The sequence below is a fragment of the Vitis vinifera genome, chromosome 19 (assembly GCF_030704535.1).
Source record: "Vitis vinifera cultivar Pinot Noir 40024 chromosome 19, ASM3070453v1".
Lineage (NCBI taxonomy): Eukaryota > Viridiplantae > Streptophyta > Magnoliopsida > Vitales > Vitaceae > Vitis > Vitis vinifera.
The window spans coordinates 9,275,908-9,347,996 of record NC_081823.1 but is presented as its reverse complement, the minus strand read 5'-3'; the positions used below and the strand labels follow the sequence as shown (position 1 = coordinate 9,347,996).

Sequence of the window (72,089 nt, the reverse complement as noted above, 5' to 3'; positions counted from 1 at the left end):
TGGTTCATATCATTTTGCATTCCATCCATCCTTTTATTCAACATACTCTCCACTCTATCAATTCTTTGATAGATTTGAGCATTGGTGGCTTCTTGCTTTGCAACAAAATCTCCCACTACCTTGCTGAGATTAGCCATTGCTTGTTCAAGACTTGAAGATTGTTGAGATGGTGGATCCGGCTGTTGGTATTGAGTTGCTCTGGCCTTCCATGAGAAATTTGGATGATTCCTCCAACTTGAGTTGTAGGTATTTCCATAAGGCGCATTGTTATTGGGCCTGAATTGTCCAACAACATTTGCTTGATCTCTAAACATCTCCCTTTCAGCTGAAATTGCAGGGCATTCCTCCACCAAATGTTCATATGATTGACAATTGGGACACAGCTTCACTTGCACTGGTGCTTCAGCAACAGCTTGCACTTCATGTATTCTTTTCAGCTCCAGCTCCTCCAATCTTCTTGTCATAGCTGCCAACTTTGCTTTCATATCATCATCTTCTTTTAAAGTATACATCCCAGCCTTTGCATTGTAAGCATTCAACTGAGACTTCATCTTTCCCACTTCTCCTTTAGTTGGTTCATCCCATCCCCTTGAAACATCAGCTACATAGCTCAAGAAATCCATAGCTTCCTCTGGATTTTTGCTCATGAAATCTCCTCCACACATTGTCTCGAGGAGTTGCTTCATTGAGGAGGACATACCATCATAAAAATAGCTCACCAATAGCCAAGTATCAAAGCCATGGTGAGGACAAGCATTTATAGCTTCCATGTATCTTTCCCAACACTCATAGAATTTCTCATTCTCTTTAGCTGAGAAGTTTGAAATTTGCCTTTTCAAGCCATTTGTTCTATGAGTGGGAAAAAATTTCTTAAGGAATTCAGCTTGTAAATCAGTCCAAGAACGGATACTCCTTGGCCTTAAAGAATTAAGCCAAATTTTGGCCTTATCCTTTAAAGTAAAAGGAAATAACTTAAGCCTCATCAAATCAATTGAAGCTCCTTCCTCTTGGAATGTATTACAAACATCTTCAAATTCCTTGATGTGTGCATACGAATTCTCACTTTCCATTCCATGGAAAGTTGGTAGAAGTGGAACAAGATACGGTCTGATCACTAGCTGCTCTATAGGGGGCACTATGCATGATGGTGCACTCATACGAGGTGGATGCATGCGGTCCCTCATTGATCTGAATTCATTGAGATTGTCTTGACGACCTTGGTGACTATGCTGTTCTTCAGGTGTAGCTTCCATGATATTCAAGATTACTTCGAATTCTTTTCTCTGAGGTGTATCACACTTAACAAGCCTTCCTCCACTGTCTCGTATCCACTTTGGCATACACAACTAGTATCTATCTGCAACTTAAATAAAAACAGAGGACAACAACAGAAACAGGGCTACAACAACAAAATTAAACTAGGCTAAATTTTAAAAGATAAGCTTAGATTATGAATAAATAAAGAAAGAATGAGAATTAGAAAAGTGAAAGAAACTTTACCAACTTGTGATGAAAATCACAAGTGCTCAAAAATGGTATCAATATAAACTTGACATCTTCCCCGGCAACGACGCCATTTGATTCCATGCCCAATTGGTGTCTCAGCTGATTCGTGTCCAGCTGGTGCTCCTTGATTGAGGGAGTAATCAACAAAATTTATAACCTATAACACCATATACTAGGGTAGCAAAGACAAAGCTACTATAGTATAGCGGCTCTAGGATCGTTCACTGGGAAGGATTAACAAGCTATCAATGATACCAATTCTAAGTGAATTGGTTTTGTTTCATTTCATGGTTAGCTTAAGAAGCAAAACACAAACTTTGATTGGTAAAGGTTTAGACTTAAACTAATTAACATAACAGAAGTTTGGAATAATTTAGGAAGAAAAGCATTCCCTGGAGAGTTAGGTTCACTGGGGTGGTTCCTCATGCAAAAGACACGGCTCTGGTCAGATGGTTCATTTCCTCGCGTTAGAGATTCAATATATAGTCAATTCTCTAACCGGTGTTGTACAGAGACTCCTTCAATTAGATTTCACTTTAATTCTCTCACTGATGCAACTTGCAATGATTTAAGCCTCTCACTAAGCCTTAACCATTCAAGGTGATCTTTAACCTTGGATTACCCGTCAAAAGCTCACAAGAGATAACTAATGGATGTCTCCTTGGAGTCCAAAAGCTTACCAAGTGTTGGCTATTCTAGAAAATCCTACCTTGAAGTCACCTCCCAGAGGCTCGCAAGGGGTAAACTAGTGCATTTCCATGGTTGGAAATCACTTGCCTTACCAAGTGTTGGCCTAGGTGACTCTAAGGTGTTTTAAGTTAACTAAAAACATAGAAATCATTAAAGGATTTCACTTCCTCTTCATTAATAGCTAAAACCACAAAGCTTTGCATTCTTGCACTTGGAACCTTCCCCGGCAACCTTAGCTCCAAGGAATTAGAGGTTTAGTTACTCATTCTCTGGGGAAAACTCCTCAGAGAATTCATAACTTAGAAATAAAATAAAAATACAAAGTGAGAAGGTAAGACAGTAGAAAGAACTGAACTTTACTTGCTTACCCAAACTTTTACAGAAAGAACTCCTCCCTGAGAACAGGCTCCCGAGAGGTATATATATGAACATAATATAAAACTAATTATTACATAGATATTTACTCTTTTTACTAACTTAAAAGCTAAGGAATCATGTAATTGGTGGCTTACAAGGAGTATTTTGGGATTTAGACAACAAAAATCTGATGTAAAATATCTCCCAATGTCCGTAGCAAATATCGGGGTGCTTCAGGAACCATTTCGCAAGAGAAAATGGTGTCTGCGAGATTTCGCAGACACTCAAGAAGGGCTGCGAAATCACTTCGCAACAACCTTCCACCTTGAGGTTCCAAGCTTCCCTCTCGCGGTATATGTCGGGCATCTTCAGGAGGAAATACACCCTACTGTACAAAAAGGCTGCAGAATCACTTCGCAACAAAAGGGTGATTTCGCAGCACTTTGCAAAATGCTTCCTTCAGCTCGGAGTGATTGGCTTGCAATGGCTGCAACTTCTTCGTTTCAACTCTGAATTGCACACCGTTTGAAGCAGTGGATTGTTGACTTCCTGAGATTTGAAATGGTATATAGCGTGAATCATTTGGACTTTAGAAAGTGCTCCAAAAGTGGCTGCTACGACTGTCATCAAGAATATGCTTCATGGCAGATTCTCTTTACATTTTTTCCTTGCATTCCGGATTTACTCTTGGCAAATGACTTCTAAGCTTTGCCCAAGATTCCTCATAGCTCTCCTCAGTCTTGACTTGCTTTGGTGATCAAATTACTAACAAAAACACCAAAACTTACACAAAGTGATTAAAATTGCTTTCAAGGGTCCTTAACATGCCAATTGAGTTAAAAGGCCAAAACTACTACTCAAAAGTGTTTAAAAGGATTAATTATAAGCTATCAAATAGCACTTTTTGAGTAGTAATCATGCATAACTAGAGATCACTGAAACAAAAACAAAGAAAACAAAAGAAATAAAATTCGAGGAAAAAGTTAAGGTTAGCTAAAAACTAAATAAAAGATAAGCTAAAATATAGACAAAGAAAAGGAATTAGTAAAATAAAAATCACCAAACTTGTGATGAAGATCACAAGTGTTCACCAAAAGTCATGTCAATGTATTTTGGCACCATCCCTAGCAACGACGCCATTTGATTTGTTCCCATTGCAGTCATGCCATTTGATTCTGGCTTAGACAGGTGTTATCAACAAAATTTATAAAACCTAAATCATCTCACACTAGGGTAGCATAGCTAACATAGTATAGTGGTTGTAGGATTGTCTATGGAGGGGGAGGGGGGGGGGGGGGTTTCATCATACAGTTGACTTAGTGAAGGAAATAAAATGGTGTTTTTCCTTATGAAAATTAGCTTTTAACGAAAATGGAATTGTGATTGCAAAGATTGATTTTAAGTTAAGCAAAAATAATAAGTGAAGTTAACTACAAAGAAAAGGTCTCTTGGAGCTTTAGGTCACTAGGATCGGGTTCCTTAGGCAAATAGGAAGATTATGGATCTTCACCTCCTATTGGGGACAATAACATAAAGGATAGTTATCTCCCGAACCAATTTTATATTTAGCAACTAAGATTTGATCCAAATGATTCATGGAAAATGATAGTTGCTTCCCATTAATGGCTTCAAACACTAAAGACCCTCACCTTTAACAACCTTCCAATGGCTCGTAAATGATAACTAATAAACATCCATGGATCTAGCAATAAGCATCCATGGAATTCGAAAAGCTTACCAAGTATTGGCCATTCAAGGTGCTTTTAAGGGATTTAAAGCTAAACCTTAAAATAAAAACCATTAATGGTGAACAACTACTTTCATTTAAGGCAAGGATAACTCCCATATTTGCATTCGGGTCCTTCATCTAGCTTCTCTCACTCCAAGAAACGTAAAACCTAGTCACTCATCCCCTGAGAAATCATCCTCAGAGGTTGTTTGGCTAGAAAGAAAAGTGAAAACAAAAATGAGAAGGAAAGACAGAGCAAAAGCTCTGTATATTTCTTACTACGGGAATTTACAAGTGTTTAATGAAAAACATACATATCTCTCCCTCTCTCTTTCTCCTTATATATAAGCTACCTAAAAAAAATATATAAAAAGATATAAAAGAAAATATCTAGGTTGGTTACAAGGAGAAACTAGGAAATTACACAAAATATTTGAAAATAAAAATCTAACGGAGTCGGTGCACAGGAAGATTTCGCATACCATGCAAAATTTGGCATGGTATGCGAAATCCTTTGGCTACCTCAAATGGCTTCGCATTGTGTGAGAAATTTCGCACAGCCGTACGAAAATGCTGGTTGTTGAATTTCTTCCTCTAGTTTCCCTCCTTGCATCTTTAATTGGCTTGGCAAAGGGCTATGAATTGCTCAAAAGCTTGGATTCTTCATGTATTTGAGCTTTAACTTGCATTGCCATGGATTTCACCAAATTCTCCCTCATTCTTGGCTTGTTTCAATGATCAAATAGCTACCAAAAATACCAAAACTTGCCAAAAACTTATTAATAACCTTGCTAGGTTCCTTAATGTGTCAATTGAGTTAAAAGGTATTAACTACTACTCAAAAGTATTTAAAACAGTTAGTTTCAAGCTATAAAAGAGTATTTTTTGAGTAGTAATCAGTATACACCTTACGAGATCTAGGGCTAGGGAATGGAGTAATTCAGAGTTCTTAGTAACTAGTATCAGAGCCTTTGGTTAGGTTTTTGCATGTTACATTTATTCTAATGTGCCTACTTTGTTTTGTTGGGTTTTTCTTTTACATTTGATGGCCCAAAGAGGTATTTGTATGGATGTTTATTTTTTCTTATGAACGAATATGAATGTGATATCTGTGTTTTTTTCTTTAGATTGGGCAGTAAGCTCATAGTTAAAAGCATTGCATTTTTATGTTTGTACGTAAAAATCAATTTTTGTTCATAAATGGATTGCAAGCTCCATTTTGGTGGAGCATAGGAATTTTCTTCATTGTAAAAATTAGTTTTTTATCCATCTTTGTAACCCAAGAGAAGGAAAATAATAGTTCAAGTGTTCAAAAACATTCTTGATGGAAAAGCCAGTTTGGAAATGTGAGTGTTATAATGGAAAAGTGGTAAAAAAAAGGTTGGAGAAATAGTGTGGGTGCACGACTGCAAGCGGTAGCACTAAAGCACTCTAAGATATATCTTATTATGGACTTGTATTTTTCAGGTGAGTCCCTACTCAATGGTGAGACTCACATTTTTAGTGAAAATTTTATTTTTATAAAATTGGAGTCGCCACTTATTTTTATTTATTTTTAAAAGGAAAAATAAAATAAGAAATAAAACCCTAAAAAAATGACTCCTTGTTTTTGGAAAAACGTATCTTTGAAAACCTAAGCCTAAGTCCAGAGGTCAAGTTATCTATTGGCAAAGGGTCATAAAGTAGCATCCCTTTAAGCCTTGAAAATAGGTATCCACTAACTAGATTGAGGCAAGGACGACAATTGATAAATAAATCACGGGTACCAAAGATAGCAAATGTGATTAAGCCTAAGGCCAAACATAATGTTATTCACACCAAGACAAATATAACAAATAAATCAATCACACAAGAAGAGAGGATAGTGTACTTAAGCTACAACCCAAAGCGTTTTCATGAAAACATTAAAGTTGGATCAGGTTAATATAACATACAACATGCATTTCATCTCATTCAAGTAATGAAGTAACAAACAAGGCATAACAAAGTAATATCATACATCAGAATACTCACAAACTAAGTTTGCATATTTACAGAATTAAAGAATTAAAAGGTGTAAGGAATGTACCTAGATAGCATTCATAGCTTACAATGCACTTGCATATAGCTAGAAAGGGTTAGCTTAATAAGCAATAATAATGTCGAATAACTATCATAGTGAATCCAAATACATATGATATATGTATAACTATAAATTAAATGATAAGAATCCAAAGAAACATCAACTACCACATTCAATTCATTGTTAAGGTTAACTAATATACAAGATAGCTAGGAATGCCAAAATTAGGGAATAAGACAAGACATGCAGCAAAGGATTAGAACAATAACATCCACATGAAAAATATTAAATAAATATCTAAAAACACTATTTCATCATAGGAAAAATCATGCAACCTCCTCATTATGTCTATATAATATAACAAAAGTTAAAACCAAGTCATGATATGCTAATTAACACAACATTAAATAACAAAGTGAACATTGTACAGGATTTTCACCATATAATTAGAACAAGAAGCTTCACAAAGCAAATCTTAAAAAAATATTTAGAAGGGGAACTTAATTAGACAAAAAACCAGGGAACTTCTCCAACATGTCTAGATTATCACGAAAGTATTCAAATAATTTATTGAGGACCCATTTAATCCTAGTTTATAAAAAGCATCCAAGAGGTTCTAGAACAAGATTAAATTTCAAAGCATGCCTAAACTAATTTTGTTAATCTAAAAGTAGGATAAAACCATGCAAAAACTCATACAACATGTCCAAAGTGACTAGTTTATAAGAAAAATAATGGCAAGGTCATTAGGCACATGGATCAATTTTAAAAACAAGTAAATAAACCCTATGTTTAAAATCAAGACAGTGTAATAGGTATAGTAAGGGAAAAATATATCTCTTGATTTAGGAAACATGTTTTAATATTTTATACGTCCAAAATCAACTTTAAGAAGTCTAAAATTAAGAAAAAATTAAAACAATTTTACAAAGTTATTTAATAATTTAAAAACACAAAAATAATCTGGGTGTCCAAAATTGGGTGAAAATTGAACCTACCAAAAGATTGATTCATAACTCCTATTTTAAAAAAGCTTTTTGACTTAAACAAAATTCAAAAATCAAGTTTAAGAAGTCTACAATACTATAAAACCACTGAAAAAAATTTAGGAACATCCTAAATGAATGAAATCAAAATTTTATTTCAGAGACGTAGTGAATCAAGCAAACTAGTTGCAAGAAGTTTTTAAAAAATGATTTTATGTAAGGGTTCCACCACATCCCGATTGAACATACACAAATCTAGCCCATGCATTTCCAACCTCGCATAAGTATTGATAAACTCATCAAAGCCAAGAATTATGCCATTTATTAGGGACCATAAACTTGGATCATGTGCCATTCAAAACCAGAATTTTATTGAAAACCAAAGGATGCAAACTAAATGAAATCTATTTGCATACTTTTTAAAAAGAAGATCTTGACCCTAAGGACTCTAAATGAATTTTTTAAATAGATTTTCATAGGGTTCTTTTGAGAAAAGGTTTTCCTTTAAAAGGAAAGAAAAAAGTTGTATTTGAAAATAACAAAACATAAGAAATCAAAACATAGAATAAACTAAAGGAAAACAAGACTATAAAGTGAGAATTTTGACAACCAACCAAACTAAAATGGTGCGAGTGGTCAAGCTTCATGATTTTCCACTAGCCTCTAAAAAAAGATTTAACAAACAATCACCGAAGTAATAAACTAAACGATTTTTAGATCAAACAAACTAACAACATATTAATCTGGAATTAACATAGATCAATCAAGCACATAAATTGAGATGAGCAATCAAGAACTATCATAAAATCAACTAAACACATAAACATATAATTATAACAATGTGGAACATAGTAACACAAGCATATAGAATTCTAAAACACATGAACTTAATAAAGATCAATTAAAAACTAGAATTAGCAATTTTAGAATGTTATTTTCCTAACATATTTCATTGGACTGTATCAATCATGATCATTGGGTTACATGTTAAAATAGCGACATCTTACTCTTATTTCATGACATAGTCCTAGGTTCAAGGGTATAGATTAGACTTTAAGGTGGCCTGTAAGGGCTCATACAATGTTGAAGCATGGATCCATCCAACCACTCCCTTCAAGAGTCGCAAATAACACATATAGTATGATATTTATGTTATCACAGAGCTCTCATAAAAAGTGGGTGTGTCACTCTCTAGTGTTGTAAAAATCTTAGTTTAATCAACTTCTTAAGCATCTAAGCTAAAGTTTCTTAGCACAATCACTCATTAAGCTTTTGGCTAAGATCTCACATTTGACTTTGTTCAATCTATATGAATTTGTGAAATAATTTCATATTTGACTTTTATATGTCTCATCTTAGCCTACCTAAGTTAACATTCCAAACATATAGTTTATTTTACTCACTTTCTTAGCGCCAAAATAAATATCGTCTAACCCTACTTGTCATCTAAGCGTCAAGGTGATTGTCTGTGTGAATAGACCAATCTAAGCCCGATGACAATCAAATAATGTATGCTAGTGGTATCAATCAAACTAAAATGGAATCCACATCTATGAGGAATAATTGCATAAGATATGCATAAATAAAATGGCAACACAAGAGATGTCCAAAAATAAAATACATATCAAAGTCCACAAAGTCTCAAACTCCTCCCATAAGTCTAAAAAACTTCTATAACATTGGATTTAATAAGCGAATCAACCATCATTCTACTGGTTGAGATATGTTCTAGGACTATCTTTTCTTACGCAACAATGTCTTGAATGTAGTGAAAACAAATATCTATGTATTTGGTTTTGCCATGTATTTAAGATCCTTACTATATGTTAGAGCAGTCATGCTATCACTAAAAATAGCGATGGACTCTTCGGCTAAAGTCGTGACTTTTATTTATTGGAAGAATCTCCTCAACCAAACAGCCTCTTGTACGGAAATGACATACCCCAACTCCATAGTGGATAGAGCAATGCAAGATTACTTCTTACTACACCAAGTAATAGTGGCACCATTGAGTAAGAAAGCATATCCTATAATGGATTTGCACTTATCTCTATCACTAGCCCAATCTTCATCATAGTATCCTCTTAACCTCAAGTCCTCACTTTTATAGCAAATGACAAAATCTCTAGTCCTTTGGAGGTAGTGAAAAATCCTCTAAACTACTCACCAATGAACATGGCCTAGGTTACTTTGATAACGACTAACTAATGTTAGGACATAGAGTCTTGTTTATATGTTGAAAATTTTGTTCATTTTTATGTTTGGTCATAGAAATCTTTGTAGATAGTAACTTGCTCTCCATTGAAGATCATGTTTGTCAAATTGGGAAGTCATAAGTATGTCTAAAAAAGTTTGGATTGTGGCAAATTAGGCTTTGTTGAGGTATTAAGAGAATCGGGTTTTTAAAAAAAAAAAATTAAAATGATTTTAAATTGACTTTTGAAATAGAGCAGGACCACTCAAGTGGCCTAGAGCACTCAAGCGCTCAGGACCGCTCAATCGAGCCATCCTACCTAGGCACCTGAGGCACTCAAACAGTGAGTGAGTTGGCTTGAGCGGTCATGCATATTCTACTGAGACTTTTTCAAGAAAATTTATTTGGAACTCTTTTAAAATGAAAACTCTTTAGGCTTTTGTCTATAAATACCTCCCTATTAACCCCTTGAGGGTTAGGGATAATTAAGTGATTAGAAAGAAATCACCTATTCTTTAAAGAGGATTTCCTAGAGAGAAAGCTTAAAATGTCACACCATTCTCAATTTCTCATTCAAGGATTAGATATCTGAATATTGGTTTGAAAACTTTTATCTCTTCAGCGAGACTGAAGTGATCCACTAGAACAATCGAGAGTTGTTACGTCCTGGACATAAATCAAGTTGTAGGTATTAGAAAGTAAGTTTTTAGGGTAAAGTGATTGAACTTCTCTGTTGTACCAAAACACTTAGCCTTTTTATATAGCAATTTTGGTCGAGAAAAACTAGAGAAAGAGTCACTACAACTTTTGTAGTACTCCGGGTATCTTCTTCAAGGAATGACTTATGGAAATTATCAATACTAGAATAAATGAATTGCTTTTGTTTAAATCCTAAAGTGAAAAACAATATGTGAATAATGTGAAACTAAGTAAAAGAAATTAAATTAATAACAAAATGAATATTGATTTTAAATTCGATTGATTCAAGTTTGGGGCTTTCCACAATCCAACCTAGGGTATAGAAATTAGAGACAACAAAGGTCTTTTAAGTAATATGATCTTAGGGTTTTGGGATCCTTGTGTGGACCCGCATTTTTCACGTGCGTCCCCACTCGATCGGCGAGACTCGCTTTTTATTTGTGAAAAATTAATTTTAAAAAAAGTTGGAGTCGCCACTTATTTTATTTTTATTTTAAAGGGAAAATAAAACAAGAAAGAAAAACCCTAAAATGTGACTCCATAGTTTTGGAAAAAGCATGTCTTTGAGAAACTCGAGTCTAGGTCCGGGGATCAGGTTACTTATTGGGAAGGTACCTCTAGGAGGTAGCACCCCTCTAAGCCCTACAAAGGTCTCTACTGACAAAGTTAAGGGAAGTGTGACCATTAATCAGTTAATTATGGATACCTAAGTAGGCTAGGTGATTTTAAAGAGTGGCATGCCAAACACAATCAAATTGCAATAAAAGAGAGTTAGGGTGCGTACCTGAACCGCTCTTCAAGCGCTATCATAAAACATAAAAGTTAGTGTAGAAATGTAGCACACAACATTTGTTTTATTCAAGCAAATCAAGCATATATCAAAACATCCAAGAATCGCATCATGTATGGGTATAGTCATCAGTAACATATGTGTCAATAGAATTCTCAAAAATAGGTGTGAAGGAGCGTACCTGGATAGCAAGCTAAAATGCCTCTATGGGAAACAAGATTGCTTAATGATAGGTGCATAATAATCTCACGTATCTCAAAGAGAAAGCACAATTAATCAAATATCAAACAAAAATATTTGAGGAAATATCATGAATGTCGGGCCCCCCTCCAAAGCCCTAATTAATTTTGCATGAGTTGATTCTATAAATTCCATTATTTGGAATCATGAATTTTGTTCATGCTTGAGAAAATCGAGAAAAATCGAGAAAAATCAAGAAAATCGGTTAAAAATCGAATAAAATAGTGAAAACGCGTGCCGGAAGGAAAATGACAGCAAAAGGTTATTGAAATCTGGATTTTATTGCCTAGAGAAGGTCTAAGGAACTTTAAAGAAAACCAAAGTTATTTTGATGGAAAAAAGGTTTTGAAATCCATATTTAAGATGTATAAGATCACAAAAAGAAAAGAAACATTAGGAGGGGTAGGATGTGTGGCAAAGTGGCCATGCTAGAGTGAGGTTGGGAGGTGCACTTGAGACTGCATTGCTGAAGCAGATTCGTGAGAAGTCCTCTGCAAATCACTGGTGTTATTCTCTCTGGATTTTCTCCTTCTTCCCTCTTGTGTTTTCTTTCTTTGTCCCATATTGGTCTATGAGCTGTGCTTGATATTCTAGGGCCCCCTCCATACCCTGGGCTCTTCCATATGATGAGTCCGAGTCATCTTCAGATTGGATAACCTAGATCTTCATCATATATCCTAAGCCCATTGGTTTGCTAGTTGGTTGAGTTTCCTTGAATCCCAAATACTTCAATATTCCTCCCTGAGTGCAATTTCTTTGTCATTTGCAATTGCACCAGCATTTTCTAAAGCAAAGCCCATAGGCGACTGATCTTTTCCCAGAACACAGTAAGCATTATCCCATGACTAGACTGAACTAGTTCCTTTCATTGTTTTGGAGTAGCCGAATCCATTGAGAACAATCAAGTCCCCACCTTGAAATGATGGTCAGCACTTAGCAGCATAGGAATAAACGTTGAGAGGTTTTTCAATATTCCACAAAATTCTCTTCTTGCATTTTATTAGTTTCCTGTGATTCAAGCTGGACATCAACAACATACTCAAAGTGAATATCCGGATTTTCTAGGTATGACAGTCCTTGTTCTTCTATTTGGATCTCATTATGAAGATCACCTCCAACAAAAAAAGAAAAAGTCCCTTGCGTGTTCTCTCTGACCCTTATTTATATGGCAGCACCTTCCTCTTATTGGATATTCTATTTCCCTTTTTAATGCACACGGATATGGAAAGCGCATGCACGGTGGCTCACATTGAAGATTCTCAAGGATGCAGCCGCATGTTGTTTTGGTAAGTGATTAGATCAGTCGACTTTTCTTTCTAAAAAAAAAAACCCAAAGGAATCTCCCTTACAGCCCACTATATGCGTGCTGTGTGGCCACTTCCTACCTATTTTGGTTTTCCTTGATAAATTGTGGCCTTCTTTCTTTCTCTTGCTTATTACCTGCAACCATTGATCCATTATTGGGCTGCGTTGCCTGAATTCTGTCACCTTCTTTAACTCCATTCTCATCAATAGTTTCACCAACAACCGGTTCTTGCTACTTCTCCATCGCCACTACTAGATGACCGGGCTGTACATCTTTCTCAGAAACTGATATTTGATTAGTGTCTCTAATCTGATCACCCTCAACCTGTAATCCATCAATAGTAGTCCCCCCATTTATCTATTCATTAACATCTATAGGCTTGGCAGTGACAGGCAATATACTGATGCTCTCACAGAGATGATTTCGATACTTGCCAATGGTTTATCTTGAGCATGGCATTCTCTTGAAGGTCATTGGTTTCTTGGAAAATCTCATACCAAAGAAATCTTCAGTACAAGAGATGGTGAAAAAAGGGGAGGACAATCTCATGCTAGACACAAAAAAAAGAAGGAAGAATCAAAAGTTTGTGTGCAGAGTAAGACAAGGAATTGGATGCTATCTTATCTTTCTTGCATGGCAACGCAAATGCCCTCCGTGATCTATAGACACTAGTAAATGACAGGTGGTCGATCATATATAATTGCCTTTATATCACATCAAGCAAATCACCAGGGCGCTTTGACCATGGTCTCCCACTACAGTCGGTATTTATTTTCTTGCAATTGGCCTTATTAGTGTCTCTGTCACTGTTCTGTCTCAGCATCAGGCCTGCAGTCAAACCATTCTAAGTACCGTTTTGGATTCCAAACATGGGCATAGATCCGAATTGGGTTCATTAACCCTAATCTTGCCGCCAGGGCAAGCATCCCCATCAGATGGTGGTGTACTATACAAGACAGGAAACCCGGTCTCAATTCCATATAGTTGCATCTTTACCGCTTCTTCAGCCATGATCGACTTGAGAAGATGCTTCAATCGTGGGTCTGGGTCTGGGTCTTTCTCTTGATATTTTAAATTCAATGCTTGGCAAAATGTTAATTTGACTGTCCAGCCAGCCGCTAGCAATTTTCAAAGGGTAAAACATCAGTCATAGTAGAGTTTGAGCAGGGAATCTGGGTCCATTTTTCTTTTGCATGCTTCTGAAGGTCAAGTACCGCATAACACAGACTTTCACATGTTCACAATTTAGACCAGAATCCCATATTTTAGTCACCTGAGAGCGGCGACCAGAGCTCAAAATTACAAGATGAATTCAGATGGTTGGTTGATTATTTCAGAGAGGAGCAAGTACAGTCGGCGACCACCAAATGAGAAGACATCCACCACCCTCACAACCAGAAATCAGACCAAGATATAGACTTTTCTCTTGTGACAGCTCTCATCGACTCCATCTTTTTCTTTCACAGGAGCCACCCATTCCTAAATATGCAATTCGTCACCTCATGCGAAATGAAATAAAATAAGATTAAAAAGTAGAAGAAGAATAGAGAAGGAACTAACGAAAATTATGAGATTGATAAAGGAGAGATCAAATCATATAATTCCATAATTTAATAAGGGATCGTATGCGTATTTAAAGTCCGAACGATTCAAGCAATTTTCTATTAAATAAGTAAGCAAATAAGTAAATAAAATAAAATAAAATAAAATATAAGAAAAATAGAAAGATAAAAATAAATAAGTAAATAAACAAAATAAAATAAATATAATTATCAAATGCATGTGATAATAATAAGAAGATTGTATAAAAGGTTGAGCCTCAATGAAGTGTTTAAGCGGACCTAAGGTGAACCTAAGTGTCTTAAAGTGATCGGGATATTGTCTAAGTAACCTAAACATGCCTAAAAACTATCCTAAAAAGGAAGAAAAGCCTAAGTCTAAATTAAGACTGCCAAGGATCACAATAAAGGGTCAGATAATCCCCTAACCAAAGTCTCCGAGGTGACTCAGAAAAAGGTAAGTGGTACGAGTAGTAATGGGCCACCAAGGAACTACCGTGGAGCACTGGAAGTGGATTTAAAGACATGTGCTAAAGGGACAAAATTGAGGGTCTACACCTTGGTCCTTCGCGATCAAGTTGAGTTCTATAACTCAAAATTGCATCCAAAACCTAATTTTTCTTTTTTAGAATAGATTCCTAAAACCATCAAATGAACGAGATTGATTACTAGTTTAAGATTTGGCTTTTTAACCCTTCCTACTCTTTATAACTTTGTTTTGGGGCAAATAACGATAGGGAAGATGAGGATAACTAATGAGCAAGAATTACCATGAATCAATAGTATCAAGTAATAACCTACCGTATCATTCCCTAAACTAACTCACAAGGATAAGATAAAAAAAATGATAAATTTTCATCCAACCAATAATTAATCTCATTGTTATAATAATTTACCCATCGTCCCTATAGGTTTCCTAGCCCTTAGGTCTTCATGCTTCAAACCCCAAGTTGGTTCTTAGCCTTTCATGGGGGTGATGTCACATTCACAATCCATAATAGGGTAAAAATCCATAATTTGAATCAAAAGAACCTAAAACAATATATTTAATAAAGAAGAAAAAGAAAACAAACCAAAGTTCTTGCCTTCTTCCACCTTCAATGTCAAACTCTCCAAAAAATGATCCAAGATCCCTCAAACCTAGAACTAAGAGAGTTTATATAATATCATCAATTACCTAACATATAGCACACTCTCATTGGCCACTTATTACAAAAATAATTATCTAAAAATGATTAAAAAAAAATAATAAAATGGTGATTTATAGTCATGTGGGGCCCATTTAGGCCTAATGGAGTCCCATGGATGTAATTCTCGAGGTAGATGAGGCAAAACGCCAAAGTGGTAGTGGGTGAATTCGAAATTGGGGTCATTTTGAATTGGATTTTGAATTCATAAGTTGAATTTCGAAATCATTTCGAAATGACCCTTGAGCTTTGTATGGTTATCTTCAAATGGTCATAACTTCTTTATTTCAGCTCCGATTTATACACCATTTAAAGCACTGGACTTTTGATTTCCTAAACTTCGAAACAATATATATTATGTCTAAAATAGAATTCGGTAAGTACTCCAAATTTTTCCTCAAATTTAGAGTACATGTTGCCACCAAATTTTGAGTTCCAAATTTCCATGCAGCTGAATCTTGCTTCATGCCTCATTTCCCGTGTTTTCTTGCCTTCTTTCTTACTCCATAATGGTCATTTATCATCTTTCAAACTCATGATATCCTATCTTGCCTTTTTTCATGGTCCATGAGTCTTGACTTACTTATTTCCTCATTTAGCCATTTCTTGATCTTTCAAAATCTAAAGTGATTCAACTTGCACCGGCCCTTTTCTTCCCTTGAACCTAAGATAAGTCTCCAAAGTACAAAATAAACTCATGGCTAGGACCTTAGCATCAATTTAGGTCAAGTTTGGTGATTTGAATGTCCTTTGGTGCATAAATCATATCGAATATGTGCCATTAGAGCACATATTTTAGCTCCAATCATAAAGTGGTCCAGATAAATCTAAGTAACTTGATTTTGCATAGTGACTTTAGATTAGTAGGTCTTAGACCTCGTGGTTTTTATATCTACAATTAGTGTTGGGGTTTTTCATGTAAAAAAATCTTGTGTCTCATTGTTTATATCTTTTATATTTGATATTCTATTTGAATTTCCCATAATTGATAAAATTGATTATCCCTAACATCTCACAGGGTAAAAGAAGTAGGTATAACATATAAATCTTTATCGAAAATTTTTAAATCACTCATTCACAATCCCCTTCCCATCCGTGTATTCCTTATTGGACTTTTGGTTTTTCATCTTCATATACAAAATATTAATCTTTTGATCATATGTAAATATTATTTACATGTTTGTTATCATAGTTTCAAACTATAATATATTTTATTATAACTTTTGCATGATTTTCATAAAAGTTGTGCAAAATTATTGGTTAACAATTTTATTCTCTATAACTTCTAACTATAAGAGAATACATATTACAACTTTGACATAACCTTTGATTAATACAAAGAATATTAATTTTCTCATTTTCATAACTTCAAGTTATGAATAATAATAATTATATAGCTTCTAGCAATATAATATAAGTTTATAATAAAATATTTTAATATAGCTTCTGACTAAATGTGTTTTAACAATTATTAATTTACTAACTTTTCCTTCATAACTTCAGGTTATGAATAATTAAAATTTAAGTAATATTATAATAACATTAAACAATTGACAATTGTATTATTATATAACTTTTAGTTGTACAAGAGAATTGGAAATTATGTGCATAGTTTTAGCTATGAAATAATTATTAATAAAAATTGTTTTCATAACTTTTAGTTATTAAATTATTAAAATATCTATAAAATATGATTCACATAGCTTCTTATTATGAGATAAAGTAAATAAAATTTATAATAATAAAATACAATGCCTACTACTTTTCATGTTTTGTTTGAAGAAAATAAGGTTACATACCTATAAAAAAATTTATAAATGAATTCTTTTTTCTTTTTTCTACCAGAGTGTCGTACTAATAACGTATTATAGAATAAAAGAATGAGAAGAAAAATGAAAGAATAATTCAACTATTAAATCTGTCTCTATTAATTCACAAACCCTTATTTATAGGCTAAGAGATAATACCAACATAGTAAAAATGCAAACAAGGTAATAGAGTTATCATCCACAAACTATTATAAATATTTATAACATTTTTTTTTCCTTTTAAGAATGACAAATAATAGTAGTTGTGTTGGTACGAAAAGTAGCTAGCCATAGTAGTATTATTACTTATTATAACTTTTGAGTTCGATTAATCAAGTTATTGAATTCTTTTCAAATTCAATGCCACGAGTTAGATGGTTAACCAATGTCAAACCCTCATATTAATATGTCCAACCCATGCCAAACTCAACCCAAGGTCAGGTTAAGAAATCCTAACCCACGTCAAGCCTATGGTCAATTCAGGTTCCCCAAGGTTCTTATAGGCCATCAAATAAAAATAAATACATAAAAAAACTTTAAAACATATCAAATATAAATTTAGTTACTAATTTAATCTATGTAATTATTTATAAACTCAAACTTACACTTTAATAATTAAAGAAAATAATAAAATCATTACACTAGTATCATTAAAACCAAGAAAGGTTAGAGTTCTTTCTTATCATTTTTATGTTTTTTTTTTTATATTTTAAAACGATAATACATAATACAATTAAAAATAAAAATAAATAAATAATCTATAGTTTATGTTTCAACAGGTTCTTTGGACCTTTAAACCATGTCAATCCTAATATTTTTGGGTTGGTATTTTTCTAACCCAAGGCCCAACCTAACTCGTCCAATCTTTGCCTATTCCAACTCAAACATCAAGTTGGACTCACCCAAATTACAACCCTAGGCTTCAATAGGATTTGATTGTTTAGATTGCAAATATTCTTTCCATGGCAATAGTATTAAGTGTTTTTTCATGGTAATTCTCTTTCCATTTTTACTATGAAACCATTACTTCTGTTCCATCCACCATTCAACATGGATAAGTAACAGTTTTGGTATCACATCCAATGCCCTCATCTAGTCTTACATAGGCATATGTAAAGTAAGAATGTAGTCAAGAATATGACTAGATAAATACAACTAGGATACAAACAATGACCATCTTACAAAATTTTGGTACGATACTCCTCAGCATTAAAATTTTCCATATTTGTTATAATTATTTTGTGGGAACAGTATTGAATTCACTAAGGGCTTGTTTGGTAATTATTTTCAAAAATAGTTTTTTAGAGCAGTTTTTAAAAAGCGTTCTATAATTTTTGTAGAACAAAAATTTATTTGAAAACCAAAAATGTTTTTAACCCATTTTAAATATGTTTTAAAAATAATTTTTATATCTAATATTTTATTTTTAATCATTCTACATATTTATATAATTATTTCTTAAAACAATCTTCAAAAAACAAGTTAAAATAATATAAAACAACTAAAAGATGTTATTTGAAAACACTACTATGTTTTCTATTCTTAAGAACAAAAAATATGAAATAATTTTTTATTGTCGAAAGTATTTTCTATGTTTTATGTTCTGAAAAACAGAAAACCGCTCTAAAAATAATTCTCAAACAAACCATAATTTTTTTTCTAATTCATTGCCACCAAAATAGATAAGCTTGGATTGGATTTGTTTGGCTTATTTAGATTGCGGATATTCTTTCATGGTAAAAGTTTATGCCTCATTTTTTTTCCATTTCTACTATGTAGCAATTAATATCTTTTTTTCTCTCTTATTCAAGATTGACCAAACTGGATTTTGTTGCCAAAACAAGTGACCATCATGGCTTTGTGTGTTTATAAATACATATCTAGTCTGATCAATTTCCAAATACATTTATTTAATTCTGAAGTTCTGGAGATGTCTCAATTCATAGATTATTCACTGTCATTTGGCTCGAAGTGGAATCGCTCAGAAGACATTCTCCTTGAAAGAGCCATTTTGATTTTTCCAGAGGAAACCCCAAACAGGTGGTATAAGATTGTCACTCAAATCCCAGGAAAATCTCCCATGGATGTGCTTGAACACTACATAAAACTCATACAAGATATCGATGCGATCGACTTCGGTAGTATGGATCAGTACATTCCAGACCGGTGGGATTTAGAGGAGGAAGATCAGGAGGAAGAAGAAGGCAGTACTGGCTCAAAAGTCGAGAAGAAGAAAGGGACTCCATGGACTGAAGAAGAGCACGTACTGTTTCTTGAAGGATTAGTCAAATATGGAAAAGGTGACTGGAAAAGCATCTCTAGAAACTTTGTGATAACCAGGACGCCATCCCAGGTTGCAAGCCATGCTCAGAAGTACTTTGCAAGACAAAGGCCTGGGAATATGGGCAAGAAAAGGAAGAGAACCAGCATTCATGATATCACGACTGATGATCTTCCTCCACTAGGTGGTGTAACTCCATAGCCACTTTTTCATGCATTGCAGTATCATTACATGGTTGTAGTGGTTGCATCCTCTATGAATTAGACATTTTGTCATCTCATAAATTTCTACAAATGATCAGTATTTCAATTTAATTTAATTCACTTTGCTTTGTGTGGAGGTCATACTCGTACCTTCTTCCATGAAAATTGATTCCGAGAAAATTTGAAGAAGTTGTCCATTATAAGGAATGTTGTATTTTTCACCAAACTAAGGCAAGAAAATGAAATTATGTTAATTAAGAAAAGTAATATATAGTAAAGAATTTTGTACTGGTGACCAACTTTACAATATTACATATTGAACCTATTAATTAAATTGCTGCTCCAAATCTTGTCTACCAAAAAAAATAATAATAATAATCCTTTTTGGTAAATAAAATCCATAAATAAAAAATGGAAAAACACTAAAAATGATCTAGATTGATTGTTATACCAATGTAAGAAATTAATGTTAATTTTGATTGGTAGGATAGAATAAAATATGCATATATCACGATATCATATCCCAGTAAATAGGATATGTATATTATAAGATATTATTTCTAATAGGATATGATATTTTTGCATATTATATGCATTAGGATATATTATGTTATGTTTATGTTTTATTCATAAAAAAATGGAATGAAAAATATATTACACATCAATGTTGGATATTTGTTTAAAATAAAAACTATATTCTATTTCAATTTTTTTTTTAAATATAGTATAAAATTTCTATCATGGTTAGTATTATTTGGACGTCATTTTATAATTTTTATTAATGTAATTAATTTTTTATTTCATTGTTAATAATATTCATGATTAAAATCTTTAAAATTTATAAAAAAAAATTACATTATGTTGTTAAATATCTAAAAACAATTTGTATATGTTAAATATTATATTATATAATATTTTACACTATATTTTCTTGCATATTTTTAATCAACAATTTTTGTTTTACAAAATGTAATATAGAAAATTGAAAAAAAAATGAAAAATTAATGAGAGGGATATATTTATAATCTATGAGATAATGTATATCTCATATTTCAACTTAGGATTATCATATTCTATATAGATCATGTTTAAAACAAAAAAAAAATTAGATAATATATTTTACCACTTATCTTATCACATGTTTGATTGAATATGTGATATGATAAGTGATGAGATAAATCATATCTCATAATCAATCAAGCATATAAGAGGATATGTTATTCTATATTGGATCATATCTCATACTAGACCTAGTCAACCAAACATTAATTAAAAACATATAGGTTATATTTAATCAATAGGATAAAATAAGATAGAATATGTCCTAAATATCATATCACATGGTATAAAATATTATTATTATAAGATATCATTTTGAATGAAATATAATAATATCCCTGATATTAGTTCCAATATTATCATAAAGTATTATATCAATTGGGTTATGTTATGACATGCTTATATTTAGTTTGTAAAATAAATAAAAATAAATAAGACCAAAAATATATTATTTTTCTATGTTTGATATTTGTTTAAAATAAAAAATTATATCATATTCCAATATTGCTAAATAATATGAAATTTCTCTGAGGTTTACTAATATTTAGAAAATTTTCAATAATTTAAAATTTAATAAATAATTAATTATTTATTTATTTATTAATAATATTCATGATTATAATATTTAAACTTTATTAAAAAATTATATTATATTATTCAATATAAAAAAAATTACATATGTAAATATTAAAAAATATTTATAAATATACTGTAAAATAATACTAATATATATTATTTTATAGCATTTTTATGAATATTTTTTAGTTCTTTTTTAACTACAAATTTAATTTTTTAATCAAAATTTTTTATTTTGTAAAATAAGTAATATAAAGAAATTAATAATAAATAAATAAATGTATGATACATATAATATATATATATAATATCTCAACTTAGGATTAATATATTTCATGTAGAAGGAATGTAAAAAAAGAAAAAAAAATGGATAATATATCTCACCATTTATTTTATCTCCTTATTTAATAAAAAACATATAAGAACAACTGATGAGATAATTTATCTTATCCCATTATTAACCAAACAAGAAATAGGATATGTTATCTCATCCCCTCTCTTATCATATTTTATACATCATTGAAAATTACTTATAGGGAAAAATAAATGCAAATATTGAATCATAAAATTTTCTATTGTTGAGGTTTCAAACTCCAATGCATGAGGAAAATTTGCCTTTATTTTTATAATTTTCTCTAAAACCAATAACATGAAAGTCAAAAGACATAAACAAGAATAAAAAGATAGAAGGAAAGTGTGTAATACCTGATTTTTCATGTTATATAAAGGGTTTTTGTTAGAACTTTTGATAAAATTTTGTAAAGAGTTATTGGCATGGTGGAGAAGATAATGATCAATTACTAGTGTGGAACATAAATTACTAGAAATTTTGTCAAATATTATCTATTGAATTTTAGCCTTATTGGAATTCACACATTGCAGACATATAGAGAAAATTGAAATTGAAAATTGCTTGAATTATTTCAGATACGAAATAGTTGCAAAATTTAATTAGCATATGTGAGAGTTGAATTAGAAATTTATAATTAAGAAAGAAAATTAATTAAAAAATTAGGTTTGGACAAAAGGATAATGCAAACCAAGTTGATAATAAGAGGTTTTTGAGGACAGACAATGAAAAAGAATTTTGTAGTAAGGAGTTTAACTTATTTTCTAGTCAAGAAGGCATACAATGATAGAAAACTGTTACTTTCACTTCACAACAAAATGAAGTAGTAGAGCAAACAAATAGAATTCTCACAGAAAGAATGAGAATTGTGTTGAAGATTGCAAAATTACCTAAAACATACTCAACTAAAGCATCCAAAATTGTCTGCTATATAATTAATAGGTCTCTATCAACAACAATTGAGATGAAAGTAGTGGATAACATTTAATATGCATTTCAAGGATAATAAAACGTTGGGTGCTTTGGGATTAGACAAGAGGAGGAAATGAGAGCTTTAATATGTATTGGTCTCTATGGTTATATCTGATTCCCAAAAGTTCTAAAAATAGAAAAAAAAATATTAGAAAAAATAATTTTTTCATATTTAATTTTATTATAAAAATATAAAAATAAAACCAAATATAATTAAAACTAGTTGAAAACTTATATAAAAGTTTAAGTAAAATGAATTTAAAATAGTATATAAAAATAATTTATTGACTTTAAATCTTTTTTTTCTTTCTTTGTAATTTTTCTTTTTATTTTCTTTCCCTTGTATTACCAACCAAACATAGCCTACAAGAAATAAATGACAAATAAAGAGGATAGATAGGAAGAAGAGATCAACAAAGGTGGCATGGATGCAAGATCCCATCATAATGAAACTGCAAGTGTTTTTCCCTCTCAATGTGATGAAAATGTCTATGGAGCCTAATTATGAATCTAGATCTGCTTGGATTTTCTTAAGTGTACGGTGCAGTTTCCCTAAAATCCCTCATTTCAGTGGAAGCTTTTAATTTATTTCCAATCTTATTCCTAACTTTTCCATGATGATGAGATATCGGGGGAGCATTGGAGAACATTCTTGCAAATGTGAGAGTTTTTATCCTTTAGGTGTTGGGTTTGCCCACCCATAATGGTAAGTATAGTCATAGTTTTAAGTGAAATCTCAAAAATTGATTAAATCGACTTAAATCAGATCAAACTGATCTAATTGGTTCGATTTGAGGAATAAGAAAACCAATTAAGTCATTTCAATTTTTTTATTAAAAAAAATTACAAACTCAACCAATCTAAACCAATTTTCCCTTTAAGTATATTTATAAATTGAAAAAGCTAATCTCTCAAAGCTCTAATATGCCTCTCCACTTCCATCTCCACAGCTACTATCCTTTAAGAAGTTCTTTCCATATCTACACTTAAAGTATCTCTAAATAGTTGTCATCATTTAGGTTATTTGTCTTCTCTTGATTTTCTCAAGCTATCAAAAGTACTTCTAATGTGATGTGAGTTATCCCATTTTATTTTATTAATTTCCTATTTGAACGTAGAAAAACTAAGAAAAAGGCAAGGAAAGAGAAAATTTGAATCTTACAAAGTTGTTTAGCCCAGTGAAACCTTTGTGAGAGGAATTAGAGTTTGTTTAATAGTAATTTTAGGAAACGTTTATAACATTTTTAACATTTAAATTTTTTTATCATTTAAATGTTAAAAGGACTAAAAACGTTTTTTAAAATCACTTTCAAACACATTCTTAATTTTTACAAAGAATAAGAAAAGGGATCTCAAAAAGTAATCTAACCACCTTGTATAGAGCCTGACCATGTCAATTACGTTAAGTTTTTACATAAAAATCGATCGAATCAACCTGATTTATACCCAAGAGTAGTGATGGTGTGAGCTCATTGCTTCAATTCTGTTTATGTATTAATTTTTTTTAAGATTCTCCTAATGAATGTTTATTGAAAGATGATTAATTTGTTTTGTAGGTAAATGATTGGTTTGTTTCTTTATTAGATGATTTGTGTAAATTGCTTCATTCTTAAAATAACATATGAAAATTGATGGAAATGATGAAAATGAAAAGCATGTTATCGGAAAGTAATAAGAAAAGAGGGATTCTTCATGCAAGAGACAATTTTTCTGAAAACAAATGCAAATGAGAAGTGTATTTAAATATGATATGATATCTTTTAATGAAAGCTCAAGCGCATTGTGATCGGGATATTATCTAAAATCTTTGTGTTGAAAATACCACTCCAAAAAATTGTATGACTTAATCACTTAGAAGTTTGTTCAAGCGTTCTCCACGTGAAGATAGTGAATGTGAAAATGAGATTGGGTTTTTTATATTATTTAAAATTTTAAATTGGATTTTTTTTGCATTCAAATTTTTTTACGAATAATTAGTTTGAATATGAGAAGTTTTTAAATGATTATTAGGAAAGTCTCTTTGTATAAAAGTTCTGCAAATTTCTTTTTGAAATGAAAATAATGTTTAAATCATTTCTTAATCAAAATCAAGAGTTTTTGCAAAATTGATTTTATGAAAGTTTAGAAATGTTTCCATTTTCTTAGGAAAGATAACAAGATTTCAAAAGCTTTGCTTCATGGAAAAAAATCTTACTTTCTAAATTTCTTATCTTAAATTGGAAGAGACTTTTTAATTAATAAATTATTATTTAGAAAATTTTTATAATGAAATTTTATTAGTTTTGGAAACTTTGTTTAGATTGATTTTTTTTTTCTTTTGGAAAATCCCATATAAGAAAATTGGGCTTTGGATGTTAAGGTTGGGAATCTTTATATATCATCCAAGGAAAACAAGACACTTTTTGAATTAATAGATTTACAAGAATGAATCTCCAAGGAATTGAAGGGGGCATACAAGCATGGGGGAGAAGGGGGAATAGGTAAACTGGCTTCTTTTGTGATGGATTGAAATCTTGGTCGAGAATGGAATGTCAAAAATAGAAAATAGGCAAAAGAAGCTTCTAATAGGTTGTATGTTTCTACTAAGCATATTAATATGATATCAAGTGAAGGATATGAAGCCAATGCATGATTTTAATATAGACAAGGCAAAAGTAGCAAGCAACACTCTTAATATAATGAGAATCTTTGGGATGAATGCATAGGCAATACTCCTTTTGGTAAAGCTTTTTTTGTTTCACTAGTAGAAATGAAGATGAAATCAATGACATCCTATAACAATTGATCTAGGTAGTAAAGCTCCTTCTATGCATAAGAATGAATGATATTTTAAGTTATAATTCTCAAGTTTTTGTTGGGATTATTCCCTAAAAGCTATTTTTTTACATTTTATTTTATTAATAAAATATCTATCATGAATTTCATTTTACATCTTGGATAAATGGTATATATTTTAATACATGAGCATTGTATCAATGTGCCTAAGATTTGGATTATTGATGACTATGGTGTCTAGCATTAGACATTACAAGAGGAGTTCATGGTTATCAACTCCTTCGAAACTAAAAACTAGTTCACAATCACAAAAAAAAAAAAAAAAAAAAAAAAAAAAATGATTGCAATACATGGTTGTTGTATTATATATGTGACTTGACTATGTCATCTGAGTGATTAATTTAAATTCTTTCCCATTGGTTAATTTCCAACCCTTCTATGATGATGATGAGTTACATATAATAGTTGGATTTTACTATTCTTGCATTTATAAAAAAAAAAATTATCATTGAATATTGTTGGGTTTGCCTACCAATCTCTTTCATATACGAAGTAGCTTTTAACTTCTTTCCAATTGGTTTCCAACCCTTTCATGATTATGATGAGTTACATATAGTAGTTGTATTTTACCATTTTTGAATTTGTAAAAATTTCTATCATTGAATATTGTTAGGTTTGCCTACCAAAAGTGGTTGGTGTAATGTTGGTGTAATGCTAGTGTAATGCTTACTACTCCATACTTCATGTTTGTCCATTAATTTTTATTGTTGAGACTCTCTAAAATTTTATTGAAAGATGCATGGTTCATTACTTAGGTAGATGATAATACAAATTGCTTTCTTAATGATATATGCCTACCTTGTTTTATTGAGTTTCTTAAGTGAAAGTTATGTCATTATTGTATTCATATGCATCCATGAACCGTAAAGAGAAGATGTCGTATGACAATGAAAAAGACCTTGGATATAACAAAATAAGACAAAAAAAACAAGAAAGCTCTAAATGAGGATTATATTTAAGTACAGACATATTATTACTAAAGCAAAAAACAACAATGCATTATATAATTTTATGAGCATATCCATTTACATTAAAACTTGAGTATTGATGGCGACATAATATTATACCTTAGTTGTGTGGTGTGGGTGTGTGTATTTATATGATATATATTCTTTACTTAAAAAGTGCATAAAGTTGTGAAGGATTTGAATTTGAATTTTATTTTTCCTTAATTTTCCTATTTTCTTTTTGTTAAAAGTTAGTTTGGAATATAATTAAAAATACTTCTTTAACTACTATATATATCTACATTAACCATAACCCAACATTTTTTTTTTCATTAACAAAACTTAAAAATAGAAAATAAATACTAAGTCATATTAGTTTGTTAAGAACATAAAAATAAATAAATAAATAAATAACTTAACTATGTGTGTGTGAGAAAGACATGAAAGTTCTTCCAAAAAGGCTCTAAATGAATATATTTGTGGAATATAGCAATGGGCCTCAATTCATCCTTTAAACTGATTTTTAGGTTCATATATTTTTTTTATTTAAAAAAATCAATAAATTTAATTCAAATAAATTTAATGTGGAAATCTTGATTGTCAACTAGATCACTTATTTTGTCGGTGTCAAACCTTTGATTTAATATTGCAGTTCAAACTTTTTATGACTCAAATTTCAAGTTTTAATAAAATTTCTCTTTATAAATGTGCAAAGACTCAAATTTAGTGTGAAAGAGCATATGAAAGAGAAATGCAAGAGGCTAAGATTGTGCATTAATGTTGTCCTGTTTCACTTTGGATTATGTTTAAAGATAGCAATGTTGGAGAAAGCTTTAATAATAAAAATTATAAAATATTTTATATATTTGTATCTTTTTGTGGAAGTAGATTTCTTTAGGTTATGTTTGGTTCCTGGAAAATACAAAAGAAAGAAAAAAAATGCTAAAGCAAATGATTTTCTCATGTTTGGTTGTCCTATAAAATATTCCAAAGAAAATTAAATATAATTAAAATTAATTAGAAACTTATGTATTTTAAAATTATTTAATTTTTATATTGATGAGTTAAAATAAATAAAATGACTTTGAAATATGAAATAAAAATAATTTATCATCTTTAAATCTATTTTTTATTTTCCTTTACTTTTTGTTTCCTTTTACTTTTCCTCTCCATTTTCTTTCCTTTGCATTTTTCCTCAAATTTTTCGAAAACAAAACATAGCCTTTTAAAATTTAAATAAAAAAAAAAGTATTATCAATATCTCTATAAATATTCAAGTTACGAGGAAAGAAAATATGAAAGGGATTGAGATGACTTGTAAACGAGGAAGAGTGAAAGATAGTAATAAAGTAGAACTTGGGTTTTGGATATAGATACTAGGAACAAAGAAGATTGTTTTATGACTTGGGTGTTGTATCTAAATTTTTTCCTTTATAATTTTCTATACTATGGTTTATTCTTTTGATTTAATCAATGAATGCAGACATGGTTAGTTAAATCATGTTAAGCATCATATACTTTTATGTATAAGCTTAATTTATCTTTACCTTTTGGTCATGTTTTGTTGACTAGATATAAGTTATAACATAGAATATAATAAAAGATGAGATAATACATCCTATTCCATGTATGTTTGTGATGGGATACGTTAAGTTATCCCATCACTTATTTTTCTCATCTTCAATTAAATATGGGATCAGATAAATTGTAAGATATATTATTCCACCTCTTTTTTATATCCCTTATATCTCCAAGTTGAGACATATACATATCACATGTAAAAGTTCAATTAGATTATGTTTGGATGATTGCATATATATAATATGAAATATGATAAGAGATGGAATAATATATATATATATATATATTATCTTATCTTTTTTTTATATGTCTTATTAATGGGATATAATTAGGGGTACAACTTATGGGAGTTGGTTTGACCCAACCCGAATCCAACGTTTGGGTAGACTTGGACAATCATTTTTAATAATTAGGTTAGACTTGAGTTAACTGTTCTCAACCCAAACTCAATTTAGATTTGGTTCAAGCCAAGGTTTGGATAACTTGACCTTAACTTGAACCTAGTTTAATGTTTTAATAATATTTATAATATATATTATCTTATATAACAATATTCCTTTTCTTTTTAGATTTTTAAGAAAAAAATATCAAAATATAATATATCAATAAAAATATATAGATTTATTTTCACTTTTGTGTTGTTATCTTAAAATTTTGTCATATTTAATATTTTAATCTTAATATAAATATATAAAAAATGTTTTTTAAAAACTATTATAGATGAATTTTAAATTATGCAACTCAATCAACATAATCAACCCGACCAACCCAAATCTAACCAGATCAACCCAGCTCAACTTGAACTTACAGAAATAATGTTGAGTTAGGCTTAGGTTGAACTCAAGTTTATCGTTTTTTAAATCAGGTTGAGTTTGGGTTAGTTATCAACCCAACCAACCCATCCAAGTTGTAGCCTTGGACATAATCCCAAGTTGAGATATACACATCACATAAATCATAAATCTATACTTATCAATTTTCTTTAATTGTTTTGTCAATTTTCTATATTACTCATTTTCTAAAACAATAATTTTAATTAAAAAAAGTTAAATTTATAGTTTCAACAAAGAACTAAACAAATATGTATAAATATATTATAAAATAATACTAATACAACATTTAATATATATACAAATTATTTTCTATATTTAACAATGTAATATATTATTTTTACTTATAAATTTTAAATATTTTAATCATAAATATTATTAATAAGGAAATAAAAAATTACTTACTAAATTATAAATTATACAACGATTTTCAAATAATACTAAATATGTGAGAAATTTCATACTTTGTTCACAACAAATTATATATATATGTAAAGTATTAGTCGAGTTTGGTACGACTCGATCAAGTCATTTCTGCCTCAACACTCGTCACGATGAGTTTGATAGTAAAGATGATCCTATGCACAAACTCGACACTAAATTGGTGAGGCTAAGACTCGATTCACTCAGTTGAAATTCCAAGTTAACTTGATTAAATTAATTTAAGTTACAATTTTTTTTTTTAAAGTCAAATAAAAGATTCTCTTTTTCTTTCAAATCACAACAAAAGATCAAAAAATTTCGAGACAAATCAAAGGTTCCCCTTCAAAAGCAAGCAATTCAATAATGGGTGAACCTGCAATTCCAAAATTTTTGGTTTCAACCCATTAGTCTTGTTTGCCATGATAGAGACTAAAGAAGAAGAAAAAATCAAGTTTAACGCAAACCGGCCATGACTCTTTTGGTAAGTCTATGAAAGGAAAAATCACTAGAAAGATGAGGACATGATTCACTTACCTCACCACAATTGAGTATCAACAAATTTGATGTCAATATTGGTGATTCATCAACAATCAATTTGGTGGCATGGTAAGGATAGTGAAGGAGGTAGTGGCACCGATAGTGGTTATTATGTTAAACAAATCCTAATATACCATGGGCATGAGGAGACAAAAATTACCATGCTGAGCAAAATATAGATCATCGATATAGACCAAAGATACGAGAACAACAAAAGCATTTGGAAAGACTAAAAACATTTTCCAATAAGGAGGATTATTTCAATGGACATGATTATCATAGATCCAATTATCATCGTATTGATGCGCTCTTAAACTTTGGGTATAGGATCAAGGCATCATTTCAAAGGAGTAGATGTTGGATTATATCATAACTTTAAAGAGTTTAATAACTCTTCTTGTACTTTTAGTAGAAATGATTTTAATTTATTTCTAAGGATGCATCTTGAGGGATATTCAGATACTAGAACATAAGCTAGTGGTTATTATGGATATGATCAATCTTTTAGTAGCAACAACATTGACTATCGGGATTTATGAATACTATCAATATGGTATTAAACCCAAACAACTTCCAAAGTCATATTTTTTTTATTACATATCATTGAATCAATCATCTGACAACATATTCAAGTTATGGACAATTCTTTCAATCATATCATCACTACAAAAATTACTATCCCAATTTATATACTCATTATAAGATTGATAATAATGATTTTGAGCCCCTTAATATTCAACATGAAATTAATTATTGATTGTGTTTCTTTTAGTATAAATATGATTACATTTGAAATAAAATAATTTTAAATTCTTAGAATTATCATAATTAACTTTTTATGAATGGTTTTACAATTATTTAAACAATGTCAAATGTGAGACAATTTTGTTTTTATTTTTATTTTTGAGCTTAATTATTTAATTGCATATATTTTTCTGATAATTTTTATAATTTTTTTTAAAAAATTAATTATCTTATTTCATGTATCCTTCGTTATCGAGGCCAAACATAAGACTGATGTCCCTCATGAGCCTTTGAGCGAATAACCAAGACCGCGACTTCAAACCATAATTGTGATGGTCAAGCGTCTCCTGGAGAGCTTGTGCTGAGGTCCGAGTCTGGGGTTGACCTTCATGGGCGGACTAACCCAAAGAACCCACCTCAATAGAGGGTGGGGCCGGTCCTAGCCTTTTGCAAGAAGACATGGTGGGTTGCGATGACTCCTATTTAATTTTTGGTTAACAAATACACTTACTTCCCTTCGTTGATCGAATCGTCGTCATTCTAATAACAAAAATCATAAACCAAACGGTGGGTATATTCCGATTCCAATATGGATTTCATTTGGTGTTGTTTTCTTTTTGGTGGGTCCTCCATAGTTTGTAGTATTCAGTCACCATATAACGAGAGTACAAAGTAGAAACCCAACTAAGAAACCAAAGTATATGAAGACTTGAAGCTGCGGTTAGCATGTGGGTATGGCCTTGGCGGCCAAACCGCAAGCAAATAACGTGGGGGAAAAGGGACCACCACTGTTCACCACCATTTATTTTTATTGGTGTCAACCATGTCCAGAACATGGGGGGCCAGCCTCCACTGCTGATTGCAGAGAGGTCATGTTTGAATTCTACACATACCACCAAATTAGCTCAGCCCAGGGATTGGGTCATTGAGCGGCAGAAAGAACTTCTCGAAACGTCTCTTTTCAGCAGCTGGTGGTTCAGCAAACAAGGTGGTATATAGGAATGGCAACGGGGCGGATTTTTTCGGGTACCCGCCCCGCCCCTAATGGACGGGATTGAAATTTAATAAACGGGTTTTTAACGGGTATAGGATTTTTTTTTAAACCCGGGGTGGGTTCGGGTATTACCCCATCCCGCCCCGCCCCGTTTACATATAAAATCAAAGTTAAAATTTAATTTCATTTAAATTTTAAATTTAATTTCATTTAAATTTTAAAATTAATTTTATTTAAAATTTAATTTTACTATTTTTAATATATAGATAATAATAAAAAAAATTAATAAAATAAGTTATAAAAAATATAATAATTTTATTATTTATAAATATATTTATTTTAATGTAATTAAAAATTTTAAAAGTAAATTTTTAAAAAAAATTAAAAAAAAAAAAAGAGGTATTTCCCATACCCGCCTCGCCCCACTCCGTTTAATTTTTTAAACGGGATGGGGATGAGAATTAGTTTTAATAAACGGGGCGGGGTTGGGATGGGGGCGATCCGTCCCGGACCTGCCCCGTTGCCATTTCTAGACTGATATACGATCTATAAATAAAATAAAATAAATTTTTTTAATAAGAAAAAAAATAAAAAATATTGAGTAATTTTCTTTTGGAAGAAGAAAACTCCACAAAGGTACTTGGATGACAAGAAAAGATTTGTTGTCACGCAAGGAATAGAGAAAATGGGAATGAATTTGGGGCAAAGTGCGGGGAAGACGTATACATATCATACTCTTTTGGGTGGTAAACGTAAGAATAAAATCCAGAGATGCCCACACCCAAAGGGATGGCAAATAGAGCGATGACCAGTGGCAGTCCCACTCGTCCCTCCACCTGAAACGTCCTTTTCACAGTATCACGGGCTCGGTAAACGGTATTTTTTCCATTGGCTCGCTAGTAAATGTCGGGTTGCGAGAATAGAAAAACGGTGGGGGGCACGAGAATGGGAATGAGATACGACGTCGTAGGAGAGGGAATGGGCGTTGTCGCTGTCCGGGTCTTCGGAATGTCCCCAGCTATCGCCGACAGCAATTAAGACAAGTGTTGGGGGGGTGGGGCTGAGATGAGGGTTGCAGTCTTTGCAGAGAGGGATAATGATGGCGACCTGAGACTGCAGCAACCGGAGGTATATGGTGGAGGCCTATGGGCTATGGGCTACGGCCTATGGCCTACGCTGTGCCCTTGCCTGTGTGTAATTGTGTCGGAAAGCGACGCATCTACCGACGCTGCCTTCTTCCCCGTATGGTCGCCTTCTTCCCTCCCTACATCACACCATTCCTCAGACCTTTTCCTTTGTGTTTGATCAATACGTTCTAATATGCAATATTTGGATGTGTATCATGCTATGCATTTTGCCAATATCATCTTCACTACTCCCTTCTCGTGAAAATTCCCTCTCCCTGTCATTATCCTCCCGTGATCCTTCCTCCTTGAGTATCTCACCTTCCAGTCCCTCTAAAAAATCTAAAAAGAACTGTCAGAAAAAAGGCTGTATCAAAAGTACTGATTTCATGGTCACGTTGGGGTTTAGAATGAAGCTTCTCCTTTTGGGCACTCCTTTTCTCATGTGCTGCCCATGCCATGGCTTCAACTGGAGATGGAGATAATTCTTGCAAAGTGAAAACGATTTATCTTGCTTAACAGTAGCTTTTAAGGCTGTTGCTTCGTAGGAAATCAGTGTAAGAAAGGAGGCTGCTTTTGAGTGTTGAAAGAGGCTATGAACCCAAAATATTTTCTATGGAATATAATGAAATATTGTCAAACACTTTGATGATCATAAGATATTTTCCAACAATGTCCAAATCTGTTTATTTCAAAGAATCCTACCATCTAATCAAACAGAATCGATTCTCCCATCTAATCAAACAAAAGTAATAGCCACAAATTGAAGATATTTATGCTCGGGAGAGATTGTTGAGAGATAAAATTCTTCAATACAATTATCTAAATTTTAATATTTTTCAATTAATTATATTACATCTGCTGCCTATAAAAGGAAAACATCATTTTAGTATCAATTATGTCTAAATACACCAATAAAAAAACCATTTAAATATATCATAAAAAAAAAAAAAATACATGTGCTAAGGAACATTGTACGCATATGGAGTTCAAATCCATCGTTCAATTTGGCATCAGATCTTGATTTTAAGGAATGTCATGAATTCGAGTTGTCTTTTTCATAATTTACATGTTTATTCCTTTCATTTACGAGTTGTCTTTTTCATAATTTACATGTTTGTTCCTTTCATTTATTTTTGTTCTCTCATTTATAATTCTTTGATATCTTTTCCCCTAATTTGCAATTTTATGATACTTCGTCATGTGCAAAGTGACTCCCCCATCTATGATAGGTGTTAAGGAGTACAAGCCGTAAATGAAGGAGGGTGTTAAGTAGCATAATATATATATTAAGTTCAAATCCTATAAATTTAAATTTTAAAAAAATTGGTCATTTAACGATACGTGCTTCTCCTCTTTCTAGTTCAAATCCTATAAATTTAAATTTTAAAAAAATTGGTCATTTAACGATACGTGCTTCTCCTCTTTCTAAAATTCTTTGTTTTGCAAAATATTTATCCTTTTTTCTCGTAACTCGAATTTATTTTATGATCTTTTTATTTGTATAATTTATTTTATAATTATAACCTTGAGATACTTTGTAAGGAAGAGTGGGAGATACATCCCTAAAAAAACAAAAAAAAAGAGGCTTCATTTTTAGTTTGTGAAGTGGTGGGAGTTATTGGCGTATGATGTGAAAGATGAAGGAGAGAGAGGGAATGAGATCGGGAGGCGTTGAATGGAATTGATGCCTTAAATGAGCTTGGACAAATTTATTGAACCAGAGGGGAAAACAGCCTTTTTACTGAGTTATAACTTATAAATAAATGGCAGGGTTCCATGGCCTGGGACTCTCAGACTCTGAGGGTACGTGGTGCCATCGTCACCTAATTTGTTTGATTTGATACACAGCAAAAGGTTGGACTGTTCTGTGGCACTTGTACCAGCCATTTTTGCATCACTTTGATGTAACACTTCTCTTCGGTTGTAAAATTTTTCCATCTACATCCTCATCATCACGCCATGCCTTGCATCTCATGCAAAGTCCCTTCACTTTTCTTCCAAACTCCCCCACCTTTCCCCTCGGTCAAAGTCCAACCTCTTCTACCCTATGATTTAGGATCCACTTCATGACCAAATCTTCTTGTTCAAATCATTACAACTTCGACTCCTTCCACAATCCCACCAACTTAATTATTCCCCGTTTCATCATTTTAAAATTCACTATGGTTTAAGACTCCTTCGAGAGCAACTAATGATATTTTCATGACCAAGTCTTTAACAAAATCACGAATATATTGATACTTGGATTTGATGAGATATATCGAATATATAAAAAATATATCAACGGATATTTTAATATTTTTTTAAAAACATTTTTATTATGTGTTAAAATTATCCAAAAAATTGTTTTTATTTAAATATGATATTATCATATATAATACCATATTTAATACAATTTTAAAATTCACTATGGATTAAGACTCCGTCTGAGAGCAACTAAGGATCTTTTTCATGACCAGGTCTCTAACAAAATCACGAATATATTGATACTTCGATTTTATCGGATATATCGATTATATCAGGTATATCAAAAATATATCGACAAATATTTTGATGTTTTTTTAAAATCATTTTTATTATGTGTAAAAATTATCCAAAAAAATTATTAAAGAATTGTTTTTATTTAAATATGATGATTCTTAGATATAATATCATATTTAATATAATTTAAAAAATTATTTTTAAAAATCTAAAAGATTATTTGCAATGATTTTTAGTTAACAAGTTTTTTTTTTTTTCAAAAATTACCATTTTTTTGCTATATAAATTATTTCTAAATATCAAAATATTAATTGTTTCTCCATTAAAGCAATTTTTCAAATACTATCAATAAAAATGTCATACACAAAAGGCTTTTACCAAAATAACCCTAAAATATCCACACACAAAAATGTTCTACTCAAATCAATATTAGACAAGTGGGTATTTTTGTCTTCTCCTATTCAATATCCAACGCTTTCAAAACATAAATAAACAAATATAATCCTGCTAGAAAATGTTATATTTTCATACAAATTCCAAATATTCAAAGCCTCTTTTAGTCTTTCCATTAAAGTGCCGTTGTCAACTTGAACACTTTTATAAGGAAGAATAGTCCTAATTGAACCATCTATCACCCAAAGTTTCAATGTTAAGAGGGTGGAGATGAAATTCAACCAAAGGTAAGGATAGATTTTTAACTATTTTATTTATAAATTTTGAATTATAAATATATATATATATATATATATATATATATATATATATATATATATATTTAGGATTTTTGTACATTAAATGAATATATTTTTAAAATCGTGCCAAAAACAATAATGGGCCTGTGACCATAACCAACAATTAAACTACCAACAACTAACTCTGTCCCTCATCATTCTAGGATCCTCCCCACATCATTAATTAACCTTCAAATCCAAGAACCAGAGTTTCTCCACGTGTCGGCTCTGTAAGAACAGTAGCACCATAGCACAGTGGCCTCTGGCGGTAATCCGAACATAATTCCACTTTTGTTAAGAATCTGTGAACAGCTACTGAAGCGGGCAGCGGTAAAAATAAAGACGCCGTTAACTTATCGGATCATTTACGGCTCAACCTCTCTGCCCATTCTCGGTTACCGTCAGCGGTTTCGTATTTCTTAATTTTAATTAAAAAAAGAAAAAGGAGGGACACGTATGCAAAAACTTTATAGACAACGGTGACAAATAAGCGAAGCAAAGCGGAGGCTCTCTTTCTCTCTCTCTCTCTTCGCTGGAACCTTCACAATTTCGAGAGAGAAAGTGTGAGGAGTGAGAAAAAAGGAGAGCTAGATCTTCCGTGAAGTTTTCTCAGGAAAATTTCACGATTTTCCCGGCTCATTCGATTCTCGTTTTTCTTCTTTTTGCTGATTTTGTTTTGATTTTTTTGCGTTCTTTCTGGTTGCTGTCTTTGTGTTTGTGGCGGCTCTTTCTCCGTGGTGTGGTACTGGTTGGGATCGAGCTCTGGAGCTAGGGTTTCGGGAAGGTAACTTTATGCTTTTATTTATTTATTTTTTAATGTTTTTGTGTTTTTTTATTTTGGTTTTGGAATTTTGGTTTGGGGTTGTGGAGGAGTCGGTAGGTTTGCATTTTGGAGAACTGACTTGTGTGGAGTTTTGGCTTGAGATCTGGCCGTTTGTTTACTGGCATTGTTGACATTTAATGCACTTTCGGTTTTTTGAGGGGTTTCGTGGTATGAAAGCGGGTGGTGATGGTTCGGATGCTCTGACTTTAACTCTTTTGAAACGCTTTGTCTGCTATAGTTTTGTAGGTTTTCCTTTGAGATTGAGTTGGATTTTCCGTTTCTTTCATTTTCTGTCTTTTGCTTGTAGAGGTGTCGCAAGCTTGAGAAATGATACAGGAACTCCCTAGAGAAGGATGATAAATTGTAGTCTGCTTTCAAGCAACTCCTGAAGAAATTTGTCTTTGTAGCCTGTATGTGGATTTAGGAGCTCCAGATCTGTTGTTTTTTCAAGTCTTGGAATGGATTTATCAAATCTTGATGTCTCCATTTGGTTAGTGTGGGAGTTAAGAGGGAAAGTGAAAACAATGTCTTCCTCATGAACTTTTTAAGTGTCATGCTGAATTTGAAGGAAACAATTCAGAGAAGATACATGAAAAAAAGGGCCTAATAGTCTTGTACTTTTGCTATTCAAGTGTTGGAAAAGTGTAACTTGGTAGAAAAGTAGGTACTTTCCTTTGCTTTCCAGTACTTTCATCCTAAACAAACACAGCCAAAAGGGTTTTACAGAACGTAACTGGAGGTTGCATCCATACCCCCTTTAGTGGATATTACTTATACTTTTCATGCATATTGCATCAAGTGAGTTACATTAGAATACTTAAATCACTTCTGTTTTTTTATGATGTAGAGCATCCTGGATTTCTATGAGCTTGCCCCGGGTCTCATTTCTTTCCCTGAAGCTTGAGGTTAAATATTGAAATGTCAGGTGTGTACACTAGTCTCTTGGATGCCTATGTCATTTACCAGACTTAAAATTTGTGGGTATATGATGTTTGGGTCTACTTAAGAATTGAAAACAGTTGATAAATTTTAAAATTGTTCTGAATCCTGAAGTGGTATGGCTTATGAATATGTTGTAGTTAATTACTTTTATTTTGATGTTAAGGACTAGAAGAAGGACTGGGGGCTCAAGATGAAATAAGAGAAAGAAGATCAGATTTGGAGAACTCAGAAGATGAGAGACGGAGATCAAAAATTGCCCATCTCAAGAAGAAGGCAATAAATGCTTCGAATAAGTTTACTCATTCTCTTAAGAAACGAGGAAAAAGGAAAATAGACTACAGAGTTCCTTCTGTTTCCATAGAGGATGTACGAGATGCAAAAGAGGAGAGTGCCGTTCATGAATTGCGTCAAAAACTCCTTGACAAGGATTTGTTGCCACCTAGGCATGATGACTATCATACTTTGCTGAGGTAACTTTCAGAATACTGACATGGGACCTTTTGCACAAATTGGCTTGGTTATTTGGCTTTCCGCTTCATAAATTGCCAATTCAGATATTTTTATTGGGTTCTCAAATGTTTTGCCAAACTAGGATGAAAGCATTGTGTGTCAGATCGGATTTGAAATGACCTCCACTATGTCTTGTTATCATTTACATCGTTATGTGTGCAGGGATTAAATTAGTAACCTCTTTTTAACTTTCATTATGAAGATTTTTTCAATTTAGTTCAACTTTTGTTGAAATGGTTCATAAAATAGAATGCACTGCTTCAGTTCTTGTGGGTATCCAAACCACCTGCTTAAGTAAATTAAAACTTTTAGTGAAGAATGTGTAGAGACTGAGCATGTTACGTAACATAGCAGTAATTGTTTGCTTGTGTGGTATTTGATATAAGCTAATCTGCCGTATGATTGCACTGTTACATTTCTTCCTGCCTTTATAGCTAAGGAGGGATGGGTGTGTATGTATGCTGGCATTTGCTGCCGCTGATTTAACCTTGACTTCTTGGTCTTTATTTTTCTTGTGTGTAGATTCTTGAAAGCTAGAGAATTTAACATTGAAAGAACGATCCAGATGTGGGAAGAAATGCTTAATTGGAGAAAGGAATATGGAACGGACACAATTCTGGAGGTAATAAAATCAGTTAATGCCAATAGCAGTGCCTGTGTATTTACAAAACTATAGCAGTATGTCATGAATGCATCATATTCTGCAGGTATTCATTGTTTAGAGTGCTTAGGGTTGTGAGTGACCATATTCTTTAATAGTTCTAACTAGGCATGATAATTAATCAATATTAATTATGGCATTGAAGATGAATGGTCAAGTTGATAAGTTCTTAATATCAACTTGGTCTGTACTTCAGTAGCATCTGAGTTGTACTGCTCTTGGCTTTTCTACAATGGATGATTTATGAGAAATGTTTTTGTTTTCTGAACATTATATTGCCTAATCCTAACACTGTATAATCGAAATGAAGGACTTTGAATTCAAAGAGCTGGAGGATGTCTTACAATACTACCCTCAAGGATACCATGGAGTTGATAAGGAAGGAAGGCCAGTTTACATTGAGAGACTTGGGAAAGCTCACCCCAGTAGGCTTATGCGTATCACCACAATAGATCGCTACTTAAAGTACCATGTCCAAGAGTTTGAAAAGGCTCTACTTGAGAAATTCCCTGCTTGTTCAATTGCAGCAAAGAGACGGATCTGTTCGACAACAACGATATTAGATGTACAGGGCTTGGTATGTCAATCTCTTGCAAACAGTCTTTACCCAAAGTGAATTTGGTTCTCTATCTTAATTTTGTGCCTTTTAAAAAGTTTCTCCTTCTCGAATGCTTTTATAAATTCATTATTGATTCAAGTACATGTTTGTGTATGCCTTTCAATGGTAAACTAGTCAAGACATATGTGCCTCATAAAACCAGCCTCATTATAGCCTTTGCTAGATTATGCTGTTGATATAGTATAGGGGAAAAATAACTGACTTTTTGTTTGCTAATGGAACATTGAGAGTGTTTCTTGCCCTTTCTGTGGCTGGTTGATTCTGTTAGTTACAACTGCCTATTTGCAGAATTGTTTCAGGCAATTGACTACTAATGTCATTACAGGGTATGAAAAATTTTACTCGAACTGCTGCAAATCTTGTGGCTGCCATGGCTAAGATAGACAATAATTACTACCCTGAGGTGCCTTCTCTTTTCATGTTATTTCTTTTACTGTTGTATTTGTTTTTAATTGTTCACCATCTCTACTAAAAATAATAATTATTATTATTGTCACATGCATTTACAGACACTACATCGAATGTTTGTTGTCAATGCCGGTCCTGGTTTCAAGAAGATGCTTTGGCCTGCTGCACAAAAGTTCCTTGATCCAAAGACAATATCAAAGATACAGGTAAATGAGTTACTTTATGCCTAAATATGATTTTGCATTTTTTTATTCAGTATTAACTGGCTCTATGTTCATTTGGTTAATTTCAGGTGCTGGAGCCCAAATTCTTATGTAAACTTCTGGAAGTCATTGACTCAAGGTTTGTGTTTCACGCTCATTCTGTTTTGTTAATACTCCATTTTGATTTCTAATTCTATTTGTTCCTTGCATTTTTCTTCATTTTTTCCCCTTCTTGTTCAGTCAACTGCCTGACTTCTTGGGTGGCTCTTGCACATGTGCTACTGATGGTGGGTGCCTGAGGTCTAATAAAGGTCCATGGAATGATCCTGAAATAATGAAGGTAGGAGTCCTTTGTGTTGGAGTGGCTTTTGCTTGTAGTATGTATTGATTCCATTCCTTTGCAAGAAATTTTGGCAGCCTTGAATCTTTAGGTTGAGCTGGTTTATCTGGAGATTGGCCAAATTGATTCTCATTTAAGTTTTTTCTAATTTGTAGCTTGTGCATAATGCGGAATCAATATTTGTGAGGCAAATCACCAGAATAGTTAATGACCAACAGAAACTCGACTCATATATTCAGATACGCCCTCTGAAGGTAACTTTTAGTTTTCTTGATCAGCAATATATTGATGTGGTATAAGGATGCTTGTTAATTATTGTGTTATCAGGGGAGAGGTAGTGATACAATGACAGTAGAATCAGGATCAGATGTTGATGATCCTTGTTCTCCAACAGGACAAAGGAGCTCTTCATTTCCACGATTGGCCCCTGTTCATGAAGAAGTGAGTTCTTGTACCTTCAACTCAGATTTGTTTCTGAAATTTACTTGTTGTGGAGGCATGCACCATGCACAATGTAAATTTCTGAAATCTAATATGCACACAAGGGTGTATAATATTGTGACATGATTTCTAATGTAGATATTCTGTGCTTATGTGTATGATATAGAAACTGTTACTTATGCAGGCCAGGGCATCAGATCCCAATTCTTATTACAGCTGTGATGATCATTTTGGTCTGGTTGATGAAGCTACTGGCTACGATCAGGAAGTGGGACATACTCAGGGCCAATCGCTTAATGATATGGGAAATTCTTCTAGTGGGAAAATATCAAATTCAGGAGGTATCTCTTGAACATCATTATGTTACAGAATTCCTTTTACTTTTAGATTTAGGATGCGCAAGATCTACCATTTTTTGTAACAGTATTTGAGTACATATAGATACTAACCACGTGGTTGCTAAATGTTTCCTTACCACTTCTATCTTTAGGATTTATTCATGAAATTCCTGTCTTTTTTAGGTATTCCAGTCAACCGAAGGTCCAATACTGTCAAGGAAAAGGTGGAGAACAGGAATTTTCAGTTTTTGGCAAGAATGCTGATATCTTTCCTGGTTAGGCTGGTTGCATTTATTCGTAGTTTTCCCTTTGAATTTTGGAGAAGGCAGAGCAACATTTATCCATCTAATGTGATGGAAGACAACCAAAACAGCTGTTCAGGAGCTGACGAAACTGTCTACAAAGAAGACCCTATCCTTCCATGCATACAGCGCCTTCAGAGCATAGAGAAAAAATTTGAGGAACTTAGGAACAAGCCTGCTGAAATTCCTTTTGAAAAGGAGCAAATTCTTCTTGAATCTTTGGATAGAATCAAGTCTGTTGAGTTTGACCTTGAGAAAACAAAGAGAGTAAGCCTCGTTCTTACTGTCTGATATATTTGAAAATTTTGACATTTAAATGTATTGATTTGTAACCTCCTCCTTATGATCAATGTTTGTTACAGGTACTTCATGCTACAGTGATGAAGGAACTTGAGATTGCTGAGCTTCTGGAGAATTTACGACAGTCTAAGTTTCGAGTAAGTCGCTTCACAAAACTTCCCCTTTGTCCACTGAGAATTCTCACTCAATGTGTTTTTTTGTTTTGTTTTTTCATCTTTTGTTTTCCATTTGTTATTTTTTTCCCCTCCCTTTTGTTTTTCGTTTTCCACTTTTTGTCTGTCATTTTGTTTGTTTTTCGGTCTTAGATTCTACAAATTTGTGCATCAGCCAAGGCATTCTATTATGCCTCAGGGTGTCCTTCGTGTGGGAGTAGTATTAATGCTAATTTATGTACCACCAGAAAATCAAAATATGGGGAGGGCAATAGAAATAGATTTAAAAGCAATAGAAATAGAAATATTCATACTGCTAGTATTGAAAACTCAAGCTCCATTTAAAAAGGAAAGTGAAAAAAGAAAGAAAAGGCATGTGCTGTAACTAAGCTTTAAAGGTCCCAAATGTTTGTAAAAACATATTTGATGCATCCACTAATAGTTCATACAACCATTTTTACAATGAATTCTTACAATGGTGAGAATACTTGTTGCAGCGAAGAAGGCTCTTCTGTTAAGTGGTTGAGATAGACTGTGAATGAGCTACATGTGCATATTGGAGTTACCCGTGATGACAATGCAGAAAAGTATGTAATTCTGGAGGAGTCACGCAGAAAAGTATGCTATTCTGGAGGCGTCATTATTAGTAGTCCATACACGAGCACTGCCACTTGGCACACCTTTTTTTCTTCTTTCTTCAACTTGTTTTCGTTTTCTCTTACAGGAAGTACTTAACAGAAATTACAGTTACAACTGTTGCGGGTCTTTACCCCGCACAGATTTGAGATAATGTAGAGAAGGAAAAGTTAATGCAATGTTATTGCAGTCCGGCATCCTCTGTTCCCCTTGTTGATCTAACTGCCCTTTTTATTTTGAAAGAATTAAATCCCGATTCCACATTGGCCCAAATCATTAGTTTGTATGTTTTAAGGTCGACAGGATGATTAGCTTTTCCATTCCACATAGGACCAAATCATTAGTTTATGTTTTAGGGTTGACAGGGTGATTAGCTTTCCAATAGGAGAGAGTTTTTTATTTAGTTTAGTAGATAATAGTTATTTCGTAGCTTCATATTATCTACATGTTGGGTGGGAATGCAAGTGTTCCAGAGAAGTTTGTTCCTGTCTTTAATAGGAGGTTAAAGGCTTCCCTGTTTTTATAATTAATTTTGTGTCCATTATTAATTTATAAAAAAAGGGGCCTATGGAATGCCCGAGCTTAAAGTAATTGCCATCTATCTCGGAAATGAAAAGTCCAATTTAGCCAACTTTGTTGACTTAAGTAGGGTGGTAGCCATTATTATTTGAATTTGATTTGTTTTCGTAAGTTTAGGTTGAGCATAATGACTTATTATTGGTTTGGTAATAAACCCATATAACAATTAGGTCGTGTTTGGGTTTATATTGATTTTAATGACTTATTACTGGTTTAGTAATTAACCCATATAACAATTAGGTTGTGTTTGGGTTCAAGGTTTTAATTCGATTATTATGTGCATCATGTTTGGATTAACCTATTTAGTCGAGTATCTGAATATTGATGCGATATAAACACGACCCACCAGCATGAATTATGACCTTAGACTCTAACCTAAAGCTAGATCCGTGGCATCAAAGCAGGATATGACATTGAAAGAATAGAAACATGTTTTAAGCTTATGAGAACATAGGCTTCCAAATATTTTAGGCTGGCTATTATTTGTTCCATTTGAGATAATCTTTTCATCCAAAGCCCCCTCCATTCATTGTCTAGTTGAAGAAGATACAAAGGACTTCATTACTATAAGAAAGAATTTCTCTATCAAGTAAAACGATTGAATGAATTACAATGAAAAAGAAAATGGTTATGTTATGCATTAGATTGATTATATTATCAATTTCTTGGGTGTCCTATATGATTTTTTTTCGCAATAAAATGATGGGAATAAAAAAAAGGAAGGTTCATTCGAAATAACCACCACCCTTCCTTTTCCATAATCTTGTTACTTTCATTAATTTATTAATTATTAAAAACAAGCTCACGAGAGGCACGGGTGTTCAAGTTGCATTTCGATCATGAAATCTTGTACTTTCATGATTTTATTTCTTTGATCAAATTATTAAAATATACCCAAGCTCAACCTACACGTAACAATGTGATTTTTGGTAGAAGAAGTTATGCTTTTAATTGTCCTTTATAAATTTATTTGAAATAAGTACATATGAAATGAGGCATAATGGTATATATGAAGATGAGAAGGATTAAAAGGGGTGATGTATTTGGATTGAAGTCTTCAACTAGCAGACAGGATAAAATGAATTGACAATACAAATACAATTATCCTTTTTAACTCTCACCCCATAATTTAATGTCGTTTTCAAGTCATATCAAGAATTGCTAGCCAGTCCTGTCTCTACTAGAAAAGATCACAATGAAATCCTGAAGCCTTGCCCTGAGAGCATCCTTTTCTCTGTTGGACCTTTGAGTGGCTCTGCTTGCAATTGCACCCTCAAGTTGTCCCTTGGCAGAGAGCATGGTGGTGGATATGGATGAGCCCACACTTTGAATCAGGAAACCATCTGTGAGTATGGTCTCTCCATTGATTTTTTTTTTTTTTCTTTTTTTTGAATTTTTCCCATGTTTTTGCATTATCCTTAGCTTAAAATAAAATTAGTCTAGCATATCTTTCTGCTTAAAAGTGGTGTCAAAATGCTTAGTACTTCTGCTTCCCCATATGGAAGCACCACCGTTCTCTTCTCTGCAAACCAGCAAAATGTTGTGTTTTGCTGCCACTCTTTATCACTTCATGATGTAATGATAGGGATGATAATAAGATGTGTTTTTTTTTTTTCTTTTAAATAGATTCACTCCCATCTTTTATGTAGCTGATTTGGGATAAAGATGAACGAGTTAAGAATGAATTTAATTTAATTTTTTAGAACCTAGGGTGACTTCAAGGGAGGTTCAAATATTGTCTTCACCTCACCCTCACCTGGTTCTAATTATATATAATTAAATTTTAAAATATTTTTATTTATATTTTATTTCATTTCTCTTCTCAACACATATAAACTAAAAAAAAAAAAATACTTCTTAAATAAAATAGGTTACAAAAATTCATAATATTTATTTTTTATAAAATATGTTTATTTTAATATGAATAAAAAATTTAAAAATTTAAAAAATTGAAATAAAGAAATGGTGTGAGAGGTATGAGAATTCTCTCCTATGCAGTTTAAATATTTTTTTGGGATAGAGATGTGAATAGGTTCACATAAATGGAACGGGTCAAGCTTGAGATTGAGTGATTTATCCTAAACCCACGTAGTTGTTATCCATAGTGATTTTGTCTAATTCATTATACCTAAAACCAAAATTTGAAAGATTGTACTATTTGTTGATGGTGGGAATCAATGGTGACAAAGTTTGATGCAATTCACACATGAACCCAACACGTTTTTTGCGGGTTTGAGTTAATATAAATAAGTTTCAGTCAAATTCATGTCGATCGGGGGCATAATCCATTTAATAAATAAAAATTTTTTGTGTGGACCTACATAACACTGAGTTTGACTCAAATTGACTTATCTAATAATTTTGTTATTAACTTAATTATATTTTTAAACTATTTAATCTATATTTAACTCATTTTAAATTTGTTTTTAAATAAATAAGTCAATTGAATCATAAATATATTTAGTTGAAACATTAATCATATAAATAGATGCAAAACTTAATTCAACTTTATTATTAAATAGAATGATCTGATTATTAAATGGGTTATACGATATGTTTTTTTTCTCCCTATAATGGGACAATTGTGTTTTGGGCCCAATTGAGCCCAAAAATTAAGGTTTGATCCATATAATTTACATAAATGATGGAAATGATATAGGATATCAAAAGACCAAAATACTCATTGACGTTTCATATAAGTTTTTTTTTGTCTTTATTGCACCACTATTCATACAACCATAATAATTCTATTTTAACCATTTGGATTTTTTATTGTTTTTTAAAACTTTTTTTTTATAAATAATTGAAAATCAACATTATTTTCTATTTTAAATTATAAATAAAGAAAAATTACATTCAAAAACTATTTTAAAAAATACTTTCTAAAAAAATGGTAATATGATTCATATATATATATATATATATATATATATATATATTTAAACATTTAATTAAAAAATGAAAACTCTTTTTAAAAATAAAAATTGAAAACCTTGTTTAGTACTATTTTTTGTATGGAAATAATTAAAAGAATTAAAATTCATTCATTGATTATTCATTAAATTTTATATGAAATTTTTTTATCCTTGCTTATAATAACAGTAAAAAGATTCAATATCTTTAAAAAAGAAAAAAAAAAAACAAAAAGTTAGAAATGAGTAATACTTAATTGGGAATAGAAAAGGAAAAAAAAACACAAAAAAAAATTAAAATTTACACTCACTATGTGTTTATGTAAGAGTTAAGAGTATTGTAGGGATTAATGAAGGATAATTTTCTTCAACTTAATTTTTACACTTTATTTGGGTCTTGGACTTAAATGTGCATAATATATGGATCTTTGGTTAATTTTTGAGCCCAGCTAGACCCAAAACATAATTCTCCCCATTATAAATATGTAGTATTTGACTTTATATTTTAGATATGATTATTATTTGTATCAGGTTTGGGTTGAATTATTTAGTAAAATACCTAGATTTTCACACGACATGAACACGATTTACCAACATGAATTGCCACCCTAATGGGAATCAATAACATCAAGGCAATTTTTGAGAGGTAGTAGTATTCATTGCTAGCAAGCCACACACATTCTACACAAAGGAGCATGCGTGAATGATAAAAGGGGAGAGGGGACCCAAATTATAATGTCCCCTAATGCAACAATATAATCCTCTCCAAGTAATGACTCTTTGCATTCCACACTTATCAACCCCATGCCTTAATTCAATATTTAGACATCCCCCCTCTTTTTCCTTTTTCCTAGTGCCTTTTTCTATCTGAAACTTCCTTCGCAATCCCCACATTCACTTTCTTCCACCACTAATCTTACCTTTTCCATTCTATCAAGATACTCCTCTCCCACTACCCCACATGATTTTGATACCTTTAACCTTGCTAATCTTAATGTAACGTCTCAATGAATCCATTCAACTCCTTCCAACAAAACCCTTTCTTTGTTTTTTCAATCTTCTCTTTCCCTTTTGTCCATAGTTGAATGGGTTTCTGAAGAACCGGCTTCCATGCAGCTGGGTGGTCCAAATATTTTCAAGGCAATAGTGGGCCTTTAATACAAAGTCCATTCTTGATTATAAAAGGTATATTTGTATGCATAAATGCTCCAAATCCAAGGTTAAATTATTGGGTAAAATATGCTACTAACAAGATGGGCATTGACCAAATCTCTTCCATGCGCTTATAGGACAAGCTTTCTCTCTACTAACCCTTCGGTTATAGGTAGAGTGAGAAAGAGAAAGAGAAAGAGAAAGAGAAAGAGAAAAAGGAAGGGAAAGAAGGGAACCTTCTCTATGTGGTGGTCCATTTAATGGGCTACAAAACCATTAAAGAAACATGGAAAGCTCACCTCTGCCATCATTTAAAATTGCAGGATCCAACGTTCGAAAACAGGTAGTTCAACACTTTGGACTTGGACTTGGACTTTGCCCCTCTGTTCATTTCAAAGCCCCCCCACCTCCCCACAACGTATACTTTTTTTTTTTACTGTTTTTCTTTTCCCCTTTTGCCTACCATTCCCATGGATGATGATTCTCATGTTTTTAACCCACATCAAAGTTAAAAACGGTTGTAAAATGACTGGGAAACATTTTCCTGGGAATGAGTAGCTCTTGTGTTTGTATTATGCTCTAATGGCCTCCCACCTCACCCCTGCAGGCTGCAGTCCAATCCTCTGCCACTGCTCAGTCCTCACCTACCGTCCACCAAATATCCAATGAATTTTCATTAAATTTCTTTATTGCTTTCTTTAGTATTTCAAGAAAGTCCGGCTTAAAAATTGGTTTAGATATTGTTTCGAGTTGAATGGATTCTTGCAGTTTTAAAACACGTCTATATGATTAAGAGTAACTTTTTCTCGGGTTATTTATTATAAAATTTGGAATGAAATTGATGATGGCATTTGAGGGTAATGAGGCATCAAGGAGTCCGTCCATCCATGGATCAAGGAGCACCAGAAAAAGAGGGGCATAAAAATGATGATACTCCAAATACTTTATAAAGCACCAGCCCTCTGATTATGCCCAGACCCTGCTCTCCATTCCTACAATCCAACGGTCCCACAGTCAAACACTTGTCACCTCCCCTTTGACCCTTCACGTCCCGCCACGTGGCCTCTAACAAAACCGCCGTCTCTCCATCTCCGTCATGTTCCTAACCTCCCGTCATCACTCCGTGACAGGAGAACTCTCATTTATTGAGAGTCTTGTATGGAAAATTTGAATGCTCATTCACAACACACGAGAATCCTATTTCACCTTCCCGTCTCTCTGTGTGAGATTGGATCTACTCTCCTCTACTCCACTCTCATTTCCGCCATACACTCGCCGGAGCTCCTCAGGTGAGATATCGGATATGCAGGTCGCTGCTGCTCTTCTTCTTCTACACGTGCTTTTGCTTTTGTTTAAGCTTCTTCAAACTTCAAACAACCAAAGCTGAAAGAGGACCGACGTCGTTTCCCTTCGCAGTATGTAACTGAGATTATGGTTTTTCGATTCGCAGGCTTGCTTTTCATAGAATTGTGAGGAGTATTGTCGAGGAAGAGAAGATGCCGCAAGAGACTAACTGTAATTCAATTTTCTCGTCTCCGGGGAAGAGTTTGAGAGGATTGAAGAGCTTGGCTTCCAACAATGAGGCTGCCGGCTATGTTGAAGAGATCATCAATGATCATGAATTGGCCCATAGAAAAGCTGAAGAAGCAGGTATTTGCCTTTTTTTTTTTTTTTTTTTCTTTTTTTTAATTAATTTTTTGATTAATATCATTCCGTATGCTCTGCTTCCTCAAAACATTTATTATCCTCCACCTCCAGCTTCATAGGAAATAGAAATATATTGTAAAAAAATAAAAAATAAAAAATAAAAAATAAATTAAAAATAAATAAATAAATAAAATAAACACAAAATAGGAGAGTGATCTGGCTTTTAAAATTTCAATATTTTTTAAGAAAATATTTAATTCACATATTAAATAGGAATATTTGTGCCAAAATAATAATAATCTTAAATATAAGCTTAATTAGACAGAAATATCGTCCTTATTTTCTTGAAATTGTAAATATAACTTTAGATTTTTTTAAATCAAATAATTGTATTTATTATTTAAGATATTTGTGTTGTTTATGCTGGATTGATGTCTGGTATTGATTTCATTGATGTATCTTGTTGAGGTTACTCAGGAATTGAATTGAAATGTGGTAACATCAGTGTGTGTAACTAACACATATTTGAATATTAAGAAGGAAATTTAATGATTGGATCAGATTTGATGTTGTAGGTAATCATTTGGGAAGATTTTAAAAATGGTATTAGTGCCCCCATCATTCATGGTATTGTGGGTCAAATTTGGAGTGGTGGGTCAGGGAGTGTTTTTACTATTAGGTGTTTCGAGGACTTTCCCCTCCTAGAATAACCAATAATGATGAAAAGGGTCTACAGTAAAATATTCAAAAGCAAAAAAGCCAATGGTGGGTGCAAAAGAGGATGATTTTAGAACGTTGCATGCTTGAGTAGGATTCGGAATTTTGTTTTTGAAAAACAATTTTATAAACCAAATGTTTGAATTGTTCCATGTGTTGCAAATTGTTTTTGAAAAACAATTTTATAATTTTCAAAATTAAAAAAAAAAATTTGAAAAGCCATTGATGATTAAAAAAAAAAAAATTATGAAAATTGAGAACTTTTCCTTTTTCCCTTTTTCCATTTCCCCTCATGACCAAATGTAATCCTTCTCCTAACGCTTGGTGTTATCTCAAAAAGGCCTTTAAATTTTCAACTTTGCGTAACCATGAAGAAAGGATCCAACAAGAGCATGCCATAAAAGCATGACTATCACAAAAACTCCATTCGTATATATGGGTATGTGGGTGAAGAACATTAAAGATGTGCCTTTTGTTTAATACTTAAGTAATGAGTATGAATTCACCCACCACCTATATGGGCATAGCTACCCTGCTCTGTTTCTTCTCTCAACTTAATAATTCTAAAATTTGGGTTGCTTCTGTATCAAATATTTGAGAAAAGAAAAGAGGATACATTTTATATTATAGTATTTAATTTGACAGAGAAAATATAAAAATAAAAAATAAATACAAGGAAATGAATCTTATATTTTTCTTGTTTAATTTGACAAGAAAAATATTGATCAGTAAAATAAAGATTATCTACAAATTAGGTACTCCAAACCTTTCATTCATTGGTAGTGTAGAAGACTAAGAAGAGGAAAAAAAATATTTAGAGTGTGTAAAAAAAAAACTATTGAAATTCAATTTTTATTCTTCTCCGTGTGTTTCTCTGTCATTGTTTCCCGCATTGTCTCGTCTTCCTCCACGGTGTCTCTCAAATATTATCATCAAACCGAGTCTTACTCACATTCCTTAAAATTGTCCAATGTTTACCAAAAACTGTTTTGAGAAATGTCCTAACGAGCAAATTTCTATACCAATTTTCATTTCGGGAAAGAAACAAAAAAGGGTCAATCAATCCAGTGGTCCATTATCTTTTGCCGACACTTACTCTCTGAACTACAACTCTCTGTCTCTTGGGTCGTTTGATTTTCAGCTTCAAGGAGGTACCAAGCAGCGGAATGGCTGAGGCAGATGGACCAGGGTGCATGGGCAGCACTGCCCAAAGACCCATCAGAAGAAGACTTCTGTCTCGCTCTCCGCAATGGCCTCATTCTTTGCAATGTCCTCAACAAAGTCAATCCTGGCGCTGTTCTCAAGGTTCTATTTCCACCATCGATTCCCTATTCTCCATCCCTTTCCTTGCCGCAACAAAAGAAAAACTGGTTTCTCAACTGGGTTTCTCTTCTTTTGTTGATTCAGGTGGTGGAGAACCCCATCATCGCTGTCCAGTCCACTGAAGCTGCTGCCCAGTCTGCAATTCAGTACTTTGAGAACATGAGGAATTTTCTGGTTGCTGTTGGGGCCATGAAGCTCTTGACTTTCGAAGCTTCCGATTTGGAGAAGGTTTGTTCTGTTAGCAATTCAACATTCATCTTCCTGCATAATTTGTATCTGCTGCAATTTCGCATTAGTTCATAATATTATCATTACCATTATTGGCAAGTATTTGATAATACGCAATTGCATTGTTCATTGTTTGTTTCTGTGGAAAGTGAAATCGGGAAAAGCGTCGTGTTCATATGCTCACAAATTTAGGTGATAATAATTATGACTGCCACCATATTATCTGAAGTATTTACATTGTATGAACTGAATGAAGTGGTGAGTTGGACATGGTCCTAATCTTTGGCTTTTTTTGCACTAAGCAATCTTCAAAGTCAACAAGAACCTTTACAATTGCACTAGATAATGTTCCCTCAGAGTGCATATTTGTTGGCTACAAAGTAGTTTACAATCTTTTGCTGCAAGAACAACAATTGAGTTTCCAATACAATTCTCAATTTACTTTTCCCAAATGCTAAATGGAGCCATTTTGCTGATTAGAACAGGAATACATGTAGAGTTGAATGAAATGAGATGATACTCATCACAGAATTTTCTACACGTCGTTAGGGTTGGTTGCTTAATCTTATTTACACACTTACCAGTTTGCAGCATAGTCAGCAACTTCTTAGATCATTTATATATTTTGAAATCCTGAATTTTCTGTTGCTATAGGGAATTTTTTTTTACCGTTCTGGTTCTTTTTGGTAACATTTCTTGAATTTAATGATACTTTGGATTTACAGGGAGGCTCATCAAGTAAAGTTGTTGATTGCATTCTCTGTCTGAAAGGCTATTATGAGTGGAGGCAAGCAGGGGGAATTGGGGTTTGGAGGTATGGGGGGACCGTAAGGATCACATCCCTCCCGAAGGAATCACCATCCTCCTTGGTTGGCAGTGAAAGTGCTGATGAGTCATTGGATGAATCTGAATCGTCTCAATATGAGCAGCTATTAGAATATCTCCATCTTTCTAGTGAGGTCTCAACAGAAGGATCCAAAGCAGCTGATGCTCTGACATTTCTGTTTGATCGTTTTGGTCTTGGACTTCTACAGGCTTATCTTACTGACAAGAATGGAATTGAAGACTGGCCTTTGAATGAAATGGTAGGTAAGATCCATTCTGTTTATTATTTAATCTACTATAAGCACACTCATTTGATTGATGTTATTTTCTAATTTCAACATCAATAAAAATGAAATAACAGAAAAATCAAATTTTATGTGAACACATGAAAATCTGTTAACTCTAGAACAGTTGTAAACATTTGTTACGAGGACTGCTAAAATTTATTTAGCATGGATGTATATCACCTGAAACAGACATGGGGCATCTGATGCAATGCTCCAAAAGGATGCTTATGAAAATAATTCTGCCCTTTCCAGAATGTTATACAATGATCTCAAAAGAATGCTTATGAAAATAATTCTGCCCTTTCCAGAATGTCATACAATGATCTCAAAGAAATGCTTATGAAAATTATTTTGCCATTTTCAGAATGACTATTACTTGATTTTTTTTTTCTCTTTTTCTTTTTTTACCTACTAACAGAGTTTCTCTACTCTTATGGGATCTAATACTTTCTCATTTTTTAAAATCTGAAGGTCATTGATACTTTGCTCAGGAAGGTAGTTGAGGATTTTTCAGGGCAAATTGTTTCTCAGTACAATCAGGTAGAAAGTACACCCATACATTTTTTTTTTTCTGCATGAGTTCAAATTTCTCAGAATCATCAATCCATTTAGAAGTAATTTACTTTCTCTCTTGACCACTGTCTACAGCTTGGAATGATTTTGAAGAAAATTCTGAAAGGTGACACTATTCCTCTATCAAAACATGAATTCCTAGAAGCCATTACACAATATCTTGATAAGAAAAATAGTTTGGCATTGAGTAATCTCTCCAAATTCTGCATCTGTGGAGGGAAACGAGAGGTGGTCAGGCATAGCAATAATCTGTCTGCTGATCACGCACAACTACTCAATCTCCATCAGAGACAGGTCCAGGTATGGTGATCAACTCGAAATTTATTAATCCTTCTGCTTGACATGCTGCTTAAGCATATGACCAGTTCCTTTTTCCACAACCACAACCCCTCCTGCAACCTTGTATCAAGGCCCAAACTAATGGATTTTCTTGGTAATTGAATTTCAAAAAGAAGTAATTAAGGAACTCATATGATAAGATTATTAGTTGAGGTTCTCACTGCTATAATGCAAGAAGATAGTAAATGGAAAAATGCCAATGTTAAGTAAAAGTTAGGATGGCAATCTTTAGTGATAGGAGATAAGAGGGACACTATAATTAGCAACAGTTGACTGATGCCTTGATGAGACCGGCACAATGTACATGGCATTCAAATGATACACTGGCAGATGATCTACCTGATAGCTACCTTTGTCTTTCTTATTGCAAACCATTTATTTCATTCTCACATGGCTTTCCCCACTAACTGCAATTTTGATATGCAAACATGCCATTCTTACCTTACAGTACCATACTGTTCTCTTCTGTTGAATATCTTTCAGGAGCTAAAATCATTTTTTCATGAGACAAAACTAGAAGTTAAACAGATTCAATCCAACTGGGATGAAGAAGTTAGAAGACTTGGTGAGAACCTAGTCTTTGTTCTAATTTGAGTTTATAACTGTGGTTGAAAGGAAAAACAATTCAGTTAGTTGTTTTTATGTTTGTTTAAAACACTTCAGGTTATACCTTTAGATAATCTTTAGACTGTTTGATGCCTCAGTGTACCATGTTAAAGGACTTGAGGTAGCTGGGTCTTCCTATCAGAAGGTTTTAGAGGAGAACCGCCTGCTTTACAATCAAGTTCAAGACCTGAAAGGTAGATTCCCTGATATGTTGTTCGTCTTAAAGATTTATACATGTTATGAAAGATGAATCTAATCAATGGGAACTACTTTCTTACAGGAACCATAAGGGTTTACTGTAGGGTGAGGCCCTTCTTACCAGGTCAATCAAATGGGCAGTCTACAGTAGAATATATTGGAGAAAATGGAAATATCATGATTGTCAATCCTCTCAGGCAAGGAAAAGATGCAAGAAAGGTGTTTTCATTCAACAAAGTTTTTGGGACAAATGTGACACAAGGTATGCTCTCTTTCTTAAAGGTGGCTTTTATTGAGCTTATAGTTTACTTTGAGAAAGTAGAGGGATTGTTTCAAAGTTTTGTGAATTGCAGCAGAGCTTTAGTTAAGAAATTAATATCGATTAATTTCAACCACAATCTTCAAGATTGAGATTTCCCTTTTAGAGAAACCAGGAAGAAGAGGAAAGAATAAGGTCTTGGCTTTGCTAAAAAGGTCACAGTATTATACCAGAAAGACATAACACTTTTGAGTTCACTGTCATATATAACTTGTATGATGTATCTTATGTACCTTGTAGGGTACATAATATGAGTGTTTTCTAGAAATCACTCATGATGATTATTATTATTTTTAATTTTTTTTCATGTTGGTGCTTGCAGAGCAAATATATGAAGACACTCAACCATTGGTCAGATCTGTTCTAGATGGTTTTAATGTTTGCATTTTTGCATATGGGCAGACAGGCTCAGGGAAGACGTACACAATGGTAGTAACAAATGCTCTGCAGTTTTCATAAATTTCCTCGTACATTTGTCAAAATATGTAGTATGAGATACGCCAAACATTAATTATAAACAATACTATTAGGAGTTTATGTGGTTTCAGAGTTTTGGATTATCCCCACAACCTTGAATTCACTGCATGAGTCTACCATCAGAATCACTTATCAAATCACAACAATTTTAAGCCTCTTGCATTCTGTTTGGTTAGGTCCGGTAGATTCTGTTCTTAGGACCTCAATCCATGCAGTATCCTAGATGTGGATGCTTTTGATGGTGTTAACCCTACCCTACCACAACCAAAAAAGAGCACTGGTCACCTCCCAAACTGAAGAAAAGAAAATGACAACGAAGAAATCATGGGAACAAGAAAAGGAAAAAACATGGTATTCTAGGGATTAGACGGTCATAATTTGGGAAATTTGAGAAGAGATTAATTTTCTTAGCATCTATTTAAGAGCAGAATCTCATTTATCCTTCATCTTTACAGAGTGGACCTGATTTAACAACTCAGGAGACATGGGGCGTAAATTATCGGGCTCTGCGTGACTTATTCCAAATCTCAAAAGCAAGGGTGGATGCCATAGAATATGAAGTTGGAGTCCAAATGATTGAGATATACAACGAACAAGTCAGAGATCTATTAGTCAGTGATGGCTCTAACAGAAGATATCTTTTCAAGATTCTCTTTCTTTGGGTTTTTTTCTTTCTTTTTTTTTTCCCCTCTCTTTTTGCTAAGTGAATAACTAGATAACTTGATAATCTTCCATATATTTCCCTTGTCTGATATAAGCTTGACATTCTTCTTGGAGGAATCAACTTCACATATTTATTTCAATTCCTTAACTACCTGCACATTAGATATCCGGAACAATTCTCAATTGAATGGCCTTAATGTGCCTGACGCAAGTTTACTTCCAGTTACATGTACTCAAGATGTTCTTGAGTTGATGAGAATTGGCCAAAGGAATCGTGCTGTGGGTGCTACTGCTTTAAATGAGCGAAGTAGCCGTTCTCATAGGTAGTCTTTTTCTCTAAATTAATATTCTCTTTCATGTTCATTACTGACCAATGGTTTTTATAAACTGTTCACGGGTTTTTCAATGCTTCTGCAGTGTGTTAACAGTTCATGTCCAGGGAAGGGAGTTGGTTTCTGGATCCATTCTTAGGGGCTGCCTCCATCTAGTTGATCTGGCAGGAAGTGAGAGAGTAGATAAATCTGAGGCCGTTGGTGAAAGACTGAAAGAAGCCCAACATATAAATAGATCTCTTTCAGCACTTGGAGATGTCATCTCTGCTCTTGCTCAGAAGAGTCCACATATTCCTTATAGGAACAGCAAGCTTACTCAAGTATTGCAAGACTCTTTAGGTAATATGTTAAGCAAGTGATTTAAGTTCGTTTCTAATCTTCAAATATTGGTTCGATGCAAACTCATATGCATATGGCTGTGCACAGATGAAGTTTACTTTTTTAAATTGCATTGGTGAAATTGAAAAATGAAAAAAAAAAAAAAAAAAAACATTTGAACCTCCTAAATCCTCTCAGAATTCCATACATAAGGGAATGCATGATGTTTTCCCTGGATTTTGAACAATTAGATAGTCCAGTGGCGCCAAGGGTTGGAGTGATTTGGTTAGATTGATTTTTTGTCTTAGAAGATCTTTTCAAGTGCACACAAATCTGTAACAGTTGCAACTTCTTTATTCCCCTCCAGATTGAATTGCTTTTTTCATTATCATGAATCTATTGCTTATTTCATTGCTCATATGATTTCAATTTTTATAGGCGGGCAAGCGAAAACATTGATGTTTGTACATATAAATCCTGAAGTTAATGCTATTGGAGAAACAATTAGCACACTCAAGTTTGCAGAGAGGGTCTCCTCCATAGAACTTGGGGCAGCTCGATCTAACAAAGAAACTGGTGAAATCCGAGATCTTAAAGAAGAGGTTTATATTCTGTAACTCTCTCGTTTGGTTCTCTTTTGACTTGTTTTCATTGTAAAGTGACTTGATAAGTCATTTTCTATCTATTCAGATTTCAAACCTTAAACTGACAATGGAGAGGAAAGAAGCTGAATTGGAACAACTGAAAGGTGCAAACACCCGAAGCACCACGGAAGCACAAAAACCAAGAGTAGTTTCACCTTTCCGAATGCCTAGATATGGTAGTAATGCCAGCTTGAAGCCTGAAATCTGTCAGCGACCCATTGATGACACTAGAAGCTCTGAGGTATTCCCAACACCCACTCTGTAATCTGTAGCATTTTGAAGTACATAAAATCTCAGTTTGGAGCCAATGCTGATAAAAACGAAAGGCAATCATGATAAAAATGGTGATACAGAATTGATATTGCACTTTCTTCAGATATCATAGACTCATCACATGTTGTATGACCTAGGGATCAAATGATTTCTTTTTTCATGTGGTTTCTAGACAGTCGTAAAACAATATTGAAATAAGCAGATGCTTCATCTCTATATTTTCGTGAAAAACTTCTATTTTCAGGCTAGAAGCTGTTCTTCAGGTAAGCAGAGGAGGTTGCGGTTTCCCTCTGCTTTCACAGACAAAGAGCTGGTCCCAAAGATGCCTTTTCTAGCTGACGAAAAATTAGCAAGCTCTGGAAAGCCAAGGTCACCATCCCCTCCTGTTAGGAGATCATTATCCACTGATAGAGGGGCTCTAATTAAAAGCAGGATCAAGCTTGACCCAGCTGATGACCAACCAATCATGAAACTACAGTTTCCAGCTAGAATAGCCATGAATAAATCCTTTGCCACAACATCATCAAATCCATCGACAGAAAACAGCTCAAGAGGATCTACAGCTTTGCACGAGCCGCCTAAGCAGGATAACATCTCTGATGTGTTCTACAGCCTCCAGAGGATCAACTCAAGGAAAGTTCACCCAGAACATGAAGAGGAGCAGTTTAAGCATGCTCTTAATGTAAGGCAAGGTGGTGTTAGGAAAAACAAGCCTGAGAATAAGGCTAAAGCTAAGTATCAAATGCCAGTTAAGATCCAGAAATCTGAAGTAGCTCCAACATCACTTTCTGATACGGATTCTAGTGGAAAGATGGAAGAGGCTAGAAAAAGTGACTTTTCTGAGCCAGAAAATGAGCATGGACTTGTTGGGTCAACTTTCCAGGGTGCTTTGAGGGTGAAAAAGCTTCACAACTTCTCAAGGAATTCCCAGAATCTTGAACCAAGGTTTGGCAAAAATCTTTTTACTCTTGGGGGATGAAAAACCTCACTCTTGTTATAGAACTGCATGGATGTCGGTTAAAACTAGTTTCTTCATTTGCTAGCATTAATACCGGTATTTTTTATGTTTGTTCAGAGGACTAGTGCAGGCAGTAGAACCCTTGCTGGCTGGGAAACATGAAAACAAACTCCCACACGGTGTGGTCCGCTATCTAAAAGAAGGCAGCAACACATCAATGCCTGAATTCAGAAGGAGCCGGTCCTCTCCTCGTGGAAAATTGATGATTCTACCTTGAGGAATTGACAGTATACAATAATTCACTAGTTGCCATTGATTGTCGAACTTTTGTACAGGGACAATCATTATCGGACTTGAGAGTTGCATACTTCTTTTTTTTTTCCTTTTTATCACTGAGACTCGGAGAATGTTGAGTTCATGGAAGCGAGAACCTGAAACATTTTCTCCTGCACCAATTCTATTTATGTTGTTTTTCTTCTATTCCAGTCCAACTTCAATGTATTTTGATATGTTATTTATTTATGTATTTATGGGAGCCATGTATTTAGAGTAAAGCAGCTACAATGCTGAGTTTTGAGTGTCTGAAGCTGAATTTTCCTTGTCTTCAGTGCAAAAATTTCAACTTCCTACTTTCTATGCTTTACTGCTCTGTCAATTAGGCCTGTTTGTTATCTGATAGGCCTGTTTGTTCTGCCGGGCAGCTGCCACATTTATCTAAAACAGATGGATTATCTGATGAATTCTTCCCCCTTGTTAAACTAATTTTGATCCTGAAAGCAGGGTTAAATCACACCCTCAAAGCAACATAACATTTTCTATTATAGATTCTCTCCCTCCCTCTCTCTCTCTCTCTCGTTTGTATTATTGGGCAATCATGCATGCCGATCAGATAAATGACTTTTACAGCCAAAAGATCCTTCTGCTATATATAGGACCAACCTTGGCAAACATATCCTATTGCTATGTGTTGGACCAAGTTGATAATTGTTATCACCAAAGTCCTGCATTTACTAAAAATAATCTTAAGTTTTATAGAGGTTGGTTTTGGGACATCCAAAATTAGCTCCCTGTTTAGCATGGTTTAAAGTTGAATGATAAATGCCCATCTATACTTAGAAAAAACAACAAATTTTCTGTTGCTGATGTCTCATTGTCATCTTCAGCCTAAGTTTTGTTAAACAATTTCATTTCAATTCCACCAAAACATCCATTTCACCAATTCTTCTGCCTCATATTTTGGAGGATTTTCTGCTCCTGTATATGGAACTTTCTTAAATCCATTATTCTGCGAATTGGTTGGTTGGTTATGTTCAACATTTCAAGAAAGCATACTATTAGATTCAGTCATCTTCAAGAATTTGACCTGCTTCAATTTGAATATTGGGATTTGTGGACACTCTTTAAGCCCAGGTAACAATTTTGATCTGCTCTAATTCCTCTTGAGATCTCAGAACAATCCTGTGCCAAGGTTCATCCATGTCTCTTGCAAAATCTGTTTTATAGGCAAAAAAGAACCTGTAACAGCCACAAAATCAAGACATCAATTTATGGTGCCAGTTATTCTTCAGACAAAAGATACTGTTGAATCTCCATTGAAGTTGGCAGGCATCTCTTCTGCAGAATATTGCATATGCTGTATTGTTCCCTGGTCTTAGGTAGCATCAAAGCATATGAATTTCTCAAGGTACTGGTTGCAAACACCTAATTTAGAGGCTTGAACATTTTAGCAAGCCCAACATGTCCATCCAGTTTCAACATCAGCAATTACAAGCTAGATAAGAGGCTTTACAATGATTCATCACTCTCCAGTTGCTCAGTCTTTTTCCAATTCAAAACCACCTTTGGCTGAGAAACCATCCAAGGATCACCCAAGAAATAAATGTGAAGAGAGCTCCACCACCTCTGTCTACCAAGCCAAAGTAGCAGATTTGTCGTGCAAGGTAAATGTGACATGGTGCAAAAGCCTCATTGATCATTCCCTCAGCATCCATGTAGAAAACCCTTCTGCTGAAAATCACCACACCTGCAAGATTGATCTTGATATTTTGCACTTTTGGAACAAAAAGGGTCTGAAATCTTTTGAAATAGATGAAAAAAGGGTTGATTTCTTCTGGGATTTTCGCGAAGTGAAATTCTCCAACAGCCCTGAGCCATGCTCAGATTACTACTTAGCCATGGTGTCCAACAAAGAGGTGGTCTTATTGCTAGGAGATCTTAAGAATGAAGCTTATAAGAGAACCAATTCAAAGCCATCCTTAGAAGAGGCAACATTGGTCTATAAGAAAGAGAATGTATATGGGAAGAGGCTGTTCTGCACCAAAGCCAAGCTAGGTGAAGGGAAAAAAGAACACGATATTGTGATTGAGAATGCTGTTTCTGGATTTGGTGATCCTGAAATATGGATTAGTGCAGATGGGATTGTGTTGATTCGGGTAATGAACCTGCACTGGAGGTTTAGGGGGAATGAAACAGTGTTCCTCAACAATTTGCCTATCCAAATTTTCTGGGATGTTCATGACTGGCTATTCAACAGCCCCAGTTTAGGCCATGCCTTATTCATATTCAAGCCAGGGGCACCAGAATATTCATCGGACTCTGATCTGGATGGTACAAACCACAGTGGAGAGGCTGTTGGCAGTGACATATATGACTCGCTGTGGACCACCACCTCAGCTGCAGACTTCTGCCATTTTCTATATGCTAGGCAGATTGATTGAGATGATGGTTTGAAACATTGCAGTTGTATAATTCATGTCCATTCCACAGACTAGTCTGAATGGCGCTATTCACTTTGTTATCTTCAAACTATTTTCAATTTTTGTATTCCAGTTTCAATTCATGACACTCAGACATAAGATGTTTCCATGTGACAGACATGTTTGGTTTGAAAGAAGAAAAAGACGAAATTTCTGGAAATTTTGCAGATTTAATGCGCTTTAATGTGATCCCGTAGTCTAGGAATACCTGTGGGTTCATGAACAAGCTAACAGAATTCTAACCGCTAGCCAACATCTATTATTAAGAAAATGAATCTGATAAAGGAATGATTTCTGTGAGTGTTTAGTTAGGTTGACAATTCCGGATGAAATTCCTAAGTGTCCCCTAATTCGGTTTACCAATCCCTCTTCGGACTACTTGATTTAGAAGATTAATACTTTACTAAGAGGCCGAGGTATGTATTCTAGTGGTTGGTGTTTGAATATGAATCAACCCTATTTTTCATCTTTAAATGAGTTAAGAAAGCTGAGAGAAATATTTTTTGGTGCAAAGTTTTTATTCACCTGTTTCTGGATCGATCCAGGTGTAGGGGCAGATCGATCCAACTAACTTCTTTTTAAGATCAAATCTTAGGTGGTGTTTGTTTTTTTACTTAATTCTAAATAGAACCTTAATGCTTAATAGTGTTAAATATTAGGTTGTTTGTTTTTGTAGTATTTTATTTCTGTTAAGTATTAAAAAGTAAAAAAATCAATATATTATTTTTTCTATTTAGAAAAAGCTACATATTTTGGCTTTTTTTATTTAGGAAAAAGTTTATAATAAGTTATGAAAAAGTAGAAAAATAAACAACCTAAATTCTGAAATTAAATTGCTTTAAGCAAAAAGTCAAAAAAACAAACACCACCTTAGTCATTAGATTAAAGGCTTCTTTTTACACTTTAAAAATCAATCTTCTCTCATTTTATGGGTAGAGACTGCAGAAACGGTGGAGAGAGTTGCAACCACTCTATGTGTTTTTCATTTTCTCATTTCTTTTCCTAATTTGGGGGTTTTTGGTTGAAAAGAAAATCCAATTCTCTTGATGTTTTCCAAACTAGTTTTTAATGGATTTTCTTGAGCAATAAATGGGTTGATTCATTCCTTCATTCATATCTCAATCTTTCATTCTATTTAGGTTTGGGTACAAACCCATTTTCTTCTTGTGTGGATTCAAGAAGAGATCGAGATTGAGCTTGGTGCGGACTCCAAGTGTGCTCCGGAAGATGAAAGTGAGAAGATGAATATGAAGGTACTAGTCGAGTGGTCCAGGAAGGATTGGTTGGCTTAAGCTAAGTAAAACCTTGTATTCAGTTTTTATTCTTCATAGTGGAGGTTTTCAATTGGTAGTAGGTCCGTGATTTTTTATCTCTTCGGAGGTTTTCCACGTTAAAATCCGGTGTTGATTGTCTATTTCTCTCACTCTACAGTTTGATTTATTTTTTGTCTTTGATATCATTGATTAGTTGGGCATATATGTTGAATGGAAGAAATATGAGGTGATATAAGTGTGATGATCCATGGAATATCATTAATAATTTTTCTGTTCATTTTGGCTAATCATCTCATGGAGTACATTGATATGAGTTGAGGATATAATTGTTCTTTTGATTTATTTTTGAGGATTGTTGAAGCATTTGCATGTGTATTGCATTTATAAATTGTTGGGAAAGTGTTGGTGCATACATTCTTGCTTATGGATGTTGTGCTTTGTTGAAAAGTTGTTGGAAGAGAAGTTTCTTGACATTGAGAAAGTCTAAGGTTAGGTAATCTTTGTTGGGAGAATTTTTAAATTGTTCTACAACACCTATTCACCATCCCTCTAAGTGTAGTCCATTATTGAGATTCACCTTTTCAATTGGCAGGTTTTTAAAGAAAAAAAAAATCATTTTCGGTCCTTGAATCTCAATCATGGAACCTCATCAAAAGGGAGCTTCCATTGGGAGACCACCACTTTTAATCGGCGAAAATTATTCTCATTGGAAAGTGAGAATGCAATATTTTCTCAAAATGCAAAGTGAAAAAGTTTGGAATGTCGTTGAATTTGGTTGGTCTCCACCTAAAGTGTTGGATAGAGAAGGTAGACCAACTAATGTTATCAAGCTTAAGTTGGAATGGAATAGAGGTGATAATGAAGCTAGTGAGAACAATGCTAAAGCCATGTATTCCATCTTTAATGCTATTAGCACGGATGAATTTGGTAGGATAGTCACATGTACTTCAACTAAGGAGGCTTGGGATATCCTCCAAGTGACTCATGAAGGCACTAATATTGTGAAAGTGTCCAAACTTCAAATGTTTACCTCTAGGTTTGAGACAATTAGGATGGAAGATCGTGAGAACTTTGGTGAGTTTCATGCAAAACTGATGAACATTGTGAATTCTAGTTTTAATCTAGGTGAGTCCATCCCTAACTCCAAAGTGGTTAGAAAAATTCTAAGATCTCTTCCGGTGAGATTTAGAGCAAAAGTCACCGTCATTGAAGAGTCCAAGGATGTGGATTCCTTAAAAGTGGATGAACTTGTAGGTTCACTCCAAACTTTTGAAATGACTTTTGGATCACCTAGGAAATCAAAGGGCATTGCATTGAATGCCATTAAAGATGAGTACTTAGGTTCCGAATATGAGGATGATGAGAAAATGTTAGATGGAGAAATTGCTAGATTTGCTAGAAAATTAAAAAAATACATGAAGTTCAAGAAATATAAGAAGTCCAAGGATGATGCTAAAAAATGAAATTCATTGGGAAAATCAAATGTAAAAGACAAAAAGAAAGACAAGAGTGTCAAAAAGGACCTTGAGGTTGAGTGCTTCAAGTGTGGGGGAAATGGGCACTATGCCACTGAATGTCCCTCAAAGAAAAAAGGAAAGAAAGCCATGCAAGTCACTTGGAGTGACACAGAATCATGTCAATCAAGTGAAAAAGAATCCAATGCCAGTGAGGAATGCACTAATTTCACAGCTTTTATGGCAAGTTTCATTGATGAACCGCTAAAAAATGAGGCTCTTAGTGAGTCTTGTGAGTTAAGTGACTCCAATGGTGATGAAATGAGTTTTGACTCTACATATGAGACTTTGTACAAGGAGTGTTTAAGTCTCAAATAGAAACAAGTTGAGTGAAAGGCTTCTAAAAGGAGTTTAATCAATGATATTAAAACTCTAAAAGGAGAGAAAAAGTCTTTGCTAGATAAAATTGCCTTTCTTGAGGGTGAACACTTTAACATGAAGAAAATGTGTGATGAATTGAAGAGTGAAAATCAAGTGTTTAAGAATGAGTTGAGTCTTAGGAAAGAAAAGTCACATCCTAACCCTAAAAGACTTAGTGATTTGATCAATTCAGGGAGGAAATCATTTGATAAAAAAGGCTTAGGTTTTGTTGATGAAACTACCACTCCAAGTAGTGGTAAAACAATTTTTGTCAAGCCTTGTCAAGGAGTGGTCTTTAAGAAAATTCCTCCTAAACTAAAACTTCATTGCACTCATTGCACTAAAATGGGACACACCGTTGATAGATGTTATGTTATGATGTTTGAGAGTTTCCAAAGAAAGTTGACCAACCTAATGAATGAATCATTCACTTTGAGAAATAGGTTGTTACAAGGAGGCAAGAGAATGTTCAAGAGGGATTCAGATGTCCCTCATCATAGTGGCTTCCAAGGAAGCACTTCAAATGGAATGACCAAAGTCACAAATATAAAACAAATATGGGTGAAAAAGAATGAGCTTAATTACCTTGTTGTTCACACTGCACTTATAGCTACTAAGTCGCAATCATGGTACTTTGATAGTGGTTGTTCACGTCATATGACAGGTAATAGATCATTCTTCACTAATTTCACTAAATTTGATAGAGGAAATGTGATTTTTGGTGATGGCAATGTTGCTAGTGTGAAAGGAAAAGACACAATTTGTGCTCACGGGATCCTTAACCTTGAAGAGGTCTTGTATGTGGAAGGATTGAAAGCTAACTTGATTAGCATTAGTCACATATGTGATAAGAAGTTCAATGTTAAATTTTCACAAAATTGATGTAAAGTGTTTGATTTGAATGGAAATTGTGTGATGATTGGTTTGAGAACTTTCAATAATTGTTATGTCGTTTGTCAAAATCATTCTACCTCTTCTTCTTCTTCCTTTGTATGTGGCAGTTCAAAAGTTGAATCAATCGATTTGTGGCACTGTAGGTTGGGTCATTTAAACTACCGTGACTTGATGAAGGTTGCTAATAATGAAGTCATCAAAGAGATTCCTAAGCTTGGAAAACCCTCTAATCCTATTTATGGTACTTGTCAAAAGGGAAAACAAACAAGGAGTACACATAATAGAGTTGATGAAATTTTGACCTCTAAACCTTTAGAACTCTTACATATGAACCTCATGGGACCAATGAGAACTAAGAGTTTAGCGGGCAAAAAATACATTTTGGTAATGATTGATGACTATTCTAGGTATGCATGGGTTGCATTCATAAATTTCAAGGACATTGGTTTGAAAATTCAAAATGAAAAAGGATATCCCATTGAAAGAATTAGGAGTGATAAGGGGAGAGAATTTGACAATTCTGATTTTTTATAATTTTGTCATTCTCTATGAATCAAACATGAGTTTTTCGTTCCTAGAACACCTCAACAAAATGGGATAGTTGAGAGAAAGAATCGTGTCTTTCAAGAAATGGGCCGAACAATGCTAAATCAGCATGAACTTCCTACACATTTTTAGTCTGAAGCCATCAACACCGCTTGTTATACTTCCAATAGAACTCACACGCATCCCCATACTAGGAAGACTTGTTATGAGCTGTGGAAAGGTAAGAAACCCAGTGTGAAGTACTTTAGGGTGTTTGGAAGTAGATGTTATATCTTGAAAGACATTGAAAATCTTGAAAAGTTTGAATCCAAGAGTGAAGAAGGGATATTTTTAGGATATTCCTCCAAAAGTTGGGCAAATAGAGTATACATTTTGAGTTCAAAATGTTTAGTGGAATCGATCAATGTGGTTGTGGATGATCAAGGATCAAGGTCAAGAGAGTGTGATGATAATAGAATTGATGTGTCAAAAAATATTGAAGTGATTGAAGAAAAATTTGAAGATGAAAAGTTAAGTAAACAGGAAGAAAAGAAATAAGAACAAGGAAAGAAAAGAGATAAGGGGAGAATTGAGCCATCAAAGAAAAATAAGTCAAGGGTACCTAAAAACCATCCATTGAGCAATGTGATTGGGAACTATGAGGATAGCATGGTAACAAGGAGACATTCCAAGCTAAATAAGGTAAACTATGATTGTTATACCTCCCAAATTGAACCAAAAAATGTTGAAGAAGCCTTGAATGATGAAGCTTGGGTAGATGCTCTTCATGAATAGCTAAATCAATTTTCTAGAAATGATGTTTGGTTCTTAGTGCTTAGACCAAAAGATGTGAATGTCATTGGAACAAAATGGATTTTCAAAAATAAGATGGATGAAAATGGTGTGATTGTGAGAAATAAAGCTAGGTTGGTTGCTCAAGGGTTCAAGAAAATTGAGGAAATTGATTTTGATGAAACCTTTGCTTTGGTTGCATGACTTGAATCCATTCGAATACTCTTAGTTGTAGCTTGTGTATGGAAATTTAAATTGTTTCAAATAGATTTCAAGAGTGTCTTTTTGAATAGGATCCTCAATGAAGAAGTGTATGTGGAGCAACTCAAAGGGTTTCAAGACCCTAGGTATCCAAATCATGTCTATAGACTTAGAAAAGTTCCCTATGGTTTAAAGCAAACTCTTAAAGCTTGGCATGAAAGACTCACATCCTATCTTCTTAAGAAAGGATTCATGAGAGGGGGAGTTGATCGAACATTGTTCATTAGAAGAAATGATGAAGTGTTCTTGGTAGCACAAATCTATGTGGATGACATAGTGTTTGGATTTACCTCCAATGAGTGTGCTTTAGACTTTGCCAAAGAGATGAAAATTGAGTCTGAGATGAGCATGGTAGGAGAATTGACATATTTTCTTGGTTTCCAAGTGAAACAACTCAAGGATGGGATTTTCCTATCCCAATCCAAGTATGCAAGGGAACTTGTCAAAAAATTTGGGCTTGAGTCAACTAAATATTTTAAGACACCAACGCCTATCAACCTAAAGCTAAGTAAGGATGAATCTAGAAATGGGGTAAAGGAAACATTGTATAAGAGCATGATTGGTAGCCTCTTGTACCTCACTACTAGTAGATCGGACATAGCTTTTAGTGTTGGAGTGTGTGCTAGGTATCAAGCATGTCCTAAGGAATCTCATTTCATAGCTCTTAAGCACATCATTAGGTACATTGCTGGTACTTTAGAGCTATGTCTTTGGTATTGATTTGACACTCATTTTGATGTAGCTTACTACACTGATGTTGATTGGGCTGAAAATGTGAATGATGGGAAAAACACTTCAAGTGGTTGTTTCTATATTGGAAATTGCTTTGTTGCTTGGATGAGTAAGAAGCAAAACTTTGTTTCGCTTTCCACAGTTGAAGCGAAATACATTGCAGCCGGTAGTTGTTGTTCTCAACTTTTGTGGATCAAACAGATGTTGAGAGACTATGGAATAGATCAAAGAACCATGGTAGTGTTTTGTGACAATACTAGTGCAATCAACATCTCCAAGAACCCTGTTCTTCACTCTAGAACAAAACACAATGACATTAGACATCACTTCATTCGCGACTTAGTTGAAAACAAAGTGGTGTCATTGGAATATGTTCCAACTGAGGGTCAAATTGTTGATATTCTCACTAAACCTTTGGATGTGTCTAGGTTTGAATCACTTAGAAAGTCCATAGGTTTATGCACAATCAATTGACTTCCTCTAGAACCTGTCTAGGACACCCTCTTGCATATCCTTGAGTCCTAGTTGTCTTCCCAAGTTCCTAAATTTCATCAAGTTGATGTTCTTTTTGTTTTGGTTCAATCTTTTCTTCATTTTTCATAATTTTTCAACATTTGTTGAGTTCATGAGAGTGACATGCTTACACTTTTGTTTAAAAGTTAAATTGACTCATAATGATCTTAAAAGTTTCAAGATGTTTTTATCTCCATGGCTTGATTGATAAACATGATATTGAATCATTGACCGAAATTTCTCTATTGTACCAAAATACTTAGCCTTTTTACGTAGTAACTCTGGTCAAGAAAAACTAGAGAAAGAGTCACTACGGCTTTTGTAGTATTTCGGGTATCGTTCTTAAAGACTGGCTTATGAAAATTGTCAATACTAGAATAAATGAATTGTTTTTGTTTAAATCCTTAAGTAAAAAAACAATATGTGAATAATGTGAAACTAAGTAAAAGAAATTAAATTAATAAGAGAAAATGAATATTGATTTTAAATTCAATTGATTCAAGTTTGGGGTTTTCCACAATCCAACCTAGGGTATAGAAATTATAGAAAACAAGGGTATTTTAAGTAATATGATCTTAGGGTTTTGGGATCCTTGGCCACTCGTGATCAAGTTGGGTTCTATAACTCAAAATTGCATCCGAAACCTAATTTTTCCTTTTTCAAACAGATTCCTAAAACCATCAAATGAATGAGATTGATTATCAATTTAAGATTTGGCTTTTTAACCCTTCCTACTCCTTATAGCTTTGTTTAAGGGCAAATAACGGTAGGTAAGGCAAGGATAACTAATGATCAAGAATTACCAAGAATCACTAGTATCAAGTAATAACCTACTGTATCATTCCCTAAACGAACTCACAAAGATAGGATAAAAAAAATTGATAAATTGTCACCCAACAAATAATTAATCTCATTGTTAAAATAATTTACCAATTGTCCCTATAGGTTTCCTAACCCTTAGGTTTTCATGCTTCAAGCCCCAAGTTGGCTCTTAGCCTCTCATGGGGGTGATGTCACATTCACAATCCATAATAGGGTAAAAATCCATAATTTGAATCAAAAGAAACTAAAAACAATATATTCAATAAAGAAGAAAAAGAAAACAAACCAAAGTTCTCATCTTCTTCCACCTTCAATGTCAAACTCTCCAGAAAAAAATCCAAGATTCCTAAAACCTAGAATTGAGAGAGTTTATATAATATCCTCAATTACCTAACATGTGGCACACTCTCATTGGCCACTTATTACAAAATAATTTCCTAAAAATGATTAAAAAATAATAAAATGGTGATTTCTAGTTGTGTGGGGTCCACCTAGGGCAGATGGAGTGCTTTAGATGCAATTCCCGAGGTAGAGGAGGCGGAACATCAAAGTGGCAGTGGGTGAATTCGAAATTGGTGTCATTTCGAAGTGGATTTCGAATTCATAAGTTGAATAGATGCAATTCCCGGGGTAGAGGAGGTGGAACATCAAAGTGGCAGTGGGTGAATTCAAAATTGGTGTCATTTCGAAGTGGATTTCGAATTCATAAGTTGAATTTCGAAATCATAAGTTGAATTTCGAAATCATTTCGAAATGACCCTCCAGCTTGGTGCAGTTGTCTTCAAATGGTCATAACTTCTTTAGTTCAACTCCGATTTGCAAACCATTTGAAGCGTTGGACTCCTGACTTCCCGAGCTTCGAAACGATATATAGTATGTATATAATGGAATCCAGAAAGTGCTCCAAATTTGTCCTCAAAGTCAGAGTATATAATGCCATCAGATTTTTGAGTTCTAAATTTCCATGCAGCTAAATCTTGCTTCATGCCTCATTTCCCATGCTTTCTTGCCTTCTTTCTTACTCCATAATGGTCATTTATCATCCTCCAACCTCATGGTATCCTTGTTTTGCCTTTCCTTACGTTCAATGAGTCTTGACTCACTTATTTCCTCATTTAGCCCTTTCTTGATCTTTCAAAATCTAAAGTCATTCAATTTGCACAATTTTCTTCCCTTGAACCTGAGATAAATCTCCAAAGTATAGATTAAACTCATGGCTAGGGCCTTAACATTGATTTAGGTCAAGTTGGGTGATTTGAATGTCCTTTGATGCACAAATCATATCGAATATGTGCCATTAGAGCACATATTTTGGCTCCAATCAATCATTGCTATTTTAATTTGATTAGATAAACCACAAAAGGTTAGCTTCATTTCTTTTAAGTGAGTAAAAACTCGTGGTTGAACCTTGTGATTACATAAATGGTGAGTAATGTTCTTTATAGTCTAAATGCAAACTTATGTTTATCTAATGAGCATTAAAAATTGAGTAAAGTCGCCCAGAATATCCTTGAGTGTTTAAGATTATTCTTCATTGATTGTTTGTCCTCTCTTTGAAATTTAAAAAAAAAAAATATGAAAAAGGAAAAGAAAAGAAAAAGAGAAATATTAAGCTTCCTAGAATGGTTATGGTTTCTTGGCAATGTTTCAAGAGTTAAAAAGCCTTGATTGCAAGAGTAGGACATCATTTTTGTTGTTATGTTGTAAAGGCCACCTTAGTGATTCTCAAGTAAAAAAAATAAAAATATAAAGTAAAAAAAATGATCCTAAAGGTGAAGCTCATGTTTGTGTAATCATTTCAATGCTCAATGTGAAAAACAAATCATGTATGAATTTTTTTTGAGATGTGAATAGGTCATGTTAAACAGAAATCCGGCCAAGAGAGGTGCAAAGTAACTTCTTGGAACATTATCTTGAGTTCTCTAGGAAGAAAGCATGTCTTGAAATTTTTTTTGCTTTATGGGTGGATATAGGTTTATATGTGGAAAGAAATTAACATTCTCACTATTTTATGACGTCATGAGTAAGTCTTCTTTGAGCTTAAGCTTCCTTATTAGAGTGTTGATAATCATTTGTTTTTTACCTATTCATTTGATAAATGTGGAAGGTTCTTCAATCTTTATGTTTATTAATTTTGTTTAAAGTTATGCTCTTGGTAGCATTCTTGTTCAATATGAATCAATTCTAACTCCTTAATTAAAAGATAAGTATGTCATTCTATTGTATTTTAGCTTTGATGAATCAAAATTTCAATTTTTGGAAAGCTTGTTGGTGTGTTTCTTGTGTTTTATCGTTAGTTTTTGCCTAAGTCATTTTTCAGTAGGGTATCGATTGATCTGTTGAATTTGTGGATCGATCCACTGTGTGCACAACCTTGTGATTGAAAGCCCTTGAACGAAATGTGGATCAATCCACCAAGATCGATACAACTTGGCTCCAACACTTAGAATTTTTTTTTTTTTTTGAAAGTTTCCTACAGTTAAGTTGCACAGTTTTTTTCACTAAGAGCTTTTGAACGAAATGTGGATTGATCCACCAAGATCGATACCACTGATGCATTTGTGAAAAATTTCATTCTTGCCCTTATCTGGTTCAACTTGTATAGGCTAATGAATCAGGGGCATTTATTTAATTTTCTTCATTTTTTTTTTAAAAAAACTCAAAATCCCTAAACATGTTTTTTATGAAAATTTCCAATTTTGTCCCTAGCTGGTTATACTCATGGGTTAAATGGATAAGGGACATTTTTGTAATTAAAAGTTAAATTTTTTTGAAAATGTCAAAATCCCCAAATCTGTTTAATTTTCTCATTTCTTTCAAAACCCTAAGGCTTTCATTCCATAGAAGAGAACTCTTCTTCTTTACATATCTTCACCGTCGTTTGTTAGTTTTGGCCACTGTCATCGGAAATCATCGTTGTTAGTGTTCTTTTCTAGTCATTCCTATTTCGCTCTCATTCTCATTCCCGTCAATGTACAATTAGCTCTCATTGTCATTCTCGTCAGTGTACAATCAGCTCTCATTGTCATTCTCGTCGGTATACAGTTAGCACGTCTGGTTCCATGTACTGCCAGTGTTTCAACTCTTGTCATCATCCTACAGTTCTCCACTATTTCTAGCAAGATCTTCATTTTACCTCGATTTTCTCGTTTTTCTTGTTTTTTTAGTGCCGTCGGCCTGCATTTCCATTCTTTCTGCCAGTATCTTCTCCGGTGTTAGTCGACCTACACTTCAACTTTTGTAGTCAACTGATTCTTCGTGTCTTTTTCGTCATAGGATCGCTGCTCTAGTAGCCCATGTTCTTCTGTGTATAGGTTTGTTCTTCTTCCACTAGTGTTGCTTGTTACTTTTTGTGTGAGATTTTCTCACAATAGGTTGTTCAATCTTTGGTTGCTTGGTTCTTTGTATTTTTACTTAGAACTATGCTTCCAAAAGGTCATGGGAGCACAGACCTTGTTAAAGGTTCTTCCTCTATGACCTCAAAAGGTGCTCGAGATGAGAATTTACCCATCAATCCACCTGTCCAGCCTCCCAGTATCCCTAAGGCTTCTGCAAAAACTTTCATTGATGGGATTCATTGCAATGTTTTCCTGAAAAAGTTTTGTAGAGACCTGTACACTAAGGTTTATCGTCAAAGGTCTCTTGTTCTTGAGAGACAACTTCATCTAGAATCATTTCTCGACACACCAATTCCATCATTGTTTGTAGAACTAGGATGACTTCCTCTAGCAAGCTTCACTGGGATTGCTTATGCTCCTATTGTCCGAATGTTTTATTTGAATATTATTGAACATGACTTGGATGAGTCCTACCTCAAG

General features: G+C 33.4%; 4 protein-coding genes across 6 annotated transcripts; all 4 read left to right on the top strand.

Moving 5' to 3' along the window:
• Window positions 1-19,043: 19,043 nt before the first annotated feature.
• Window positions 19,044-19,595, top strand: LOC100253165 (transcription factor DIVARICATA). The gene has a single exon (XM_002268101.2). It carries the CDS (start codon window positions 19,044-19,046, stop codon window positions 19,593-19,595), a length of 552 nt encoding a protein of 183 aa, XP_002268137.2.
• Window positions 19,596-36,460: 16,865 nt separating this feature from the next.
• Window positions 36,461-42,655, top strand: LOC100263435 (phosphatidylinositol/phosphatidylcholine transfer protein SFH13). Of its 3 annotated transcripts, XM_002268004.4 has the most exons (14): window positions 37,454-37,531; window positions 37,712-38,018; window positions 38,581-38,680; window positions 39,030-39,296; window positions 39,664-39,741; window positions 39,848-39,952; window positions 40,039-40,088; window positions 40,190-40,289; window positions 40,445-40,543; window positions 40,617-40,730; window positions 40,915-41,071; window positions 41,252-41,637; window positions 41,733-41,807; window positions 42,320-42,655. In XM_002268004.4, exons 1-14 carry the CDS (start codon window positions 37,525-37,527, stop codon window positions 42,338-42,340), a joined length of 1,866 nt encoding a protein of 621 aa, XP_002268040.1. In that variant the 5' UTR covers window positions 37,454-37,524; the 3' UTR covers window positions 42,341-42,655. The 3 variants fall into 3 exon arrangements, with proteins under 3 accessions (XP_059591150.1, XP_059591149.1, XP_002268040.1); XM_059735167.1 differs by lacking the exon at window positions 37,454-37,531 and adding an exon at window positions 36,461-36,567 and having other exon boundaries at window positions 41,733-42,409; XM_059735166.1 differs by having other exon boundaries at window positions 37,448-37,531; window positions 41,733-42,655.
• Window positions 42,656-48,076: 5,421 nt separating this feature from the next.
• LOC100241162 (kinesin-like protein KIN-14F) lies at window positions 48,077-58,420 on the top strand. The gene is made up of 18 exons (XM_059735165.1): window positions 48,077-48,390; window positions 48,552-48,751; window positions 50,607-50,770; window positions 50,873-51,016; window positions 51,742-52,101; window positions 52,600-52,668; window positions 52,777-53,001; window positions 53,524-53,605; window positions 53,745-53,840; window positions 53,927-54,106; window positions 54,486-54,592; window positions 55,096-55,276; window positions 55,464-55,626; window positions 55,721-55,974; window positions 56,392-56,555; window positions 56,644-56,838; window positions 57,115-57,815; window positions 57,946-58,420. Exons 1-18 carry the CDS (start codon window positions 48,260-48,262, stop codon window positions 58,103-58,105), a joined length of 3,576 nt encoding a protein of 1,191 aa, XP_059591148.1. The 5' UTR covers window positions 48,077-48,259; the 3' UTR covers window positions 58,106-58,420.
• Window positions 58,421-59,360: 940 nt separating this feature from the next.
• On the top strand, window positions 59,361-60,545 carry LOC100852612 (uncharacterized). The gene has a single exon (XM_019217165.2). The coding sequence runs from the start codon at window positions 59,619-59,621 to the stop codon at window positions 60,543-60,545; it is 927 nt and encodes a 308-aa protein (XP_019072710.1). The 5' UTR covers window positions 59,361-59,618.
• Window positions 60,546-72,089: the final 11,544 nt, after the last annotated feature.

Bases quoted from the DNA above. Each gene is read 5' to 3' on its own strand.
- LOC100263435 (XM_059735166.1), top strand. The intron at 38,019-38,580 runs GTAACTTTCAGA...TCTTGTGTGTAG, and splicing joins GACTATCATACTTTGCTGAG to ATTCTTGAAAGCTAGAGAAT. The intron at 41,072-41,251 runs GTATCTCTTGAA...TGTCTTTTTTAG, and splicing joins GAAAATATCAAATTCAGGAG to GTATTCCAGTCAACCGAAGG.
- LOC100852612 (XM_019217165.2), top strand. From the start codon at position 59,619: ATGATTCATCACTCTCCAGTTGCTCAGTCTTTTTCCAATTCAAAACCA.
- LOC100253165 (XM_002268101.2), top strand. From the start codon at position 19,044: ATGTCTCAATTCATAGATTATTCACTGTCATTTGGCTCGAAGTGGAAT.
- LOC100241162 (XM_059735165.1), top strand. From the start codon at position 48,260: ATGGAAAATTTGAATGCTCATTCACAACACACGAGAATCCTATTTCAC. The intron at 51,017-51,741 runs GTTTGTTCTGTT...TTGGATTTACAG, and splicing joins AAGCTTCCGATTTGGAGAAG to GGAGGCTCATCAAGTAAAGT. The intron at 55,975-56,391 runs GTAATATGTTAA...CAATTTTTATAG, and splicing joins AGTATTGCAAGACTCTTTAG to GCGGGCAAGCGAAAACATTG.